Consider the following 72089-nt stretch of genomic DNA (forward strand, 5'->3'; position numbering starts at 1 on the left):
AGCTTCACTTTCAGGAGCGGTGGCAACATTTGTGGGGCCCAGGGCAAAACGAAAATGTGGTGAATTTCAGCAGTTTCAAGATGGTGAGAGCAGAGCCTGAAAGCACGCGCACGCCTATGAAGGCAGCCCTTACTTCTTTCCAGATGGGGGAACCAAGCTCTAGAAGGCACAGCAAGACGCAGCCAGGCCATAGATGATGAGTGCTGGCCATGTGGCTGGAACTCCCTCTCTGGACATTTGGTGACGGCTCTCTCTGCTGGGCTTCTCCCGCTACCCAGCATAACCACGATGTGGCGGCTGGGGGACATCACCGGGGCTGTGAATGGCAAGTTCTCCTTTTGCCGATTTTCTTTAGTTGTCTGACCCTTAGCCTGATTTCTTTCTTACCTCCATACCTCAGATTTTTTGCATAGAGTTATTCTCTTTGTCAGCATGACCTCTTCCACTGGTTTTCTTAAAAACTCTGGGGAGAAGGTTTGCAAGGTGCGGGCGGAGTGAAAGCTAAGAAGGGACATTTTGCCGACTGGATTGCTCTCCCTGGCGTCGTGCCGGAAAGGATGTGTTTCTTCCCACTGAGTTCTCCTCCCTTCCCGAATCCCAACATAGATGAAATTCTAAGGGCAAGCCTAAATGTCTTTGCTAAAGCAGCCTCAGGAGAGGCTCCTGAGGGGGCTGGATGCTAGTAAAGAGAGGGTGAAAAATTCCGTTTGGAGAATTTTTCAAATATCATTACTTCCATCCCTAGGAAACCAGTTCCCAACCTCCTGCCCTACTTCACTTCATTCCCGCCTTGAATGAAACTTGGCTGTGATTTGCCAGAATTCCACAGACTTGAGAATTTGATAAAGAATTATATTTCCTTTTTTCTCTCCAGAGGGACTCCATGGTCCGTGGCTAAAGGAATTCAGACCTCTTTATTGTGCCAAATTTCTCCAAGCCCTAGTCATCGCATTAACTTGAGAATGTGGCCAAACCAGTCTTTTGGAGAAGGAGGCATGACTGCCCTGAGCTCCACATCGGCACTGACCCAGCCTTGCATGGAGTCCACCGGCCGGTTTTTTGAGTTTATTCGTGAAATTCAGGCAAGCCTGAAGAAATCCTTGATTCACTGAAAACAAGAAGAGCCAGGTTTTTTTGTTTTTGTTTTTGTTTTTGTTTTTGAGAGAGGGGAGGGGAATTTCACATTATCCTTACAGAACAGATAAAGAAATGGGTTTAGGGGCACCTGGATGGTTCAGTCCCTTGCGTGGAGGACCCTTAATTCCCGCCGAGGTCATGATCTTGGGGTTGTGAGATTTAGCTCAGCGTGGAGTCTGCTTGTCCCTCACCCTCTGCTCCTCCCCCTGCCCGTGTGTGTGCTCTCGTGCTCTCTCTCTAAAATAAACAAATTAAATCTTAAAAATAAAAACACCCCAAAACAAGTTTGAAGAAGCTTAAAAGAATCTAATTAAAATTATTTATATAATTGCATGTTTTCCCTCCAAAACTTTTAGAAGAGACTCAAAGCCCAAGCCCAAACCATACATTTGATACTGGCTCTACAAAGTCCACAGGCAATGTCCTTGAGTCTTCTTTGCAAACAGTGAGCAGTACCCTCGGGAAATACCCAGAAAAATGGAAGACACAGTGGGGTACTTAAAGAACTTCTCCAGGGTGCCTGGGTGGCTTATCTGGTTAAGCGTCTGTGGGGCGGGGGGGGGGGGGGGGGGGGGGGGGGAGATCGGGTCATGATCCCAGAGTCCTGGGACTGAGCCCAGCATGGGGCTTCTGGCTCAGTGGGAGCCTGCTTCTCCCTCTGCCTCTGCCCCGCCCCTGCTCCTGCACACGCATGCGCACTTTCTCTCGCAAAATAAAAAATAAAATCTTAAAAAAAAAGAACTTCTCCAGAAGCAGGTAGGTAAAATAAAGACACACAGGCAGGCAGAGGAACACTTTAATAATGACATAAAACAAGCTGAAAAGGGCCAAATGTGAAATACAGACATGCTTCTTGTAGCAAGGAGTAGAATGAAAGGATCAGTCAGTTAGCCAGGAAGGGCTTTCTGTAGGAGGCATCCTTCAAAGCAGAGTAGTGAAGGTAGTCTGGGGCAAGGGATATGCCGAGGGAAAAGGACGGAGGGCAGTCCCTCTGGGAACCGAGATGATGATTTGGATCATCTAGTCAAACCTGCTTTTTCCCTTATTGTATTTTATCCTTCACTTTTTTTTTTTTTTTTTTTTTTTTTTGGCTATAGTTTAAATGATTCAGATCTCTCTGCCTGCATACATATGATCTCCAAGGTATCCTCTATTGGTTTTGCAGGTAATTTACTATTACACTATAAAGTGTCTTAAAAAAAAAAAAAAGAAAAGAGTGCGACTGTATAATGTGAAATCTTAACTCTGGATAAAAATGCCAAGATGTGAACTCCACTGCCTCCTTTTAGTAATTACTCATTTCTGGCAAAAAAGCAGATGGCTTAATTTACCCCGAGGACGACTTAAAAACACTATTGCCAGCTAATTTGCTTCCAACCCTGCCCCCCAAATAGTTCTTCTCCCCCTTTCTCATTTGAGTCCTCATTTTAAAAATTATCAATCTTTTGTGATTCATAGTGTGTAGGCATTTAGTTCAAGTTAATCTGGATAAAGTTAACACTTTCCTCTAAAGGCACATTTACTTTGTTCTCTCTGGAAATGTCATACACAGAGGAGGCCTCTAGATTACTTTTCATTAAGAGGGCAAATTACATATGCATTCTATGTATATCTTGATCAAAAACTTTCTCTATCTGTTGACACATGCATCAGCTAAAGCAGGAATTTAGATACCCGTTCACGGGATTAGAAGTCATTAAGCTTCACGGATCTGATCTACAAAAGGGGGTCGGGGAGACCTCCTCTTGCTTCATAGAATCTGATTGCTCCCGTTCCCTATCGTCTTTCTAAGAGGATTTAAAAGTTGGTTTCAAACAGCTGTCAGAATGATTCCCCCCTTTCTTAAGGCACTCATTAGAAAATAAAACCAGATATAATTAACAAACAAACAAACCTATCTGCCTGCTGTTCTGACTTGTTATAATAAGTGTTATTTCTACTTACAAATAGTTTCCTGTCAGCATCCTGCTGTTTCTTTAATAAGACTTCTGCACTGGAGAAGAAAAAAGCTCTGCATTAAAATTAAGCATTGACTTGTTGTCACTTCTCTTCCTGCTCATCTCTGTTCAGATTCGATTTGCTTTGAGGTTGAAAGGAATGAAAATGTCAAAATCATCACTAAGAGAGTAGAGGAATCTCTCTGTTCCTAGGGTTGGCTGAAGGATGGGGTTGCCATAAGACTCATGATAAACACCCCATTTCCTCACTCTGGGACTCTGTGGCCCCTATGGCTCCCGGGGTGCACGAAAACCTTTTCAGGTTCGTGGGGTGGTTTCGCAGCTGGAGGATGATGTTCCAGCATCCTTGAGCAAGTTCCAGAAGCCCATGTGAGTGGACGCATCCAGAGGGGACTTTGACCCTGAAGCTGGCCTGTGGGTTTGGTGAGGGTAGGAGGCTGAATGGAAATTAACTGGAAAGTGGTTGAGGTGGCCAGTACAGCAGCAGAGATAATGCTGTGTGATCAAAATGACCAAAACCCAAAAGGATTATGGATTTTCCAAATGAATATTTTTATATTAATTAGAATATATAATGAATTTTATAATTTTATATTTAATTGGAATTAATATTTTTAATTCCAGGGAACTGCAGACATATCCAAAGAAGGTAAGGTAGAGTAATGAATTTTATATACCCGTCACCCATTTTCAACATTTATTCATGCTTGATTAATTGATATCCCCACCAACTCTCTCTTTCTGTATTATTTTTGAAGCAAATTCAAGACATTATATTATCTCATCTATAAATATTTTAGTTTGTCTCTCCGAAAATAAAGACTCCTTAAAAAAATATGTATATGAAACCATAATACCATTAGCATACCTAAAAGTAATTAACAACTTGTTCATATAATCAAATAACCAGTGCTTAAATTTCTTGTTGTCTCATGGAAGGCAGCTATGCTAACCACTATACTACCAACGCTCTAGTTGTCTCATGAATGGATTTTTTAAATAGTTTGGTCCAGATTCAAATAAATCTTGTTTGGAATGTTTATTACATTTCTCTTTCTCTCCTTTTTAAAATAAGTTGTTTATTTTGGAGTAATTGCAGATTTACAGAAAAATTGCAAACAGAGTACAGAGAGTTTCCATGTACCCTTCACCCAGTTTCTCACATAATTACAGCGGATTTGTCAAAACTAAGAGAATAATGCTGGTCCATTACCGTTAACTAACTTACAGGCTTTATTCAGATTTCCATAGTTTTCCTCCTAAGGCCCTTTCCTGTTGCAGGATCGAATCCAGGACACCACAATGCGTTTAGTCATTACGAGTCCTCAGACTCCTCCAATATGTGACAGCTTCTGGGTCTTGTTTTTTATGACTTTGATTATTGATCAGGTAGTTTGTAGTAATTCCCTCAGCTGGGATTTATTTGATGTTTTTTCATTATCTAGACTGAAGTTATGGGTTTGGGGAAAGGATACTACAGAGGTCAAGTGTCCTTCTCACGGACGTTATGTATCAATATGACTTCAAGTCTCTTTTTGGGGTGCCTGGCTGGCTCAGTTGGTTAAGCGTCCAACTCTTGGTTTTGGCTCAGGTCATGATCACAGAGTCGTGATATTGAGCCCCATGTCAGGCTTCCCACTCAGCAGGGAGTCTGCTTGAGATTCTCTCTCCTTTTGCCTCTCCCCTCCCCTGCTTCTCTCAAATAAATAAGCAAATCTTTAAAAAAAAAAAAAAGGACTTCAAGTCTCTTTTTAAATCTCTTTTATTCATCTTTCTCTCTCTTTTTTCCACTGCAAATTAGTTGCTGAGAATCTGTAGGTTTTTGGTTTTGTAGTTGCTGCTGTTTGTTTGTTTATTGTTTGGTTTTGTTTACATACAGAGGCCATGGCCACGTTTTAGCTGAGTAATGGAGGCCTCTGTTCTGTGTTCTAAGCCCGGGCTGCTTCCCAGCCAAACAGTTGTCATCTCAGCAATTCCTGTGCATTTCCATCCCTAACATCACAAGACAGGGTTAAAGAAAAGGCTGCCTGCACAGCGGCCTTTAATTTTAGGTGGATGTTGGAGAGAAGGTCTGAGAATAAAAGACGTCCTTAGCAGGAAATACAGTAAAAAAAAAATTCCTTGAAAACGTATTCCTGTGTCATTGAAAGGTTTAGATAAGGACACAAGTGTGCGGGCACACACACACACAGACACACACACACTATGAAGACGTAGACAAATATATTATTGGTATTAAAAAGAGAAGAAATATACCATATGACGACGCTTAGAATGGACAGCTTTTAGAATACGCTGGGGATAATTAAAATCTGGCTGACATTGGCGCTGGCCGACCAGTTTTCAAGTCCTCAAGTTTTCATAAGGCATGATGCTAGCACAAGTGAACAAAGACATAATAATTGTTTCCCTCTTGAACACAGAGCTGCCCGTTTCACTGCGTGTTTTCACTCGTGTTACGTAATGTCATTTCGAAGCACTTGTGGTTCAAACGGGAGGCACTGCCTTTCCCCAGATAAGGAAGTCCCACAGCCGAGAGAAGCCTTGTGACTTGGTCACAAGGCTAGCTACAGATGGAAATGAGATTAGAAAGCAGGTGTCCTTCTTTGCATGCTATTACCAGGTAGATTCAGGTTGATGTCATCCAGGATCGACCTTTGAGGACTTTCTACTTTGGTAACAAACATCTCAGTATGAATCCTTAAAATTAGAATTTAAAATTAGAGCCCCCGGTTTCTCATCGTGAACAGTCCAAATGTTGATTTAGAGCACCAGATTTGTGCTCTAAATCGGGTGTCGTGTTGCTATATTGCTAGATATCTTACTAGTAAGCTTGGGTGGGCCGGGAACACGCCCCATTTTGCCCTGACTCGTGAGGTTCGGGCAGCAGCTCTGACGCGTTCAGTGCACGTTCATGGTCAGGAAGACCGACTGCTGACAATGGTTATGGGAGGTGCTCCTAGGTTCAGGACCCAGTGTAGTGTCACACCTGGAGCCCACTTAGCTTGGCTTCCTGGGAACAGAAGGATCCTTCTGAATCCAAACCTTGGTGGTCCCCAATGGGCTCCCATCACAAATATGGGAGGAAAGATTGTAAAGTATAGAAGGCAAGGGAGTGGTGAGGTAGAGGAGTGCTTTACCCATGCCCTCCCGGGGAAGAAAAGCCAGCACTTCAATATATCTTAACATCTCAGATATAATTTCTGCCTCTGGTAATAATGAGGCTGACACCAATGTGTTATGGGAATGGGGGCCCCATGTTAATAGAGGGGTGACCATAATGGGGGTGCCTTTGAGTATACCCCTCGTTTCACAAGTAGGGTTCTGTTTTTTTTTTTTTTTTTATCTTGCTTGGTCCATGGGCAGTGCAGTTTAATGATGCGTCCCACTGAGTGTGCCTCAACCATGGTAAGTTATTTCAAGAAGATTCTAGTTGGGCTTCTGGATTCTTGGCCCATTAATATTTTTAATGGTGACAATAAAAGCTGGAGGAACTTCGGTCTCAGCATGGGTTTTGGAGAGGCTGTGTAATAACGAGGCATGCAGAACCCTGGGTGGTAGGGCCTCGGGCTCTTGCTCTGCTCCTGGCTGGTTCTGTGTCCTTGATCTTGCCACTTAACCTCCCTTTCTGCATTCCAGCGGAATATGCAGATAAAACTCTCCTTGACCTGCCGAATAAGTAAGTCTTCAAAAACAGCTGATTGGGAGCACCAAAGGTGGGGGAAGCTTGAAAGAAAGAAAAAAGGGGAAAAAAATTACATTTTGGAAACAAATCACTTAATAACAAGCAGTGACAGAATGCCTGCACATTGGAGTTTTCTAGTAAGAGTGAAGATTTATTTGGCATTTTGAATTTGTTTTCTCAATGAGCAGAGGCTATTTGGGGGAGTTGAGGGAAAGGAGAAAAGGGAAAGAAATTTAAAATGCCAAGAATAATCTATATAGAGGTCTCTACCAAAAATTCTACTGATGCACAAGTCCTCCTACTTATAGAAAAAAAGATGTTTCTATTAAGATTATTCACACCAGGTCTGCTTTCCACATTGTCTTACAGTTGGAGCTGCTTCTCCCACCCCATCGCCCCAGCAATTGTTGAAAGCTCAAAAAGAAAACCATTTAGACTATTGGCCCTCTGGGGCCTTAGAACCATGGATGACCTAATTTTTTCCATAAGTCCTATTACTGAGCCTGGGTGTTTCAGCTTTTTGACCTTCCAAACACTGGCTTATCTTGGGGACCTTATGAAACACTGTGCCTAAGAATAACCTGGTGGTTTAAAAACAAATAGACTAAGTCCCATGTAAGCCTCCCATGAAGGGCATTTCTAATTCCCCCTTGGAAGCTTGATCTTGGATCAGAGTCCGTAGTCGTATTTCGGGGTCACTTGCTGAGTTTAGTTTTTCCTCTGCCCCCTTGTGTCAGAATCTTGCTTCCTCTGACCTTTCTCCCAGTTCCAGAGGACATGGGTCATGGCAAAATGTGGACACTGTGGGGAATCTGGCCAGAGAATGTTGATCTCCCATTGGCTCCAGGCCCTGAAGGGTCTTGGCTGGATGAAGAGAATTCCGTTAACCTCACAAGAACCAGAGGCACCACAATTGTTCTTTCCTCTCACAGAGGAAGCCCAGATCTTGCTGGGCTCAGCGGTTAATATATCCGCACTGTCTTAACAACAGCCTCCTCTCAGTGTTTCTTGTTCTACTGCTCTTGAGGACGCCATCTCTGACCAGCCCTTGTTCCATTTGAGGTGGAGAGGGCAATGTGAGCATTGGAGACTCTTTGTCATAACTCTGCCACCAGACAAAGCCTGTGTTGGGCCCAGCGAAGACTTTAATTCTTTGTTCCTAGTCCTTGACAGGGTTTTTTCTGCCTACTGAGAGGGCACCTTGCATTGGTGGTTCAGCTTTCTAGCAGATTCAGTGGTGACATCTTATTCCCATCTTGAACCGGTCTGAGCCATTGCCTCTTGCTTATACACTTGCTACGAAGGTGGCATGGAGTGAGAGGAGTTCTGGGCGAGGAGTCAGGAGATGGAGGTTTAGGAAATACCCTTCAAGTTCTGAGGGTATTATTTGTCTTATTTATAAGTTGGGGGGATTAGACTAATATGATCTCTAAAAGTCTATGCCATAATAAATAGAAAATTGATGTGGTAAAAAAAGCTAACACCTGTAGCGTTCTGGGAGTATGCTATATACCCATGTTTCTATGTGTAAATATATACGTCTGAGAAACAAGACATTGATAAAAGAAACTTCTTTCTTCTGCCATTCTTACCTCTATTTAAAAAAAAAAAAGATTTTATTTAGGGGTGCCTGGGTGGCTCAGTTGGTTAAGCAAATGCCTTTGGCTCAGGTCATGATCCTGGAGTCCCAGGATGGAGTCCCGCATTGGTCTCCCTGCTCCATGGGGAGTCTGCTCTCCCTCTGACTTTCTCCCCTCTCGTGCTTTCTCACTCTCTCTCTCTCAGATAAATAAATAAAATCTTTTTTAAAAAAGGATTTTATTTATTTATCTGAGAGAGAGTGAGAGAGAAAGAGTGAGTGTGCGTGTGTGCGCACAAGCGGGGGACAGGCAGAGGGAGGAGAAGAAGACTCTTCGCTGAGCAGGGAGTCTGATGTGGGCTTGATCCTGGGACCCTGAGATCATGACCTGAGATGTAGGCAGACACTTAACCGACTGAGCCACCCAGGTACCCCACCTCTCTATTTTTTTTTTTAAAGATTTTATCTATTTGAGAGAAAAAGAGAGTGAGCATAAGTGGGGGGAGGGGCAGAGGGAGAAGCAGACTCCCCGCTGAGCGGGGAGCCTGATGCTGGGCTCCATGTGGGACTCAATCTCGGGACCCTGGGATCATGACCTGAGCTGAAGGCAGATCCTTAACCAACTGAGCCCCCAGGCGCCCCGTTGTTACCTCTATTAAAGCACGGAAATCAGTTATTGTTCACAGAGTTTTGCCTATTTAGTATAATATAAGGAAGGAAAACTCTTCCTGTATAGGCCTGCTGGGTTTAGGTTTCTCAAGCCCACCAGTGGCTATTTTGTCCCTTCTAAGAGACATCAGCGCTGAAAACCGAGTCCTCCAACTGTGGTGATTGTAAGGGGTCAGCTATTATTAAACATTAGCGATAATTTACCAAAATCCTTTCTTTCTGAAAAAAAGTCATGCAGAACTGTTATTTATTTATGAGTTTAAGATAGAAGAAGAGATGAAAGTACTGCTCTAAACCAGACGGAGTGTGGGCAGATGCTGGCCAAGATTCCTTTCTATCCACAGCCCCTTGTCGGCTACGCACCCAGCCTCTGGGGCAAAGGCAGGCAATTGTGCTAAATCATGCAAAGTGGAGTGGCAGTTTGGTGAGGCACACAAAATGAATTGAAAGCAGAAAACTACTTATTTGTCACTAGCAATCCATCCCAGACACAAAGCCTGCAATGATAAAGAATAAGGATTAATTCTTAGGACATACTCTCCTGCTTCAAAAAAACTTTTTGCAAGAAGCATAACACACATATTTCAGCTTTTTACAATTTTCTAATTAGTATTAACTCATTAGCACAGCATGAGTGAGTTGGGAATTTTCAGCCCAACAAAAATACGGTTGCAGGAGGATCTTTATAAGCCTCCTATAATCTCCCCAAAATGTCCGAGATTACCCTTTTCTTCACTTTGATTAGAAAACCGGGTTGCAAATCAGAACAGGGATAGAAAATTGACTTTGTCTCGCTTCCTCATTTTGTCACCTGCGACACGTCAGTTCATCGGTTTGGATCTCAGTTTTGGTAGCGTCACTATTACACGCTCACATCTGTAAAAAATGTCCGCACTACGTCCTTAGGTGGGAAAAGCAGCTATAAATGATTTATTTACGCATTAGGCAGTTTTGCTACAGAAACGATGGCCCCTGAATCTCAGTGGCTTAAAATAAGAATTTATTCTTCTTTCATATATGTGTTAATGACTACAGTAAGCTGCATTTCAGCTCCTGGCTCTTCTTATTCTGGGACCCAGAACAAGACTGGGTCTGACTTATTTTGAATCTCCTACTCGTGGCAGAGGGAAAGAGAAAGCTCACAGAGATGCACAATGGTCCTAAAACTTCTGCTTGGTTGGGGTGCATGTTATATCCACTCACAGGCCATTGGCCAAGGCAAGAAAATGTTGGGCATGATGAGGAGGTAGGGATAGTTAGGTTGCAAGTCATTTGGCAGCCATCTGATTGCCTATAGGAATCATTTCTCCTATAGTAAAGGGGAATAAATAGGAACAATAATACAATATAGAACCATATATTTATCTGTAAATATGGATATGCATAGAAAAAGTCTGAAACGTTATTCATTAAAATATTCTTAGGCCAGAAGAATTGAAAACATATGTTCACACAAGATCTTGTACATTCCGTGTCCATAGCGGCATTATTCATAATACCCCAAAGTGGAAACAATCCAAATATTCATCAAAAAATGACAAATGGGGTGAAAAAATGTAGTATATCCAGACAGTGGAATGCTGTTCAGGCATGAAAAAGAATGAAATACAGATACATGCTACAACGTGGGTGAACCTTGAAAACGTTACGTTAAGTGAAAGGCTCTAGTCACTAAAGACTGCGTGTTGTATGATTCCATTAAAAAGAGATGTCTAGAGTCTAGAGAAATCCATAGACAGAAAGCAGGTTAGTGGTTGCAGGGGCTGGGGGGACAGAGGATGGGAAGTGACTGCTGATAGGTAGGGGGGTTTCTTTGGCATAATGAGAAAGTTCTGGAACTAGATAGTACTGACGATTGCAGAACCTTGTGAATATACTAAATATTAGTATATTAATAGTTCATTTTAAAAGGCTGAATATTATGGTGTGTAAACTATATTTCAGTTTAAGAAGATTCACAGAAATTATTAGATGGTGAGATCATAAAGAATTTTCACTTCTTCGTGCATTCATTCCTATATGGCCTAAATTTTTTATAATGTGAAAATATTATTATTATATTCAGAGAAAAAGAATGAAGATATTCTAATTGAGGAAAACACAAAAATAGTTACACAAAATAAAGTTCTCTTGCATGCAATTCATGTTTCCTAATCTCAAGTACTTGCAAGTTTAAAATTTGAACCATCCTTGAGTTAAGCACTTAAATTCATTGCCTTTCTCTATAATTAACCTGGAGAGGTGTGATAGCAATGATGGAAATGTCTAAAATCAGGAAAAAGTGAAAATTGGATTAATAAGGGTTATTTGTGGTCAACGCCAATCTACCTCATAGAGACAAATGGTTTTCTAAAGGGTCAGAGTGGGTCAAGAACACAGTGATCTCCATATTCTTGCTTCTCTGCTAGAAAGAAAAAAAAAAAATCAAAACCACAGCTTCATCTTTTGGTCCTACCAAATTTGGAAACATTACACATTTAATGAAGACTTTGGCCAATGATCCTATTTTACTCTTGAGTAGACATGAGAATGAATACCCTAGACAGGAAAAAAATTTTTTTTTTCAGGACAGAGATCTGGTGGTGAGGGGTGTCCAGAGAACTGAAGTGGGGACTCAGCTCAAAATGTCCAAGCAGACATCCAAGTGTGGGATGTCTGCCAGCAGGTGAGTGTGAGTGAATGAGCCTTGTCCAGTGCCCAGAGATTGAGATCAAGGTGAAGGCTGCAGAGGGGATTCAAGCATCTTGCCAACCCCCAACAGGAAATCCTTCCCAGGCCTAGAAAATGCCATTGACCCCCGTGCATCCTTGGTTGCCTGGAGAATCAGTGGCTAAGGTCCCTCCTGGAGTCTGTCTTTCTCGGTATTAAAGGAAGTCAGTGAACAATCATCAAAAAGCCACAAGAAGTCCAACAGCTCAGCAGGCATGAAATATATCCTCTTGAACAGGCAAGGCCTCTGCCCGCAAGAAATGTATAGTACAATACGGCAGACGAGAGAGGCCAACATGTAATCAGCAGAAAACTAGTACTCCGACGAGTTGTACTTATGTGTAGTGTGTAAGCACCTATTTCTAGAAAGCCCATGGCTTCAGTTCTTTACAAATAGCACACCGCAAACGTAATTTGCACAAACATTGCTGTTAGTCACAGCTTCGATCTGAAAGGTCAAAGGGAACTGACAAAACAAAACAAAACAAAACTCACAAACCCTGTGATTTAACAGAATTTTGTTAAATGTTCTTTGGCCAGGAACAATCATAAACGATGCAGTGATGTAGCCTATTACTCATGATTTATAATATGAAAAAGGAAAGGGCAAAGAAGTTGTTCGCCCTTAAAACTCTGGCCAGAAAATACAAGGTCTTGCTCTGCCCTTCCTAAAGCAATTTCCTGAAGAACAAAACCAAAGCTGCAAACAACGCTGCAGCTCAGGCCATTTTTACTGGCATTACCCATAATATTATGCTAATTCTGATCTGCAACGCAGATTACATTAGCAAGGTGTAACAAGAAGCAATCAATGTTTGTAAAGTATGTTTTCTCCTTAGCCCTGCGTGACACTGTGCCCCTGAGTTTGCCTAAAGCTCTGGGTCTAACGTTACAGATGGCAGCTAGAGACTTAATACATGGCCTGATTGTCAAAGCTCTGCTAATAAGCCCTGACACTAGTCTGCACAGAACCTGTATCTTCTATTGTGTCCAAGGTACCGGTCTTTGGATTTTGATACTAACCTGGGAAAGGGTATCTATCATCCACAGCTGGGAGAGGACATGCTGATTTTATTCAAGCACCTCGAACTGTGCCCAGCATATAGTAGGTTCTCAATAGATATGTATTTTTAAATGATGAATGAATGAATGGAATACTACTAAGGCACATTATATTAGAAGTCTCCAGAGAGAGAGAACTAACAGAATGTGTACACGTGTTGGGTATGTATATATGTATATATATATATAAAATATCTAAATATATATATATTTATATTTAGATATATACAATATATTTATAGAAATATAAAAAATATATATGAAATATATATACATGTTGGGCATATATATATCTATATATAATATCTAAATATATTATATATAAGATATTATATAAATATATTTTAATATATTATATATGAATACATAAATATTATAATATTTGTATATTATAATATTTATAATACATAAATATATATTTATTTATATTTCTAAATATATAATATATAAATATATAGTGTCTACTTAAATACATTTTGATATAGTATATACACAAAGACACACATACCTATGTATACAAACACACGCAGCATATATATACGTATATATACATACCTCTAAAGAATTGGCTTACACAATTGTGAAGGCTGAGAGAAGTCCAGACCGGGAGAGCTGAGGTAGAGTTCCAATCCCAGTCTGAAGGCCTTGAGAAGCAGGAGAGCTGACGGTGTAAGTTCCATTCCAAGTCTGAGTCTGAAGGCAGAAGATCGATGCCTCAGCCCAAAGATGGTCAGGCAGGGAGGGAAAATTTTTTCTTACTCAGGATTTTATTCTATTTTATTCCAGTGGACTGGATGAGGCCCACCCACACGGAAGAAGGCCATCTGCTTTACCTCAGTCTACCCCTTCACATGTTAATCTCATCTGGAAACATTCTCATAGAAACACTAAAAAATAATTAAACACATATTTGGGCACCCTGTGGATCAGCTGACACCTAAAATTAACCATCACACCCATATTCTCCGAATGCCCTGCCCACACCACCCCCCTAGTGGGAAAGGTTGTGTGAATCAATCACCCTTCTCCTGACTTCGTTTGTAATGAATGACATGCATCTGTGAGGCTTAAAGTAAGCCTCACAGATGCGTTCCTTATGGCCACAGATCAGAATTTCCTGGGCATGAAGCTATTTGGCACAAAAGGAGTGACTTGGTGATTCTGATAACATTCAGCGTCTGCTGGATTCACTTGATCAGTTGCTACTCTGCTCCCTTCATCATGAGCCACCCTTTAATACATGGATAATCAGAACAACATCAGAGTGTGGGATGCTGGGACTCACACAGAGGACAGACAAGGGCTGGCGTCTGAGCAGGCCGGCTACATCAGAGAGCAGAGAGGCAGGGTGACCAGAAGGCCAGGGTTAACAGGCAGCATCTCAGCTAAGAGTTTTCAATTAGAATCACCTGAGAAGCTTCAGAAACTACCAATGCCTGAGCCTCTCTCCTAACCAATTAAATTAGAATCTCTTGGGAGGTGGGAAATGTTGGAGCCAAAGCACAAGTTTTCTTTTCATTTTTTTTTTTTTAAGATTTATTTATTTGACAGACAGAGATCACAAGTAGGCAGAGAGGCAGGCAGAGAGAGAGGGGAGGAAACATGCTCCTCGCTGAGAAGAGAGCCTGACCTGGGACTCGATCCCAAGACCCTGGGATCATGATCTGAGCTGAAGGCAGAGGCTTTAACCCACCGAGCCATCCTTTTTTTTTTTTTTTTTTTTTAAAGATTCTATTTATTCATTTGAGAGAGAGAGAGAGGGCATGAGAGCAGGAGTGGGGGGGAGAAGCAGCCCTGTTGCGGGGCTCAATCCCAAGACCTGGTGGTTGTTACCTGAACTGAAGGCAGACACTTAACCATCTGAGCCCCCCAGGCACCCCCAAAGCACAAGTATTCTTAAATGTTCTTCACATGATTCTAAAGTGAAGCCTGGATTGAGAAACTCTATTCTGGGCTGTCTAATCACTTCATTATTAGAATGAACTGTGATGGATTCTACTTATGAATTCCTGTTCAGTGGAGAAGAGAGATTCTCAAGCACGTCTGCACGCTGGAATCACCCAGGGAGCTTTAAAACCCACCTATGCTTCGGTTCTGCCATCACAGGTTGTATTTGATTGGGTATGGGGTATACCCTAGGCTTTGGGATTTTAAAAAGATCCCTCAGAAATGCATAATCTCTAGCCCCACTCCAGATCTACAGAATCAGAATTTGTATCAAAAATAATATAATTATGGTAAAGTATAAATAACATAAAATTTACCATCTTAACCTTTTTTAAAAAAAGATTTATTTGAGAGAGAGAGTGAGTGGGGGTGCACAGAGGGAAATGGAGAGAGAATCCCAAGTAGACCCCACTGAGTATGGCACCAGACTCAGGGCTCTATCTCACAACCCTGAGATCATGACTTAAGGTGAAATCAAGAGTCAGATGCTCAATCAACCAAGACACCCAGGCACCCCCCATCTTACCATTTTTAAAAAATTAATTAATTATTTTAATTAACATATATTATTAGCCCCAGGGGTACAAGTCTGTGAATCGCCAGGCTTACATACTTCACAGCACTCACCATAGCACATACCCTCCCCAATGTCCATAACCCAACCAGCCTCTCCCTCCCCCCTCACCCCCAGTAACCCTCAGTTTGTTTTGTGAGATTAAGAGTCTCTTAATGGTTTGTCTCCTTCCCGATCCCATCTTGTTTCATTTTTTCCTTCCCTACCCCCTAACCCCCCCCACTTTGCCTCTCAAATTCCTCTTATCAGAGAGATCATATAATAATTGTCTTTCTCTGATTGACTTATTTTGCTCAGCACAATACCCTCTAGTTACATCCACATTGTTGCAAATGGCAAGATTTCATTACTTTTGATGGATGCACAGTATTCCATTGTGTGTGTGTGTGTGTGTGTGTGTGTGTGTGTACCAGATCCTCTTTATCCATTCATCTGTTGATGAACATCTAGGTTCTTTCCACAGTCTGGCTATTGTGGACATTGCTGCTATAAACATTTGGGTGCATGTGCCCCTTTGGATCACTACATTTGTATCTTTAGGGTAAATACCCAGTAGTTCGATTGCTGGGTTGTAGGGTAGCTCTATTTTCAACTTTTTGAGGAACGTCCATGCTATTTTCCAGATTGGCTGCAACAACTTGCATTCCCACCAATAGTGTAGGAGGGTTCCCCTTTCTCTCCATCCTTGCCAGCATCTGTCATTTCCTGACTTGTTAATTTTAACCATTCTGATTGGTGTGAGGTGGTATCTCATTGTAGTTTTGATTTGTGTTTCCCTTATGCTGAGTGATGTGGAGTACTTTTTCATGTGTCTGTAGGCCATCTGGATGTCTTCCTTGCAAAAATGTCTGTTCATGTCTTCTGCCCATTTCTTGATTGGATTATTTGTTCTTTGGGTGTTGAGTTTGATAAGTTCTTTATAGATTTTGGATACTAGCCCTTTATCTGGTATGTCATTTGCAAATATCTTCTCCCATTCTTCAGTTGTCTTTGGTTTTGTTGACTGTTTCCTTTGCTGTGCAAAAGCTTTTGATCTTGATGAAGTCCCAATAGTTCATTTTTGCCCTTGCTTCCCTTGCCTTTGGTGATATTTCTAGGAAGAAGTTGCTGTGGCTGAGGTGGAAGAGGTTGCTGCCTGTGTTCTCCTCAAGGATTTTGATGGATTCCTTTCTCACATTGAGGTCTTTCATCCATTTTTTATTCTGCTTTTGTGTGTGGTGTAAGGAAATGGTCCAGTTTCATTCTTCTGCATGTGGCTCTCCAATTTTCCCAACACCGTTTGTTGAAGAGACTTTTTTCCATTGGACATTCTTTCCTGCTTTGTCAAAGATTACTGGACCATAGAGTTGTGGGTCTATTTCTGGGTTCTCTATTCTGTTTCATTGATCTATGTGTCTGTTTTTGTGCCGATACCATACTGGATTATTTGTTCCATTTCTTTTAAAAAAATTGATGGTATTGCATTAAGTGTGTAGATCGCTTTAGGTAGCATAGACATTTTCACAATATTTGTTCTTCCAATACATGAGCATGGAATGTTTTTCCATTTCTTTGTGTCTTCTTCAATTTCTTTCATGAGTACTTTATAGTTTTCTGAGTACAGATTCTTTGTCTCTTTGGTTAGGTTTATTCATAGGTATCTTATGGTTTTGGGTGCAACTGCAAATGGGATCAACTCCTTAATTTCTCTTTCCTCTGTCTTGTTGTTGGTATATAGAAATGCAACTGATTTCTGTGCATTGATTTTATATCTTGACACTTTACTAAATTTCTGTATGAGTTTTAACAGTTTTGGAGTGGAGTCTTTTGGGTTTTCCACATAAAGTATCATGTCATCTTCAAAGAGTGATAGTTTGACTTCTTCTTTTCTGATTTGGATGCCTTTAATTTCTTTTTGTTGTCTGATTGCTGAGGCTAGGACTTCTAGTACTATGTTGAATAGCAGTGGTGATGATGGACATCCCTGCTGTGTTACTGACCTTAGTGGAAAAGTTCTCAGTTTTTCTCCATTAAGAATGATATTCACTTTGGGTTTTTCATAGATGGCTTTGATGATATTGAGGTATGTACCCTCTATCCCTACACTTTGAGGAGTTTTGATCAAGAAAGGATGTTGTACTTTGTCAAATGCTTTCTCAGCATCTGTTGAGAGTATCATATGGTTCTTGTTCTTTCTTTTATTAATGTATTTTATCACATTGATTGATTTGCCGATGTTGAACCAACCTTGCAGCCCAGGAATAAATCCTACTTGGTTGTGGTGAATAATCCTTTTAATGTACTGTTGGATCCTATTGGCTAGTATTTTGATGAGAATTTTTGCATCTGTGTTCATCAAAGATATCGGTCTGTAATTCTCTTTTTTGGTGGGGTCTTTTTTTTTTTTTTAAAGATTTTATTTATTTATTTGACAGACAGAGATCACAAGTAGGCAGAGAGGCAGGCAGAGAGAGAGGAGGAAGCAGGCTCGACCCCAGGACCCTGGGATCATGACCTGAGCCGAAGGCAGAGGCTTTAACCCACTGAGCCACCCAGGCGCCCCTCTTTTTTGGTGGGGTCTTTGTCTGGTTTTGGGATCAAGGTAATGCTGGCCTCATAAAATGAGTTTGGAAGTCTTCCTTCCATTTCTATGTTTTGGAACAGTTTCAGGAGAATAGATATTAATTCTTCTTTAAATGTTTGGTAGGATTCCCCTGGGAAGCCATCTGGCCCTGGGCTCTTGTTTGTTGGGAGATTTTTGATGACTGCTTCAATCTCCTTACTGGTTATGGGTCTGCTCAGGTTTTCTATTTCTTCCTGGTTCAGTTTTGGTAATTTATATGTCTCTAGGAATGCATCCATTTCTTCTGGATTGTCAACTTTGCTGGTGTATATTTGCTCATAATATGTTCTTATAGGTGTTTGTGTTTCTTTGGTGTTGGTTGTGATCTCTCTTCTATCATTCATGATTTTATTAATTTGGGTCCTTTCTCTTTTCTTTTTGATAAGTCTGGCCAGGGGTTTATCAATCTTATTAAGCCTTTCAAAGAACCAGCCCCTAGTTTCATTGATTTGTTCTACTGGTTTTTTGTTTGTTTGTTTTGGTTTCTATTTCATTGATTTCTGCTCTGATCTTTATTATTTCTCTTCTCCTGCTGGCTTTAGGCTTTCTTTACTTTTCTTTCTCCTGTTCCTTTAGGTGTAGGGGGTTAGGTTGTGTATTTGAGACCTTTCTTGTTTCTTGAGAAAGAAACAAGACTTGTATTGCTATATATATACATATCTATACGTCTGTGTTCCACAGATTTTGAGCTGTTGTGTTTTCATTTTCATTTGTTTCCATGAATCTTTTCAATTCTTTAATTTCCTGGTTGACCCATTCATTCTTTAGTAGGATGCTCTTTAGCTTCCATGTATTTGGGTTCTTTCCAACTTTCCCCTTGTGATTGAGTTCTAGCTTCAGAGCACTGTTGTCTGAAAATATGTGGGGAATGATCCCAATCTTTTGGTACTGGTTGAGACCTGATTTGTGACCCAGGGTGTGATCTATTCTTGAGAATGTTCCATGTGACTAGAGAAGAATGTGTATTCTTTTGCTTTTGGATGAAATGTTCTGAATATATCTGTGATGTCCATCTGGTCCAATGTGTCATTTAAGGCCTTTATTTCCTTGTTGATCTTTTGCTTGGATGATCTGTCCATTTCAGTGAGGGGGGGTGTTGAAGTCCCCTACTATTATTGTATTATTGTCGATGTGTTTCTTTGATTTTGTTATTAATTGGTTTATATAGTTGGCTGCACCCATGTCAGGGGCATAGATATTTAAAATTGTTAGATCTTCTCGTTAGATGGACACTTCGAGTATGATACGGTGTCCTTCCTCATCTCTTATTACAGTCTTTGGCTTAAAATGTAATTTATCTGATATAAGGATTGCCATTCCAGCTCTTTTGATGTTCATTAGCATAGTAAATTGTTTTCCACCCCCTCACTTTAAATATGGAGGTGTCTTTGAGTCTAAAATGAGTTTCTTGCAGACAGCATATTGATGGGTTTTGTTTTTTTATCCATTCTGATACCCTGTGTCTTTTGATTGGGGCATTTAGCCCATTTACATTCAGGGTAACTATTAAGAGATAATAATTTAGTGCCATTGTATTGCCTGTAGGTGACTATTGTCTCTGTTCCTTTCTGGTCTACTACTTTTAGGCTCTCTGTTTGCTTAGAGGACCCCTTTCAATACTTCCTGTAGGGCTGATTTGGTGTTTACAAATTCTTCTAGTTTTTGTTTGTCCTGGAAGATTTTTATCTCTCCTATTTTCAGTGAGAGCCTAACTGGATATAGTATTCTTGGACGCATGTTTTTCTCATTTAGTGCTCTGAATATATCATGCCAGTTCCTGCTGGCCTGCCAGGTCTCTGTGGATAAGTGTGCTGCCGATCTAATATTTTTACCATTGTATGTTACAGACTTCTTGTCCTGTGCTGCTTTCAGGATTTTCTCTTTGTCACTAAGACTTGTAAGTTTTACTATTAGATGATGGGGTGTGGACCTATTCTTATTGATTTTGAGGAGGGTTCTCTGTGTCTCCTGGATTTTGATGCCTGTTCCCTTTGCCACATTAGGGAAATTCTCTACAATAATTTGTTCCAATATACCTTCTGCCCCCCTCTCTCTTCCTTCTTCTTCTGCAATCCCAATTATTCTAATATTGTTTCATCTTATGGTATCAATTATCTCTCGAATTCTCCCCTCGTGGTCCAGTAGTTTTTTGTCTCTCTTTTGCTCAGCTTCTTTATTCTCCATCATTTGGTCTTCTATATCACTAATTCTCTCTTCTGCCTCATTTATCCTAGCAGTAAGAGCCCCCATTTTTTATTGCACCTCATTAATAGCTTTTTTGACTTCAACTTGGTTAGATTTTAGTTCTTTTATTTCTCCAGAAAGGTCTTTTACTTCTCCAGACAGGGTTTCTCTAGTATCTTCCATGCCTTTTTTGAGCCCAGCTAGCCCCTTGAGAATCGTCATTCTGAACTCTAGATCTGACATATTACCAATGTCTGTATTGATTATGTCCCTAGCCTTCAGGACTGCCTCTTGTCCTTTTTTTTATGGTGAGTTTTTCTACCTTGTCATTTCATCCAGATAAGAATATATGAATGAGGGACGCCTGGGTGGCTCAGTGGGTTAAATCCTCTGCTTTTGGCTCAGGTCATGATCCCAGGGTTCTAGAATTGAGCCCTGCATTGGGCCCTCTGCTCAGCAGGGAGCCTGCTTCCCTTCCTCTCTCTCTGCCTGTCTCTCTGCCTATTTGTGATCTCTGTCTGTCCAATAAATTATATATATATATATATATATATATATATATATATATGAATGAGAGAATAAAATACTAAAAGGGTGGCAAAGTCCCCTGAAGAATGTATGCTAACCCAATCAGAAGAGACCACAAATCAGAGGGAGAAGAAAGGGGGTAAAAAGAAGTTTAAAAAAAAATTTAAAAATTTTAAAAAGTGTATGTGTATATATATATATATATAAATGACTGGTGAATAAACAGAGCCACCCACTTTATTTTGGGAGTATTTTGGTCTCTTAGAAGAAACTACCTCCCAAAATTTTAAAGAAAGAAAAACTTATATATATACAAAAATAAGGGTAAACACGATGAAAGGATGAAATATGACTGTAAATGAAAATTAAAAAAAATTCAATTCAAAAAATTGATAAGGTAAGTTGGTTGGAAAAAGACAGAAAAAGAAAGTGGAGAGAATTTCCTTAGGCTGGAGACTTGAACAAAGCCTTGTGCTAGATTTAGGGTATATTTTGATCTATTAGAAGAAACTGTATCCCAAAATGTTTTAGAAGAAAAAACCCTATATGTATACAAAAAATAAAGTTAGGTATAATGAAGGATAAAATATGACTATAATAATGAAGGTTTAAAAAGATTTTTGGGGGGAAGGTATTGTTAAGATAAACTAGTTAAGTCGGGAGAGGGTGGTGGGGTTATGGACATTGGGGAGGGTATGTGCTATGGTGAGTGCTGTGAAGTGTGTAAACCTGGTGATTCACAGACCTGTACCCCTGGGGCTAATAATACATTATATATTTATTAAAAAAAATTAAAAAAGAAAAGATAAAGTAGTTAAAAATCATTAAGAGAAGAAAGAGGAAAAGTAAAAAAAAAATAAAATAAGAAAAAAATAAAATTAAAAAAATTTAATTAGCTTTCCAGGACTAAAGAATCATGGGGAGAAATCCATGAATTCCATGCTTTGCTTTCCCCTCCTCTGGGATTCTGCTGTTCTTGATCAGTGAGCTTGGACTTGCCTGGATGTTCTTGCTGATCTTCTGGGAGAGGGACCTGTTGTAGTGATTCTCAAATGTCTTTGCCCAAGGCCGAATTGCACTGCCCTTGCCAGGGGCCTGGCTAAGTATTCTGCTCGGATTCACTCTTGGGAGCTTTTGTTCCCTGAATGCTTTCTATAGAGCTCTGGAGGATGGGAATGAAAATGGCAGTCTCCCAATCTCCGACCCAGAGGAGCTGAGAGCTCAGGGCCCCACTCCTCAGTGCGCCCTGGGAGAAAAGCGCTCAATCACTCCCATCTCCCTGGTCTCTGGCCATACTCCGAGCTCACCCGGCCTGTGACGGAGCATTTCTGTCTCTGGCACACAGCCCTGTTTGGAGTCTCCAAACCTAGCAGAATCTTGTCACTCTGCTTTTCCAGCAGATGAAGGCGAGTCTCCCCAGATCTGCCACTTGTGGGATCCCGGCTTAAAGAGCAGTGGCCCGACTGTGCCATGGATCTTGGTTTAAAGTAACCCTGAGGGGTGCCTGGGTGGCTCAGTGGGTTAAGCCTCTGCCTTCAGCTCAGGTCATGATCCCAGGGTCCTGGGATCGAGCCCCACATCGGGCTCTCTGCTCAGCGGCGAGCCTGCTTCCTCCTCTCTCTCTGCCTACTTCTGATCTCTGTCTGTCAAATAAATAGATAAAATCTTTAAAAACAAACAAACAAACAAACAAACAAACAAAAACTCTAAAGTAACCCTGAGCTGAGAGCTCACTCCTTGGCTCTGTCTCTGTAGCCGGCTTCCCTGCTCTAATACCTGTGAGCTCTGCTACACTCAGACACCCCCGATCCTTCTGTGACCCTGCGGGATCTGAGACCACACTGTCCCCGTGAGGGCTCCAACCCTGCTTAGCTTCTGGAACAACGTCCTTCAGTGGAGCAGACTTCTAAAAGTTCTGATTTTGTGCTCTGCTGCTCCGCTGCTCACTGGGAGCCAGCCCCTCCCCCCACAGTCTATCTTTCCATGGCTTCGGATTCTTCTCCACATGTCCTACCTTTCAGAAAGTGGTCAATTTTCTGTTTCTAGAATTGCTGCTCTTCTTCTCTTCTTCTTCTTCCTGTTGGGTTTGTAGGTGTTTGGAGTGGTTTAATAACTATCTAGCTGAACTCCTGCGACCTGATGTCATCTCAGCCTGCTACTCCTCTGCCATCTTGACTCCCTCCATCTTACCATTTTTAAGTGTACTGTTCAGTCATATTAAGTACACTCACAATGTTGTGCAACCAATTTCCAGATCTCCTTTTATTTTAGCAAAACTGAACACTGTATCCATTAAAAGACCACTTCCCATTTCCTTGCCACCCCCCCCAGGCTTTGCTAACCACTAATCTACTTTTCCTCTCCATGAATTCCAGGTACCTTATATAAGTGGAATCATACAATATTTATGTTTTTGTAACTGGCTTATTTTGCTTAGCACAATGTCCTCAAGGTTCATTCATGTTGTAGCATGTGTCAGAATTTCCTTCTTTTTAAGGCTAAACAATATTCCATTGTATGGATAGATCACAGCTTGTTTATCCATTCTTCTATGGGTGGGCATCTGGGTTGCTTCCACCTCCTGGTTATTGTGAATAGTACTGATAAGAACATGGGTATACAAATATCTCATTGAGACCCTGCTTTCATTTCTTTTTCGTATATTCAGAAGTGCAATGACCTGCCATATTGTTTTCCATAGTAACTGCATCATTTTACATTCCTACTAACAGTGCACAAGGGTTCCACCTCCTATCTTTGCCAACTCTCTCTTTCTTTCCTTCCTTCTTTCTCTTCTTCCCTCCCTTCCTTCCTTTTCTCTTTCTTTTGTTCTTTCGTTGTAGCCACCCTAAATGGTATGATGAGCAGAATCCACATTTTTAAAAAAGATTTATTTATTTGAGAGGAAGGAAACAGACTGAAGCAGACTCCCTGCTGAGCATCCAAAATGGGGCTCGATCTCATGAGTTAGATGCTTAACCAACTGAGCCATCCAGGTGCCCCCAGAATCCATACATGGAGGTGATTGTGTTTGGTTACAGTTTGAGAAGGTGCTCTACTGCCCAGACTTGTTCCCTGGTTGGCCTCTCTCACTATGCATTTGCTTATTTTTTTTTGTAGCATTGACTATGGTCTTGTTTTCTCAATGTTTACTTGGCTTTCTAGTTTTCTACAAATAACCATTATGGCTTAAGCCTGTTCAACCTCTATTGTTCATTGGCAACTTTGGTGAAAAGTACCCTCTGGGCTCAGATATAGAGGGTTTAATCCAGGGAGAATTTGAGTTCTGATCCTGAGGTCCCACATGGTCCAATCTCTATAAGGACACAGAATATGAAGAAAGAGCCCGAGTAGCCCAAAGCAATGAAAAGGAAGTCTTATCTTACCTGATAGTCACCAAACAATACAAAAAGGAATCAAGACCAGAACACCCAACAGCATTTCTTAAGACCATTTATCTTTCCTCTCCAATTCACTCCAGATTCAAAATGCTCATTCTCCTCCACCTCCTCCCCCATCTCTCTCCTCCTTTCCAGTCCTCTACTTATTGGTACATCTGCCCAGTCTCTTTTATAAGCAGATCCCCTCCTTAAGCCTTTAACTTTTCATTTTCCAAGACAGCATTCCCAAGTCTTGGAACTGTCTGGGAAAGCTGTCTACTTCTCCAAGGGCCAGGGAGGACCCACTGGGTAGAGAAAGACAGAATTTTCTATGTAGCAGGGAGGATAGGTGAGGCCTGAAAACTCTCAGATGTTAATGGATAGCTTGCATGTTTTTCTCCTCTACTGGATTGTGCATTCATTGAGGACTTCATGTTTTACCCCATGTGTATCTTCAATCATAGTCAAGTTTCTGATTTGTGGTAACTGTTCAGATGTACATGATAGCTGTCTTCCTGGTGGCCTAATTCAAGCATGGGGGAGGAAACTCTCTTTCTCTCTACTCACCTAGATTCTCTGGCTGGAGCTTTGCAAATTAGACTGACAAAAGAAAGATTAACAACAGAAAAACAAACAGATGTTCACTAATATGTGCATTGTGCATATACATGGGCGCACTCAGAGATGAATAACTCAAAGAGGTGGTTAGAACTTGGGCTTATAAGTATCTTTTTTTTTTCCTAAGGAAACTTTTTTTTTGTTTTAAGAGAGAGAGTGCACATGTGTGTGAGCAGGGGGGAGGGGTAGAGGGAGAGGGAGAGAGAGAGAGAGAGAGAGAATCTTAAGCTTGTTCCACCCTCAGTGCATAGCCTGATGTGGAGCTCAATCTCATGACCCTGAGATCATGACCTGAGCCAAAATCAAGAGTTGGACGTTTCATGGACTGAGCCACCCAGGCGCCCCTGGGCTTATATAGTATTTTAACAAAAGGACAATACGTTTTTAGAGAAGTGACAAGACAAAGGAAAGGGACTTTCAGTTTCTAGGGGGGCAAATTGTGGGAAGGTAAATATACAGGGGAAATAATGGAAAATAAGAGCTAGTTAGTAAAGTTTGTTACATGGATTCTTCTCTAGGCTGAGAAGGGTCTAGAGTTGGCTCCAATGATTGACTTCTGTCTTTTTGATGAGAGGGAAAGGGGCATCTTTAAAAATTTATGTCCTACTTTTAGACAAATAGGGGAAGGATAGAGAACTTTTCTTATATCTACTTCTCAATTGCCTTTGGTTCAAAATAATCAATATGTCAAGTGGCATATTTTGGGATGGCATATCTGACTCTTCATGGATAACCTTCAGTCCAGGTGTTCATTATGCTGCCAGCACTGAAATGGTCCCATGATATTCAGGTTATAGTGTCACTTAGGATTCACTCACTTCTTCCCTGATGCCACAGAAATAGAACTTCTCAAGGGCCTTAGTTGCTCTTGTAGCCTCCAGCCTGTACCTGACATTCTCAACAAGACTCTTTGATGGAGGTGATATTTTGAAAATCCAGAAGCCAGCAGGTCCCTTTGGAAGTGATATTTCACTGCTGCTTTCTCATCTATAAAATCAATGCTTGTTTCTGACACAGATCTGGGTACAGATCTTCTTTCTTATGCCTAAAGAGTATGTTCTCTAAATTGATTCATCACTCTATACCCTGGCTTTTAATGTCAGATGGCAGTTTTTCCTTGTCTTTCTTGCTTTTGAACATGGACATTAATCTGCAGACTGAACATTATGGAAAGTGCATGGACTCTCTCCACAGCACATGTGTGACCTTCTCCTGTGGTCTTCAGGAAGTTAGAGCTAGGAAAGAACTTTAGTATTCACCACCAGAGTAAGCTGTAAATATCACACTGTTTTACCTGTCATAACATTAATCTTTCTGTGGCTCTGGGCATAAAATAATAAGGAAAATACCACAACTTACTACAACCAGTCAATGGGCTGATAAGATGGATGTTGTTGTGTTTTGAAATTGTGCCAAGTTTATGTTGATAAAGTGAATTTCTTCTGGGAATCTGAAAAACAGTGCCTATGGTTCTAATCCTGTGTGACTCTGACTTTGTCTTAGATTTACATAAAATAGGAAATTGGCCCAATATGGTTTCATTCATCTTCATAACTCTGAAATTTATGGGGAATGTAGTATTCTTATTCTTTCACTACTAAGGTCTACAGAGCTTAAGCTTTCAGTCAAACCAGCTAATTCTGTATTGGTTCCAGACCAGAAGAAAAGGAATAGATTTGTGGCTATATCTACATAAAAACAACAACAACAAAAACAAACTTAAAAAAAAATTGCTAATGCATGGTAGAAAGGAGGCTATTTTGTTTATCAAAGGCAGTTGACTTTCACAGACTGAATCTATTCAGGGCTTTTGATTAGAATTGACTTGTTAGTCTCATGGAATAACTGGTCAATTCAGCCCAATCACCACTTCGATGGATTTTTTTTTTTTAAACTTAGAATGTTTGATTCATCTACTAACTTGACTGCATGTGGACCACCAGTAGGTGGATTATTATAATTAAGAGAGTCTTTTTAACAGCCTTTGAGAAAGATAATCAGATTCTAAATTCTGATTCTTGGGCATTAAATAGGAAAGGCTCAAATATCCCCCAGTCCTTCTTTCCACATTCACTGACTATGGTACATATTTTGACATTGACTGGATTTCTGCTAAGAATTTTGTTTAGCCAGTAGTTCAGGAGACCTGAAATAACAACACTACACAGCTAGAAGTTCATTTTTCTCACATGTAAAACACACACAGAGAATTGATGTAGCTCAGAGGCAGGACATGGGGTGCTGTACCTGTCAGGTGAAAGCAAACTGCTCCTGGTATTTTAGGGATTTTAGGATAGAGAAATAAAGCATTTAAAAAAAAAGATTTTGTTTATTTATTTGACAAAGAGAGACAGCAAGTGAGGGATCACAGCAGGGGGAGTGGGAGAGGGAGAAGCATGTTTCCTGCTGAGCAGGGAGCCTGATGCGGGGCTTGATTCTAAAACCCTGGGATCATGATCCAAGCCAAAGGCAGGTGCTTAATGACTGAGTCACTCAGGTGCCCCAGAAATAAAGCATTTGTAGACATAATCAGTGCATATTAGATGGTCAGAATGGTGTCAATTTACTCCAGGACAGACAAACTAGAGGAAGAGGGGCAGCAACAGAAGTTACTAATTCAGATTTTGATAATTCATTATCAAGTTCTGATATCCATCTGTTTACTGCACATGTTAAGCAGGTGAGTTAAATGGGGATGTAATAGAAATCACCACACTTAATTTTCTTTGATGATGACACGAAGAGTCCCAGAATTCTTAAAAACATAGCATTGCTTTTGGTTTACTATTTTTTTTTTTTTTAAGGAGGGGACAGTCCCAATAGTGCTTACTTTGGGTCAGGAAGCCAATTTGAGGATTCTGCTTTTACTGAATTTATTATTCATTCATGCTGTAATTAAGGAACTGGGGCAAATTACCAGGGGTTGGAATGATAGAAACTTTGCGCCCATCAGGAAGTGGATTTGGACTCAAACTTCATTTATCACTGGATCCCCCTAGATAAGGCTCTGCTGTGTGTGTGTGTGTGTGTGTGTGTGTGTGTAGAGAAACAGTGATGTTCTGGGTCACTGGGGTTTAGGACAAATTCAAAGCCATGTCCAATAATTTGTGAAAGTATAGATGTATCCCTTTCTCTAGTATACAATTATCTTGGTAAATGTATGCAGGTACTTTTGGTGAAGGGGTAGAGGAAGATTTTCAGGTAGGTTCTTATGATGGCCTTCCTCCAAGTTTCTCCTTTTCATTTACTGAATTGAGAGTATAGATGTTGAAAGATAGGCCATGCTCTCTAGTGATGATTTAAGTTAGATATGATTACTTAAGTGTAGGTTTATTTTCAGTTATACAGGTCAAGTACATTCTTCATAGGCTGCCCATCTAGTTCACTTTTAGAAACATCATGATCAGGGCACCTGGGTGGCTCAGTGGGCTAAGCCTCTGCCTTCAGCTCAGGTCATGATCTCAGGGTCCTGGGATCGAGCTCCGCATTGTGCTCTCTGCTTGGCAGGGAGCCTGCTTCCCCCTCTCTCTCTGCTTGCCTGTCTGCCTGCTTGTGATCCCTCTTTCCCTCTGTTGAATAAAAAAAAAAAAGAAAGAAAGAAACATCATGATCAATTAGCCATTACCAAAATATCCCTGCAAGTAAAATTATTCTATTTTTTTTTTAAGTAAGCTCTATACTTAACACTTGAACTCAGGACCTCAAGATCAAGAGTCCCATGCTCCGCCAACTAAGCCAGCCAGGTGCCCCTCATTCTGCTATTATAATAACCACATCCCCTCTGTTTCTGGAAGTTAAATCCTACTATGTCATGTCTGCACTTCTGGGTGTCCACCAACCCTACTGAAATCAGGGAATTATTTTATTTTATTTTAAAAAATTCATTAATTTTAAAGATTTTATTTGTTTGAGAGAGAGAGTGTGTGAGAGAGGGAGCATGAGCAGTGGAGATGGGGAGAGGGAGAAGCAGACTCTCCACTGAGCAGGGAGCCTGATGTAAGTAAGGATAGATCCCAGGACCCTGAGATCAAGACCTGAGCTGAAGGCAGACACTTAACTGGCTGAGCCACCAGGCACCCCAGACAACTATTTTAAATAGCAATATCTCCTACCTTCATCTCTGGAGTACAGAAGAAATTCAGTGAAGTACTCTTCAAGATCCTGGTTCTCTCTTCATTAATGTTTTCCTCAATGCCTTAGAAAAGGGAGTGTTCTCCAGGCTTAGTTTGGGTATATGTTAGATGTTGTACGTGAGAAAACCATTCCAGCATTCTTATCGCTCTGAACCTCTGGAGTCACACATTTCAGCTTCCTTCAGCAATAGGCCATAGTACGATCCAGATTTCAGTCAACTAACCAAGTTAGTAATTGCCTCAGGCTAAGAAAAGTGAATCCAGAATCTCTGGTTTAGTGTATCCAGGCCAATAATTTGGTCCATAAAATTATGTCTCTGGTGGAATACCCAGTATAGTCTCCAGATTTTTGTCAGTATTAGTTTTAGCAAAATCTTGCAATTCTTGTGGCATGTGAATCTTTCCCTTCCATGTTTGACTTTAAATTGGGCCCCAGGGACATGGTTGATCTGGAGCTAGTTTTAAGTGAGGTGGAAATGAAAGGTCACAGGTGTAGGGCAGGAGGAGAGCCAGAAGTCCTGTATGAGACCGCTGTCTCAGATGAGGTCAGTATAAAGTCTTCAAGCAGGGGCCAGAACAGCATCTTCCACTATAGAAGAGGGACGGCTTTTTTCAGTAAGGAAGATGCAGTGAGGTTCTAGGGTACTCAGAATCATCTAGATCTTCCCAAATTCTCTCCTTCCAATTTTTGTGGCTCCTTCTTTCCCAAATAATCTCCTGACTTTCATATGAGCTATGTAGTGAGGGTATGGTTCAGCCTACAGTGAAATTCAGTCACTGGCTCAATCTGGCTCTGCATTTGCTTTTTGGCCATGCCAGTCCTGTGACTATGAGATAAAAAATTATTTTAGAGGACTCCCGAAACTTTAATGATGTCTTGGTCTGAGAATTTAAATTCTTTAAAGCCTGTCTTTCCTTTTAGAAGCTCACCGATGGCAACAGAGGGAGCTTTCTCAACCCATGCCTCTTTTATTCCTTAGCACCACATAATGATGTCTATAGGGAAGCAATCAAAAGGGAAAGCAAAAGTTTGGCTTCGGTAGATACTTTATTCCAAATGACAAAAGGTAATCATTTAAGTTGCTGTTTTCCTACCTTACGTATCACGGGTTGCTAGTGTCCCATCACTTAATAATTCCCCAAAACTTCAAATCTGGCTAGGTCAGAGAGCAAATCTAAGCTTCATGTCCTTGAAGTCTGCTGTTTGCAATCACTTACAGTTCAGTTTTTGTATTAGCCAGAGTTCCTTAGACGTGGTCAATGAATTTATTCTGGTTACTTTAAGCAGAAAGGAATTTGCTAAAGGACAAAGAGCTTAAAGAACTGTTACAAAGGTTAAAGAAACCGATTCTAGGTAATCATCCAGGAATAACCCCAGTGTGTACTTCCACATTCCAAAATAACCTTCCAAGGGAGCTATAGCATCTGCTATGATCAGGAAGCCACCAAAGTGCTGGTTCCAGTTCATGCTAAAAATATGAATAGAAATATGCCCTGGCTCTTTCCTGTATAAACTTTAGTTCCCCTTCCTACACTGTTGGTGGAAATGCAAGCTGGTGCAGCCAGTCTGGAAAACTATATGGAGGTTCCTCAGAAAGTTGAAAATAGAGCTACCCTACGACCCAGCAATTATACTACTGTGTATTTATCCCAAAGATACAAGTACAGTGCTCTGAAGGGGCACGTGTACCCCAATGTTTATAGCAGCAATGTCCACGATAGCCAAACTATGGAAAGAGCCCAGAAGTCCATCAACAGAAAAATGGATAAAGAAGATGTGGTATATACATATATAGTGAAATAGTAGTCGGCCATAAAAAAATGTTATCTTTCCATTGGCAAAGATGCAGATGGACATACAGGGTTTTATGCTAAGCGAAATAAGTCAGTTAGAGAAAGATAATTTTCATACGATCTCACTGATATAAGGAATTTGAGAAATAAGACAGAGGATCCTAAGGGAAGGGAGGGAAAAATGAAACAAGACGATACCAGAGAGGGAGATAAACCATAAGAGACTCTTAATCTCAGGAAACAAACTGAAGGTTGCTGGAGAGGAGGGGAGTGGGAGGGATGGGGTAGCTGGGTGAAGGAACTTGGGTAGGGCATGTGCAATGGTGAGCGCTGTGAATTGTGTAAGACTGATGAATCACAGACCCGTACCCCTGAAACAAATAATACATTATATGTTAATTTTAAAAAAACCCACAAACTTTAGTTCCCCATCAGTCCAACATGCGTGCATCTGATTGGCAGAGTCTCAAGCCCCCTAGACACCCTAGCACAAGGAGGACTGGGAAGTACAATCTTTTATTTATTTCCTTTTACTTTATTGTTGAGAAGGCAGGATCTAGAGTGGGGAACTATCAAAACGTTAAAAAGTGTTCAAGACATTTCTGGACATCTGGTAAGGAGGCTGGAGAATTGGAAAAGGGAGAGCAATAGCCGTCTACTTCTTGGGTTGGGTGGTAAGTCCATGAGTATCCATTATTTTCTAGTACTATAATGAATGCATGCATGTATTAGTTTAGGTTCTTCAGGGAAATCTAAGGAATTGGTTCATGGGACTATGTAGAGTGAGAGGTCCCAAGATCTGTGGTTGGGAAGCGAGAGACCCAGGAGAGTTAACGATATATTTCCAGTATGAGTTTGAAGGCAGAAGACTGATGCCCCAGATCAAAGAAAAGCAGGCAGGGAATAAGAATTCTTTCTTTCTTTCTTTTTTTTTTTTTTTAAAAGATTTTATTTATTTGACACAGAGAGAGAGATCACAAGTAGGCAGAGAGGCAGGCAGAGAGAGAGGGGGAAGCAGGCTCCTCGCTGAGCAGAGAGCCTGATGTGGGGCTCGATCCCAGGACCCTGGGATCATGACCCGAGCTGAAGGCAGAGGCTTTAACCCACTGAGTCACCCAGGCGCCCCAAGAATTCTTTCTTAGAAGCCTTTTACTCCACTCAGGCCTTCAAGTGGCCCACCCATAAGGGGGAGGGCCATCTGCTTTCCTTAGTCTACCGATTCAAATGCTAATCTCACCCAGGAGTACCCTCACACACCCAGAAATACTGCTTAACCTCGTGCCCCAGTCAACTTGACACATCAAACTGAACTACCACAATATATGTTACCTGCTTTTTATGTAATATATCAAATATTATGTTTTTTGGCGTAAGATACAAAAAACGAGTTTTTGGTCAAGTACAACTGATATCCACCACAGAATGCAACCCTTTTAGTTGAGATTTTGATTGGGTTCAAGTGCAAATGACTGTGGAAGGAGTAGTTCTTTAAGCAGCTGTCTTTTGGATCTTGGTTTGAAGGAGAATGAGTAGGTTGAATGGAGTTTGGAGAGAGAGAACTTAATTCAGCTGTTTGAGAAGAGGAGGGATTGAGAACACCTTAGAAATAAAGGAGGAGGGGCACCTAGGGGTGCGTGGGTGGTTCAGTTGGTTAAGCGCGTGCCTTGGGCTTGGGTCATGATCCGAGGGTCCTGGGATTAAGCGCCACATGGTCTAGTTCCTGCCCAGAGGGGACACTTCTCCACACCCCACCCCTGCCTCTCCGCCTACTTTTGCTTGTTCTTGCTCTCTCTCTCTCTCTGTCAAGTAAATAAGTAAAAATCTTAAAAAAAAAAGTTGGGGGGCTCTTGGGTGGCTCTGTCGGTAAGCTGTTGCCTTCTGCTCAGGTCATAATTTCAAGGTCTTGGGATTGAGCCCCTCATCTTGCTCCCTGGTCAGCAGGGTGTCTGCTTATTCCTCTCCCTTTGCCTTTTGCTCCCCTCTGCTTGTGTGCTCTGTCAAATAAACCAATAAAATCCTTAAAAAAAAAAAAAAGGAAAGAATGGGAGTTTACATCTCTAGGACAGATTTCTGCTATTTTCCATTTTGGTTGGAACTGTTCAGACTCCTAGCACTTGCCTGAGACCTTTTTCTTTTTCATTTATTCACCTTAAGGGATATTGGAATTTTCAGGTGCCTAAGATTATTGCTAATTTGTTGTGTATCTATGCCTATGCTCTGTTATCATTTTTTAGTACATGTGGCAGGACTCTGAATTAAAACTCACCCTTCCAGCCTCTCTTTCCAGTTCCCCGGGGTGTTAGTTCACACAGTGTGAAAGCATAGGTTGGGTTGTATTCTCCATTACCTGCTGCTATTTATATCAGTCCTGGATTGGAGGAGCCAAGGAGCAGAAATTGCACACGGGAACTTTCTTCAAACCACCAGTTTATGAATAATGCATAATTTTCTGTGACTCATCAAAAGCAGTGGTAAACAAAACCCAAACAGTTGGCCACCTCCTCAGCAATCTACAGACAGTGGTCCCACCCCTTACAAACTGTGAACGGCAATATCTGAAGGTAGCAATGGGACTCAGCCATGCTAGCTTATCTTTAGTATCACCCATCTGTTTACTGGCACAGTTAAGTCAGAAAGGAACAGAGCACAACAAAGACAAAAAGGGATCCCAACTCCAAAGGTAGCTGGAGTCGCAGGATATTCCCAGGACCGTTCCCTACTGCACCCCACCTACGTACTTTTCCCTTGATCTTTTTCCAATAAATTGCAAGCAACACCAGCTTTGTGGTCAGACAGTCTTGGGTTCAAATTCTGCCTCTGCTACGTATAAGCTATATGTCCTTGGGCAGGTTTCTTAGCTTCTTTTATCTCAGGTTCTCCTCCTCCTTCCTCTTTGGTCTCCGCTAAGAAGGGACGGCAGCAATCCTTAACTCTAGACACTCAGGGCTCCCGATTATAAGCACCAGCAGCTGACTCCAGCTGATTAAGCAGGACGGATATCGGGTGGCTCACAGGGCAGTTGAGAGGGAGGGAAGCAGGCTTGAAGCTAAGCTTCTGGGGTCAAGGCCTGAAAGCGCTGCAGGGCTGACCCAATAAGGAAGCTGCTGAGCCTTCTTTCCCTCAGAGCACAGGTCAGCAGCCAGGAGCTCAGCTCTGCTGGAACTCTGCCAGCACTGATATTTCTGGGCCAGGAATCCACCCGGAACCCCAGAAAACTGGATGCCTTGGCCGCCACCCTTAGCAGCAGATGGGTCCCAGGCATCACCTCCTTCCTCTGGTTCATCATTTCCTATTAGACTGTTGCCTGGGCACATGTTAATGGCAGATCTTAGGCTCTATGCCTGCGTTCTAGCTGCCAAGGTCTTCAGGAGAGCAAATTTTCCGACTTGACTTTAGGGAGGCAGAACTCATAAGGCAGGGAACTGTCCAAACATAGCAAAATGCATAAAAGGTGTGAGGCAACTGGAAAAGATGACCTACATTATCTCTCAAGGAGTTGTGAAGATTGAGTATGTTAAATGTCTGGTCTGCCTCGGGAGTTTAATGTGTGTTTTTTTTTGTTTTTTTTTTTTCCCCTTGGTTTCCTATTCTTTCTTTATCGGAAATATCCATTGGCTCACTGGCTTAACTCCCAGGTTGGGTTCTACCAAGGCAGGATTTGTAAGTAAAGTGTAACAGAGCCTTTGACTTGGGGTGGGCTCTCTACTTCCTAGTGCTCCTCCCTCGATGGCCCTGACCTCCGGAATCCTAACCCTTACCTGTCCTGACCCATGGGAGCTGCTCACTCCTTCCTGTTACATTTGACCTTTTGATTCTATTTTTTGCTCATGACCACAGCAACCCACTGACACTCTCCACCCCACCTCCCATTTTGTGCTAATCTCTTGGCCTCTTGGCTCATAGATTTTTAGTTGGTAACAAATCCTGCTACCAACCAGTTTCTTCCCTTGCCCTGACTTCTGGACCATTTGCATAGCATTCTCATATTTTGTATAACCATTGAAGGAGACTTTCTACAAAAAACTTGTATCTATCTTTTGAATGGTTCTTTTTGATTTATATGAAATAATTTTCCTATCTCTAATGAACAAGAAGTGAAGGAAGTCTGAAGTGGGGATGGAAAAGGACAAAAGGAACAGTTACAGAATGGTTTCCCTGTCACTCACCCCAGTCTCATACTCTTCCTTAGAAGTAATTCATTAGTACTTTGTATACAGAGGGGGAAAGAAAACCAAAACAACTTGTTCCAAGACGTAAGCTAGTGTCTTTCTTACTGATAAACGTCCCCAAACCCTCTTAAGCCAGACTCTGCTTTCTCTTTCACACCACAGCACTTGCAAATTTGCCAAACTTTCCAACTGAAACAAAGGGCAGCATTCTCAACAGTATCAGCCTGGCATCTGGCTGCTGGGACCCTGGTGGCCAAGAGAAAGCCTCGAGGAGCTGGGGAGGGAGCACTGTGATCCTGTTCTGCCGTCATGGCTTAGGGAGCCAGAAATTATTTGTCCACAATTATTTATTCAAATTGTCCTGGTATCTTACAACTTCATTTGACAGTCTGGGAAATGTTCTGCTCAATTTGCTGGAAATGTCCTCAGAAGTCCTTAGGCTTATTAAGACTCCTGGGATATGATCTAGAGAAGTATGCTCAAGCAGATATGAAAGATGATTATTATTCAGTGTTGCTATAGTACAGTGACTGACCCTCCAGATAAAAGCAATGGGAGCCAGGCACTATTTTACATCATAGATCTCCTATGGTGAGCCAAGAATTCCATCAGAGAATGTCGTGAAGACTTAGGAGTTTTTTCTTGCTTGATGGCATACCTCAAAATAAGTTATTATTAGAGACAGTCTGAGGACATCAGATCAAAAATGCTAACATATCTTTAAGAAAAGTATCTCTGAGTGCGGCCTCATCCATTCACAATGGTGGGAGAACTGGACCTAGATTCAGACCACCTGGAATCTCAGTCCTGCTACTTTTAGAAGAGCATTTTAGATGAGACATTGTTTCCACTATTATAGAACTGCTTTGTCCTACCAAGGTGAAGGACAGACCTGGATGGCTCAGTCGGTTGGGTGTCTGACTCTTGGTTTTGGCTCAGGTCATGATGTCGGGGTTGTGGGATTGGCCCTGGGTCAGGTTCCAGCTCTTTGTGGAGTCTGCCTCTCTCCCTTTCCCTCTCTCTCTGCCCCTCCCCCCACATGAATAGTTTTTTTCTCTCTCTCTCTAAGAGGATGGACAGATCTTTAAAAAAAAATAAAGTGAAGGACATAAAGTGCAAAAGTACAAGAATCCCTTTCTAGCTCCTAAATTAACTAAGATTCATTAGCGTGTTGGCAGTAAAGGCCCTGAAAAAATAGGAGAGAGAGAGAGAGAGAGAGAGAGAGAGATGAAACTCCAAAAAAAAGAACGTGGTTCCAGAAAGGTCTAGAGAATAATAGCATAGAAGTTACAGTTATAGCTGGGGTGCCCAGATTGTGGTAGCTTGTTGACCATGGAGCAGAAAGAGGTAACTGGCATAGCCAAAACCATGTCAGGGTGTTTAAGAAGAAATGAAAGGTGTCTTTCAGGAAGATTCCATCTCTATTAAATTTTGTTTACTACACATTGCCCTAATTAGGCAGTAGGAAGAATACTAGTGACAGATATGGAAAGTATGCTATTGATGGGGGTGGGAATGAACAACAGATGTATTTATAGCTAGTTGATATTATGCTGAAGGTATCTATGGCACAGCCCTGTTGAGGAAGGAGATCCCAGACTTGCTGCCAAGTTTCATCATTGGGCATATGGACCTTGTGCTTTCAGGTTCAATGATCTTGGTCCAGCTGCAGGAATAACTTATGCATGAATTAGCAACAGAAACCAGTAAAGCTATTGGCTGAGGACCAGGTGTATGGTAACCTCTCTCCCCCTTGATACATGTCTGGTGTTTGTAGGTTAGTCTGGTTAATTTGGGCAATTCTGTCTCTGGACTCCTAAACTCCCACTTTCAGAGTCTTAAGGCACCTGTTCCAGTCACCTTGCTCTGGGTCTGTTTCTCATGACCAGTTCCAAGTACAGTCTAAGATTGCTCAGAACCTTAAAGCTGTGTTGGGAGTATAAGCAATATATCTCTGTTACTATGTTGTCATAGCATAGAATGGAAGAACAGAAATGAGCTTTTCAACTCAGCAAGTCCAGGAGAAGGGTCAGGTCCAGAGAGGGGCTGTGATTTACCCAAGATCATCTGAAAGAGTGTCTGGCAGAAGTGGGAACTTTCCAAAAAGGAATTAGAAATGAACAGTGGGCATGTTTATTACCTTTTACCATCAGGTGGAGTTTGTGCACTAAACTATTATTACTAAAAAGGGAAAAAATTTCTCCCATATGTTTCAAGGTTTAACTCACTGAGCAAAGCCATATTGCCAATATGCAATTTTAAGGAAGTTGGGGCAGAAAGGCACTTATTTTACTAGTTTAATGAAGCACTAGATTTCGGGAATTACCATTCTGTTTGGGAGGGACAGTGATAGATGTTTACGCATAGCAAAGTCTTGGGCCCTCAAATACGGCTTTGTGGTTCCTGACTGTCCTTCTGGGTTGCCTGTGACACACAGTATAAGAATCCTTCAATTATTCTGAAAGTAGCTGGCTAGCGGCTGTAGTTTTTCTTCTGTCCTTCCATTTCTCTCTCTCACAGGGTGTTACCTCTCCATGTCTGAAATGTTTTTTCCATTAGGGTCCCCCATTCCATGCATCCCTTAGAGGTGTAGACCCAGGTCGTATTTCTTTGCCCCGGAATAGGGGCACGTCTGAGAGGGAGTTCCAGCCTCACTCCCAAGTCCTCAGCTAGGATGGGGGCATGAGGGAAAATGAACCAGGGCTAGCCTGTATCTGTTTGTGGCTTTTATTAGCTAACCTTTGGCTATCTTCCTTTAGATAAAAGGAAAAAAAAAAGATGTGGTTCATCTTTACTTTTTGATTTTTCTTTTCTCACTAAGGATCCATTTTGAGACACCGTCCTTTTCACCAAGAAGATATAATTCTCTGGCAAACCAGACTTCCCATTGTTGACAAGGGGCCAGACCCTTCCTTTCTCCCTTCCTCATAGGTCTTCCTCTCCTAGGCCAGTCACCTTCAGACGGAGAACTCAGTTCTCAGGAGACATTCTCCTGGGCGAGTCAAGTGTCCTTGCCCACAGTGCTGAGTGACCATGGTGCCCTGAGTTTGGTCAGTGATGAAGTTCCTCATCATAGGCAGTGTGGCTAGGGGTGCCATCTACCTGGTATATGATCAAGAGTTGCTGGGACCAAGTGACAAGAGCCAGGTTGTCCTTCAGAAGGCTGAGGAGGTAGTCCCTCCAGGTGTGTACTACCAGTTCAGCCAGTATGTGTGTGAGCAGACTGGTCCAATGATACCTTAGCTCCCAGCCCCTCCAAAGTTTAACTCCCGTCTGTGACACCTGGAATTCAGGCATTATTTCAGTGATGTCGGTTCCATTGGTGGCTCCCTCTAAGGGCTGCAAAACCTCCAAGGAGGGCTGGGAACACCCGAGGGAGCGAACTGAGTAATCTATCAGAGGAGGCCGCCTGCCCCAATCAGGAACAGGGGTAGGGGTGCCACAGACCTGGAGACTCCAAACTGGGACTGGAACCCCACTCCAAGGGCATCTCCTGGCTTTGCCAGAGCAATAAAGGACTTTGGAGGTCCCCCCCACAAAAAAAGGAAAGAAGAAAAGAAAAAAGAGAAGAAAGAAAAGAAATAAAAATAATACTTTCTGAGGGTCTGCCTTAAGTAAGCTGAAAAACTGTTGAATTTACCTGGGACTGTCCAGGTTTTCAAACTTAAAGTCCTATGATTCAGGAAACCCTCCATTTTGGGAAAACTCAGACAACTGGTCACCCTAACCCAAGGTGGAGCATGGTCTGGGAGCTCTGTAAACTGGCCATCAGCTTCTCAGGTGCTCAGCAAGGCTGAGAGGTTTCAGATCCTTACAGAGGAAAGCATGGCATGGTGGAAAAGCTTTTAATTAGAACTGCGGACCTTGGGTTCTGGTCCCAGTTTGACTGCAAAAGAGGTAGAGCTCTAGGACAGATCACTGAACATCAGTCTCCTCCTTTGAAGAGTAGAAACATCAGATTTGATGTTCTTTGACGTTTTGCAACCCAGATTCTGCAATTCTATTTCTAAAGGAGTGTGATGAACCAATTCCCACGAATTCGTATTCCCAGATAGGAGACGATAGGTAAGAAGGTTTTGTTGACACTTGCTGATGACGCTAACATTTATGAAGGCCTTATCCAGTGCCAGACACAGCCATCATTTTACTTCATCCTCACAACTTAAAAAAAAAAAGAAGATTTTATTTGTTTATTTTAGAGAGAGTGAGTGGACAGGAAGAGGGGCAGAGGGAGCGGGAGAGAGAATCTCGAACAGACACGGCACTGAGCTTGGAGCCCGACATGGGGCTTGATGTAGGGCTCAATCTCATGACTCTGAGATCATGACCTGAGCCAAAACCAAGAGTCAGAGGCTCAGCTGCCTGAGCCACCCAGGCGCCCCAAGGTAGATGCTTTTTTAACTTTCATTTACAGATGAGAGGCTCAGGCCTAGACACAGTATGTCACATGCCCCAAATCACACAGAAAGCTGTGGGTCAAAGATCAGAACCTAGGAGGTCCTGTTCCCAAGCCCAGACTTGAACTGTTGCTCTCACTGGCTAGGGATGAGTCAAGGGTTGAAATGAACAGGATAATTGTTTCCCCTCAAAGGACTGGAAAAAGGAAACAGTGGCTATTTGGAAAGAGATCTTCCCATTCGGGGCTGCTAAAGGTTATGATCCCCCAAAACAGAGCCTAATTTGAGAAATTAGTTTTCTTAGTTTCTAGCCAGGCCCCTCCCTGCTCTTTAAGACTAAACAAAGGGTGGTAAAACCAATTGAGAATTAGAGCATTCCCCCACCCCCACTCCTCCTTTCCTGAGGCTTTAGGATAGTTCTACTCCCTACAGGCTCTGTGAAGCATTTTGAGGGCTGTTAGAAAGACTCAGAGGGTCACTGTCAACTGCTCGCGCTGTCTCTTACTGTTGGTCTGGAAAATGATTCCATTTAGATCAGGCTTGCCTAAAACTGTGTGTATTGGGCGGTTGGGGGGCGGTTGGGGGGGCCGTGAGGAATGTAGGAAGATTCTTACTAGGCTCGCTTCTTCCCTTTCTCTAGAAAGGATGATTTGAAATACAAACAAAATAAGTCTGTGGGGTCACATTCACAGGAGCTGGCTGAGTTTCACTTAATTAAACTACTGTGATTGCTTTATTCATACATTTCACTTGCCCCATGCCCTTCCTCTCTGACTCCTTATGAAGGCAATGCTATTTCATTGGTGGGGGTGGGGTGGGGATTAAATTCTGCTAGTCTTTTAAGACCAACACTAATTAACAACATTTATTTTACTGTGATTATCTATGTGAAAGTATGCAGAAGTAAATTTATATTCTCAGAATGTGACTGCTTTGGACTGAAAAAATGCCATTAAAGGGAATTAACGATTCCTCGGAACTCACTATCCTCTGTTCTAAATTCCCCAGTGAGCAGTGAAGCCCCAGGGCTGAGGGCAGGAAAGGAAAACAAGGGCCAGAAGCTATGGCCAACTAAGCTGCCAGCCACCAGCACAATCATCCGAAAACCCAGCTCTGGCCCACTTTCTCTCCTGCTGCAAAACCTGGGGCAGGTCTCCTGCCTGCTGGGTCAAGGTGAACTCCAATCTGGCTCCCTCTCTCTCCAGCTGGTCCCCCTGCACTTACACTGCATGCCCAGGCTCCAGTCCTAGTCGCCCCCATCATTCTTACCACAGGAAGGACTTTTTTCATAAATGATTCCCTTTTCCTTTAATGACTTCCAGACCTATCACACCCTTGCTCCAGGTGAATTCCTCTCAAGCTTTTAGTTGAAGACCAAGGCTTACCTCTTCTGTGAAGCCTGTCTGGACGCCACCCCGCCACCCCCCGCCGCGCCGATAGAGTAAGTCTCTCCCTTTCTTGTGTACCCATTTTATCTTGTACATTTTGATCTGAGCATTTACCAAATATAATCTTTATTGGCATGGCTGTCTCCTCTGTCAGACTGGGTCTTATTTATCCGTGTTATCCCCTTCCAGTTGCAGAGTCCGGCATAACATTGCACACAGAAAGTACTTAATAGATGCTTATTGAATGAGTATGTTATGACTGTTAGGATTCTGTTGGTTAATATTTATTTTGTGTTCACTTTGGGCAAAGTGTCATGTAGCTGCTGTATATGAATGCGTTTTGAAAGAGAAAAAGATAAAAATCTGAACGATGGGGTCATGTCCTTCAAGAAACATAATATCCTATGTGAGATGAGGAGTTAAAAGCAAAGCAGAAGAGCTACTGCAGAGAGGGGCATGGTTCTGACATCGCAAAGAAAGAGCAGTTAGTTTGGGGCTGGAGTGGGAAGGAGGCACCACAGACCAAGGGGGTGTATGGAAGGACATTGACAAAGAAATAGTGGGAGAACGGGGACATCCAGGCTGAGAGAACAGTATGAGCAAAGGCATGAAGAGAAGGTCATAGTGATTTCCTGTGAACAAAGGTCCTGAGAGCTTAGCTCTCAGTCCTATGGGGACTGTACCCTTTAAAAAGAAATCTGAAATAAATCCCATTAATATCAATAAACGTATTTTCCCTAGTTGCCTAGATTTGCATTCTTTAAGCAGGAGTGGTGATTAATCATTTCCAAATTGCCCAAGGATATGAAGCAGGGTGCTCAAAAGTCTTTAGCAGCAGGAAATGCTTGTTGCAAATAAACTGTTTACAATTTACTTTGTGAACATCATTTCTGTTGGGACCATGCATCAGATAACAGTAGCAGTAGGTGTGAGCCCAGTCCTAACAGAGGCCCAAAGAAAATATTCACGGTCATTTCCTGCTGCTGCAAAGTTTTTAACGGGCTTGGCTATGGTTCTAGGGAGTTTCACCATAGAGTCAGGAAACACAAAATTGGTTAATATTTAACAATTGTATTCTTAAAAAGAAACAAACTGAAAATTTATTTGTCCCTTACCATTCCTTGATGAAAAGAGACAATTAAAATTCAGATGCAGGGGCGCCTGGGTGGCTCAGTGGGTTAAAGCTTCTGCCTTCAGCTTGGGTCATGATCCCAGGGTCCTGGGATCGAGCCCTGCATCGGGCTCTCTGCTCAGCAGGGAGCCTGCTTCCCTCTCTCTCTCTGCCTGCCTCTCTGCCCACTTGTGATCTCTATCTGTCAAAAAATAAAATAAAATAAAATAAAATAAAATAAAATTCAGATGCAAATACTATAAACCTGCCAGAAAGTGTGCTGGGTCAGTTTCTTGTTTTAGGATGGAAGGCTTTTCATTTGCTAAGTGTATGTAGTATGGGGCAGCCATGATCAGTTTACTGATAGATGCTAGAGTTTATACTGAAGAGCTTTAAATTGGATTCAGGGACCCACTATTATCAACAATGTGTATGAAGTGCCTAGTTGTAAAAATATGCTGTTTCTGATATGAGGCTTGTTTAAGCAGTCTTCGGTAGATGTACTTCCTGCATTCTAGACATTACTGTGTTAGACTCTGTTGGGTTCATGCATTCGAGGACACGTAGATGGCAGAATATAGATGACCAGCCAACAAGGATCTCTTACATTTCATCTTCACCCTTTAGAAGTCAAAATACCTTCCCATTCGTGTTTTCAATTTTCCACAACCTGGTGAAGTGAATAGAACATGAAAAACGATCCTCACTTTATAGTTGTGGAAACCAAGAGGCAGAGAGGATAGATAAAAATCTCCCCCACACAACTGGTTATTGCCATGGAAAGAGCCCAAACTCTGGCCTTCTGACTTCTTGTACATTGCTACACTATGGTTCTCGTGAATAAACTGACCTCACGTAGAGGTTGTGGAGATGGGGAGCATTGGTAAATATCTGATTGCCATGGCAATCGATGTAAAAAGGATGATCATTCCATGGCGGATAACAATGACCTAGAGCAAACTTCTAGCTCACCCTTAAGGATAGAGGCCCACTGTGACCAACAGACCTGATGCTCATGTCATAGACATATTCTCACTAAATTTGGATTTAAAAATCTTGAAGTCTTTCATAGGAAGCCCAACAGCATCACATACCCAAGGTGGTAGATAATAACAGCAATAATTATAATGAACATCTGCAGAGTGCTTGATCTGTGGCAGGGACTGTGGAAGAGCTTTATACCCACCGTCCTTTGTAACAAGCCTGTGAAGAAAGGGCTATTCCTGTTCCTGTGTTACAGATGAGGGAATCGAAGCTGACGTCATTTGTTGAGGTTTCACAACTCATAAATCACAGAGCTGAGAACTGAACCCGAGCGGCCTGCCCCCAAAGCCCACATGTTTCCGTGACATTATTCCAATACCTCCATGTCGGCTATAACGTGAGTGCAGTGAGGGAATGAAAACAGTGCAGGAGCAGGGGTTGAATCTGACACTGAAGATTGAGTTCAGGGGTCAGATAACCTCTGAGAAGGCAGAGGGCAAGGGGAAGCCCTTAGTCACCGGAACCCAGAACCAACCAAGGTTCTCTTACTTGGCTTCTCATCCCAACACCGTGTCTCAGTGAACCAATCTCTTACCAGGCAAGTAAAGGGTATCGAAGTGTCAAGGACTAAACTGGTGTGAATATTCTCTCCCCTCTGTTTCCCTCTTGTTCTTCAGAGGTTCATTTCTGCTTTTTCGGTTGTTTTTCGGGGGTAATTTTCTAGATCTTGATTTGACCACCAGTAGAATTAGGTTTCCATCTTCTTGAATCTTTAACATGTTTTTGTTAACTCTTACAGACTCACTCCCTTTCAGGAGGCAAGAAACATATTCCTTAAACATGAGTGTGATGGACCGAATATGTGTGTCCTTCCAAAATGTTTATGTTGAAACCCTAATCCCAGTGTGATGGTATCTGAAGGTAAAGCCTTTGGGAGGTGATTCCATCATGAGGATGGAGCCCTCAGGAATGGGATTCGTGGTCTTTTAAGAAGAGCCCAGAGAGCTAGCTAGCTTTCTTCTCTGCTGTGGGATGAGGCAATAAGAAGAGAGCCATCAGAGGGCTGGAGGAGCACCCCTCCCAGGACATCGCCATGTTGGCACCCTGACCTCAGACTTCCAGTCTCTAGAGCTGTGAGCAGTACATTTCTGTTGTTGACAAGCCACATCATCTATAGTATTTTGTTACAACCGCCTGGACCGACTAGGCAGTAGGGTACGCAGAGCCTTCTCTCTCAGTGGAGAATGCATTCTGTTCACCTCCACATCCTGCCTCTGTTCCCAAAGCTTAGGTGAGCAGCACCGCAGGGCTGTCCTCCTGAGAACCCATCATTTACTCTCTAGGGACTTGACCTGTTCCTAGTAAATCTCAAAAGAAATGCTATGCAGCAGCCCTTTGAAATGAAATGCTTTTCTATTGAACCGGAAAATAATCACATCCTCCCATTTACTCTTTAGGGTACAAATTGATCTGACTTGATTTGTCAGGGAGCCAGAACTGCAGGCAAATAGACGCTGGAGAAATCAACCAATCTTTTAAGCCAGCAGTAATTGTTCCTCCTGTCGGCTGGCTAAATGACTTGTGTCTGGAGGAGATGCTCAGAATGAATCCGAATGCCCGAGGTGACAGAAACACTGAGCGTTCCACAGTAGGCTGTATCGAGTAAGTGTTTCTTCGTGTCTTACAAGGGCTTGGCTTTTGTGTTTCCAACCTCTCTCCCTCTTATCCTGTCTCCTGGGGCTAATGTCATTGGGGAGCAACCAAAGGCAAAGCATGTAAATAAGAGTAAGGAAAAATGGTATGAGAATGAGAAGAGATGAGGAGTGGCGTGTAAACCAAGGATGCGTTTTCTTGTACCTGGATCATTTAGCAAACCCGGGAAGTTCCTTTAGTCAAAGCAGAGGGAATGGAGACCCTTTGCTGGTAATTTGTCCGTTATCTTTAAAATTTAAAAAAGGAAAGAGTTTAAATAGACAAGGAAACTGAAAAAGAATGTAACTGATATTCAGGTACTAACTACAGAGATTTGCCATTTTGCCATATTAATTTTGGTTCCCTACCTTCTCTCTTTCCTTCCTCATATCTCTCTCCTTTCCTTCTTCTTTAGAAATAAAATGTAGCTGTGGAGCCAAATCTCTGTATTTCCACTCCACTGTGTTATTCTTTTTCTTTCCAGAGAGAACTGTTACCACAACACCATATTTTATCTTTCTTGTTCATTAAAATTACTTTCGCTATGTAGAATATATAGAAAGAATATGTAGTGCTCTTTGGAGATGAGCTTTTAATGTTAACTCTTGTGGTTTTCCTATAAGTATCCTTTTGAATTTTTTATATTTGACATCATATTGCAATTTATCCATCCTGATATCGGTAGGTCTAGTTCAAGCATTTTAACTGTGGCATTGTATTGCTTTCCAAATTTATTTCATTCTCCCCTATTGATAAACATACTCTTCCCTACCACAGATAATGCTATGATGCATATTCCTATTGAGGTGTCCTCAGACCCAAGTATGAGATTTTCTCTTTAGGGTATATAGCCTAAGATATAACCTCAGAGTGGAATTGTGGGGTAACAGGGGAAGCTTTTCTTCAATATCATTAGCTATTACCAAATTGTTGAACTGGGCACTGAAAAACAGTTTGTATGGGGACACCCAGGGTGACTCAGTCGGTGAAGCATCTGCCTTTGGCTCAGGTCATGATCCCAGGGTCTGGAGATCGAGTTCTACATAGGGCTCCTTCTTCCTCCTGGGGAGTCTGCTTCTCCCTCTGCCTGCCATTCCCCCTACTTGTGCTCTCTCTCTCTCTGACAAATAAATAAATAAATAAATAATCTTAAAAACAAACAAACAAAAAAACGACCAGTTTGTATGGCATTCTCCTAATGACTAAAAAGGAATAAGCTGTAGGAAATCAATATAGCAAGAAGTAACAAAAACTAGTTGAATTGGGCCAATCAGTTTATTCTCTGTAACCTGGTCCATTATATACATGATTTCTCCTCTTGAAATAAGAATATAATGCAATCTGTATCCTACTTGAGGTGAAATAGTGCGTGGATTACCATATATATATCTATGTATCTATATATGTATATTCTGTCTGTATATGATATCTCTCCATATTCCATAAATAACAATAGGCAAGTAGCTGGATAAGAAGTCCTAAGTTCCCCCTCTGAGCTCCAAACTTTCATTCCCTAACTTTATTTTCAAACTTAGTTGAAGTATCAACCCAGCTGGGGATATTAGCTTCAGTTTGTACATAACCTAAAACACCTGTAGGAGAGCAGCTCTTCAGAAAGGGAGGATGTACGAAGCACCTGGATGAGATCGGAGCATCTGGTGCAGGTCCTGGGAATCTCTGACAATCAGGAAGAGAAACTGAAAAAGATCTTAATTTTGCTGTGCAACCAGCCTGGGAGTCCATGTGTGGACACATTCACGGATGCTACAGACGGAGCCTCATGTGCTTACCCTAGACCCCCTCTCCTTCTCCCCAGAGGCTCTCCTCTTTATCTCAAGGAGTTTCCCCAAAGAGTTGGCATCTCTTGGCCGCTCATTTTGTGCATTGACTCCTTTGTCAGGGGCCGTTATCCTTGTGTGGGTTGGCTGATGGGACCGTGGTACGTCCATCCATAGTCTTCTCCAAGGAAGCCAAAGCTGCTGGGTCTGCACACGGGAGCTGGGGCAGGGTGAGGAAGGGAGACATCCTATCCCCAGCTCTGTCTCCTGGGCTCTGAGGCAGAGTGTGTGTGCCTACATTTCCTCAAGTTCTTCCTTCAGCTTCTGGCACCATTCCTTTTTTTTTTTTTTTTAAATGAGATTCAAAAGTAGTCCTTTGCAATGGATTTGAAGTCAGGGTGTGGAGAACACTACCCCATCCTTGCCATTGTCACCTCACTTTCCCAGTTCTCCTCTGAGGCACCCCATGGCCGCACTCTAAATCTCAAAGCCCGCAGGCATAGCACTTTGTGGCGGTGGGGAGATGGGACCTTGGTGGGGAGATGGGACCTTCTTGTTTCTTGGAGCCTATCTAAATTCTTGGGGCAGTTCAAGCAGGACACCCTGTTCTATTAGCATCACTAAAGATCCGAAGTCACCTTTCGGTGGGGGAGGACATTCATTGTTTCTCACAGGGTAGGTTGGCAACAAAAGCCTGTGCAGAAACCAGACTTGTGAATGGAGAACAGAGCTGTAGAGACCCAGAAGAACAAGCTTGACTGGAGCTTAATCTACTACCCGCCCCCCCTTCCTCCCCCTGCCCAACATTACTTAAAATACAGAATCCCATTTGAAGAGTCTTCAGATGGTCTATGCCAGCATCCCACCCGTTTCAGTTATCTACTGTTGTACAACAAACCATCTCACAATGTAGTGACTTTGATTTGATCACACTCAACCACTATTCACTATGAAAAAGATCCTGCTAGTTCAAAATGGAAATGAAGTTTTTTAATCTAATAAAATCTGTGAAAAGAATGTAGTGACTTACAACGACAGTGGTGTATTTTTTCCCACCATTCTCGGTTGGCTGTGTGGTTCCTCTGCTGTTTTCCCCCAGGGCTCACTTCAGTGGCTGTACTGAACTGGGGAACCAAAGTGGCCTCACCCATGTTCTGGAAGATGGTCCTGACTGTGGCCTGCAGTGCCTCATTTTTCTCCATGCAGCCTCCCCTCCTAGTGGGCTAGACTGGGTTCCTTACATGGTGGTCAGCATTTCAGAGGGAGGAAGCCCCAACGCTTCTTGAGGGCTGGGCTCTGGAACTCTTCTGCCTCGTTCGATTGATGAAAACAAGATGCACCCCAGGCTCCAGGCAGAGAAGCAGACTCTACCCCATGAGGAGAGTTGTCGCACAATATTGTGGCCATATTTTTCAGTGGACTACATCACTCAATCCTTGCTATGGCATCTCTGCCATTGTTCACCTTGAATAAGATTAGTGAAGGGGTCCTGAATTTCCTGGGCAACCTGTTTCATATAGACCACCCAGAGCCTTCTCCCTTCAGATGAATACCTTCTTAGTTCAAAATAAACATCAGAGTCCCATGCTTCTTTAGCTAGTATTGGGGAAACAAAACATTGGATGAGTAAAAGGGATGAGTACAAGGAAATTCACATTTAGGATATATAGATGGAGCAACTTACTTCGTCTGAGTTCTATTTGAGCTAGGAATGCCATTTGTGGGAAACAACCTCATTCCAAAGGGCTAAATTGGGCCAGAGTGGGGCTGAGGGGAAATAAAACTAATGAGCTGACTGGGGCTGTGCCTGACTTAGTCTGGAAAGGAAAAGGATAAAGGGGGCCCTTGTGGATTCCAAGTTGTTCAGCTTAGTTCACTAGAGCAAGGCAACAGATAAATTAGTTGGGGAGAAAGTCCTAGTCAGGAATAAAGTGTACCCAGGGCTATATATATCTCAGGAAATTAAGTATTGTCATAAGTAGTTACACGGCACGAAGATGCAGGAGAGGTGAGAGGATGCCAACATGGTTTTGGTCTAGTGCCTTGTTACTCTTAGTGTGTGTGCTGGGCCACCAGGAGAATCTTGGGCCCATCCCCAAACTACTGAATCAGAATCTGCATTTTAACAAGATCCACAACTAACACATATGCTCATTAAAGTTCGAGAAGCCTTGGCAGCCTTCTTGATTCCATTATATTATATCCCATGTGAGGCCCCACATAAAGCTGGCCTTACTTCCAAAAAGGAACCACGCTTGGTCCTACCCAAGGCTTTCTGGGAACAGAGAGGGTCCAGGCTCAATACGGGCACTCCCAGTCTATGGCACATTTCTCTAACCCACTGAAACTCTACTGAAAGCCATGAACCCTATCCCCAGAATGGACATGCACAACCACAGACATGTAGAATTTTATCACATTTCGTGATTCCTCTGAAGACTTGGTCTGGGAAGCCAAGGTCAAGAGCTCATGCTCTGTAGCCAGTCAGGACAGGTAGTTATTGCAAGCAGGTCCTGCTCTGGTTTGAGTACCGTGGGCAGAAGGGATGGAACCATGCAGGGTTAGGTCACGCGGGGTTCTCACCAAGACGGAAAGTGATGCACACGAAAAGCAAAGGACAGGCACCAAGTGTTTACAGAGCTCAAGAAACTGTGTTTATAACACATAGTTTGCCAAGGAGGTGATAGTGAACAGATGTGTCATTTGCAATTATTCCTAAAGATGTTAATTATGTAAATGGAGTCTCTGATTAGGGTTCTAAAAAAAGAACCCCATATATTATGGAGTGTTAGAGGTGCACAATCAAGCATGCTCGCTGACTGTTCCTCCAGGTAATCACTGTTGGTGCCAGACTCATCACCTGGGGCGCCTGGTTTAAATGTACCCCCCTGAGAGCCAGAGAGGGCTTCTGGAAGCCCTTTCCACCTGCAGAAGGTGAAAACTGGAAGTGAGCTTTGTGATCATGGAGTACAACTCTGTCCTTGTAAAGAGGCAGAACCTGAGGCCCAGAGAAATTATGTGACTTGTCACTAGGAGAGGGAGGATAAGAGCTCCTGTCTTTTATGTCATCAATTTGCTTTTCCTTGCCTTATAGTGTCAACAAGGACATACACACGTCAATTATCAATTTTCTAGTTGGAGTCTACTTTGTGAAGAGAGGGCTGAGGGAATGATGTGAACCGAGTATCTCCCTAACCCACTCAGGGTAGGCATGGATGTATGCATGTAAGGAAGAGGAAAGTGAGTGGTTAGAATAACAGAGGGGTTTATAGTCTAAGCTGTGCTGTTCAACAGAAGAGCCACGAGTCATCTGTGTCTATTGATGTTAGAAATAAATAAAATTAAATAACATTTGAAATTTAGTTGCTGTAGTTCCATTCCAAACACTCCGTAACTGCTTGTGGCTACTGCCTCCCATTCTACAGTAATGGAAATGTGGATGACACATTTCCATTACTGTAGAAAGTCCTCTTTTGGGCAGGGCTTTCTAGAGTCTCATATCAGATTTTCTGAGTCTGAATCCCAGTTCTGCCACTTAGAGGAAAAGCTTCTGTGTGTTGTTTAATGGTTCCCAACCTCAGTCTCCTCATCTGTAAAATGGGCACAAGCCTCAGCCTCAGTGACTTGCTGTGAAGATTATGAATGTAAAGGAGACAACGTGTGTCAAATGCTTAGCAAAAAGAAGCTTGTACTTACTAAGCACTAAATAAATGCTATTACTAGCCTCACAAAGCATGTGGGCATCCTGCTTAAGCCTGTATTTGGGGCATCTGGCTGGCTCAGTCACGAGAGCATGGGAACCTGCAGGTGCTGGGAACAAGGAGAGGACAGTGTGGTGTGATTTGTGAGAAGTGTGGCGGGTGGGGAAGATCGCCTCGGGGAAGATCAAGTTGTCAGCGTCCGCCCCACAAGGCTGGGTGTGGCAGAGACCTCAGCCTGGCTGTGCCCACTGGTGGTGGTCTCGTCCTCTCCTCACAGCCTTTGTGCTAACTGCGTGCCTGCTTGTCCACAAGAGGGAGGCAAGGGAAAGGAGAGAAAGAAATCCTCAAAGTCCAGCTGGTTCTTTGCTGGCAGCTCTGGCCAGAGGTTTGCTGTGGAGGAGGATGAAGCTCCTGATGTACCTAAGACTGCCTTTCCCGACAGCTAGCAGGTCCCAGCTGTGTTTTCCTTGAAGCCTTACCCCCCCAGAGAGGATGTCCCCCCACAAGGCCGTCGGTTACCTGGAGGGTCGTACTTCATGGCCTCTCCAGAGGGCTCAGACCATTTTCACGCCTAGCTGGAGGCCGGGCCAGCTTCCCAGCAGCCCTTGGGGCAGCTGCACCTCGCAGGAGGTGGCCGGCGGGGGAGAGGTGGCAGCCGTCCAGGTAACTTAGCCACGTGGCCCGGCACTCCACGGTATCGAGGACGCTGTGGGGCTCGTAAAGCATCGTGCTAGGCATTGCGAGAAGGTATGACAAAATAATTCTGTTTGCCCTGAGGGAACATTCAGCTAATCCAGGAGATGGTGAGCCAAGGGACAAAGGGGACTTAGGGTGGCCAAAGAGAAAGAACCCGGTGGCAGGATCTGCGGGTGTATCTTGCTGCCTGGTCTGCCCTCCGTGAGCAGCGGGACTGGGGGCCGTTTCTCGCAGTTCTCTGGGCCTCCTTGCTCTCATCACGAGCAAATGTCAGCTGATGAACTGCGTGATGGTAAAGTTCTCCATGGCCAGAGCCCTAGGCTTCGCAAGCAGACGTGGGGATGTGAGTATCTCCGCCACCAGGGAAGACTCTTCCACTGGGGATGAAACTTATCAGATGGAAGTGTAGAGTATCCAGTTCCACACGGACAACACATTTCTTAGTGCATGTCCCATGCGATATTTGGGACGTTCTTTTTTTTTTTTTTTTAACTAAAGATTTGATTTATTGATTTATTTATTTGTCAGAGAGAGAGAGAGAGAGAGAGAGAGAGAGTGAGTGCACATGCAAGGGGGAGCTGCACGCAGAGGGAGAAGCACGCTTCTCGCTGAGCAGGGAGCCTGATGTGGGATCCCATCAGGATCCTGGGATCCTGACCTGAGCCAAAGGCAGATGCTTAACCACTTGAGCCGCCCAGGGTCCCTACTTGGGATGTTCTTATGCTGCAAGGCTATTTGTTGTTTGTCCTAAATACAAATTTAACTGGGCATTCTGTATTTTATTTTATTTTTTAAAATCACTTAAAATTTTATTTTATTTATTTGAGAGGAACAGTGTATGTGAGAGAGAGAGCACAAGCAGGGGGAGCTGCAGAGGGAGAGGGAGAAGCAGGCTCCCTGCTGAGCCTGATGCGGGGCTTGATCCCAGGACCCTGAGGTCATGACCTGAGCCAAAGGCAGATGCTTAACCACCTGAGCTGCCCAGGCACCCTGCATTTTGTGTTTTATTTGGCAAACTGCCTCTCACCAAATATTTCTGCCCCTCTCACTGTGCAGGGGGTTGTTTCTGCCTTGCTGCATCCTCTTTCTGGGACCTCCCTGGCCACCGAGTGACAAGGATGGTTGTGACTAAGGCAAGACTTCTGGTTTCTCCTTAGGCTTTCACTGGCTAGACACAAGAGCTAAGTGCTCTCTTCCCCTCTCTCTGGAGCAGGGGAAGCCGTAGGAAACTCTACCTTTTCCCGCTGCCTACTGCAGACCTCAGCCCTTCTGATGGTTGAGAGAGTGAACTTGCTGTCAGCTCTGAGGGCTCATTCATCATGGGCATGCTGAGAGCTCAGGCCCCCATGTATGCATTTGGAATGGGAGCAGAGGCCCCATTTGTCCTAAACTTTAGCCTTTTTTTCCTCAGTTACCTTTTACCAGTGAACTGTGCATTTGGGGTATTATTGGGTGCTTGGTGACTTACTAATAAGCTAATACTTTCTTTCCAAGTGGGTCAGTGCATTTCTATGTTTTCCTATTTGGCCTAAAAGGGAGGAGATTTGAGACTGAGGTCCCAAGCCTCTTACATCATTGTTGTGTCTATGAATCAGACTTACTGGCCCACTTAGATCCAGCCTCATTGATGGGGGAAAAAGCAAAAGCGAAGTGGATGGCACGTGAGATCATTAGGCTGGGGGAGGAGGAAGGGATCAGATCTGGGTCATCCAGACACCTGTCTTCTTACAGAAGTGGTCTGAGGACTTTATGTTGTAAATAATAGCTTGCTGCATGAAAGAAGGCGGGGAGGGCTTAAGGCTGGTTACCCAACCCTGATGTTTCTGGTTACAGATGTTTACATGAGAAGGTTATCAGAAGATACCTCTTTTTTTTAACCCCCTCCCTTTTTATTAACATATAATGTATTATTAGCCCCAGGGGTACAGGTCTGTGACTCATCAGACTTACACACTTCTCAGCACTCACCATAGCACATACCCTCCCCAGTGTTCATAACCCAAACACCCTCTCCCTACCCCTCTCCCCCTGGCAACCCTCAGTTTCTGAGATTGAGTCTCTTAGGGTTTGTCTCCCTCCCGATCCCATCTTGTTTCATTTTTTCTTTCCCTACCCCCCAACAACCCCCTGCCCTTCCTCTCAAATTCCTCAGATCATATGATAATTGTCTTTCTCTGACTGACTTATTTCGCTCGCATAATACCCTCTAGTTCCATCCATGTTGTTGCAAATGGCAAGATTTTGTTTCTTTTGATGGCTGCATAGTATTCCATAGTTTATATATACCACATCTTCTTTATCCATTCGTCTGCTGATGAACATCTAGGTTCTTTCCATAGTTTGGCTATTGTGGACATTGCTGCTATAAACATTCGGGTGCACGTGCCCCTTCAAATGTAGTGATCATAAGGTATCTCTTGAGATCCTTTGCCAGTTATAGCGGTGGCATTTTCATAGCTCAGGCTCTTATTTCTTGCCTGGACCTTTGCCACACAGCATTGTAACTGCATCCGTCCTATACTTGATTTTCTTAAACACAGACCTGATGATGTCATGACACTGCCTGAATCTTACTATTTTCTACAGAAGCAAGTCCTCTCTCCTAAGCAGGGTACACAGAACTTTCCCAGGATGCTCTGACACTCTTCGAATTTCAGCTTTTCTCTAGGAATCCCCTCCCTGCTCCCAGGCACTCTGGGTGTAGCCCAGATCAAATGCTAGTTGTCTCCTAAACCTTCTTCTTTACATCTCCAAAACTTTGCACATTTTTGGACCTCCTACTTCTAATATCCTGCCTCTGTGCTCTCTGGTCAATGTTGTCTTTTGGGAACTCCCTCAAATGTCAGCTCTCAAAGTTGTCTCATATTTCCCTCTCCCCTGACCAAAAATATATTCTCTTCCTCTGTGGTCTCAGACTCTACTGTGTTGCGTTGTAAATTTTAGGCTGCCAGGTGTCTATTTCTCCTACTTGTCTAGGAATTCCATGAAGACATACATCTCTATCATCCATCTCTCTATCCCCTTCAATGTCGCGTGCCTCTCCTATTTCCCACTTGTGACAGCTTCTGTCACAGAGGGGGCATTCAAGAAATAATTGTTGCATGCATAAAGACAATAGAATGTGGCCCACTGAGCTGATGTTTCAGTTGTTTTAATTGTGTGACGTGTGTGACTGGTAAGATCAAATAAATCTTTGGGTGGAAATGACTGTGTTGAAATGTTAGTATAGGAGCATACTGCAGCCCATAAAAATCCAATAGATACTGTAATTTAAATGAGGGATATTAAATCTTTATCTCAAGGCACAAACCAGAATAGAGCCACAGCATGAAACACTTGTAATAGACTAACATTAGCGTCAGTATCAGCATCTAGTAATCCTTCTTCCTTCGGGGCAGAGAATGCCTATTTGGTACTAAACCACGTCTCGTCAATATATACATTGTGACTATGACTTATGGAAGGGATTTTTTTTTTCTTTGTCACGTGGGATTCAATGGGTCAGCAAAATATCTCTGTTGGCAAGTACCTTGCAAGAGGCTGTGAGACTGATCACAGAGTGGGGGGTATTTATTTGCTACTTTGCCTAAATGAAATCTGGAGTGACACCTCTTCTAATGACTTATTTCCTTTAGTACACCCTGGGCATCAGTTTAGGTCCCAAAGACTAAAGCTCTTCAGGGGAATCAGAGTCTGGAGATCTTCAGGGGAAAAACCACAAAGTTAGAAGCACTCCAGAGAAAGAATACTGGACTTGGGGTCAAGTTTCTGGTCCTGACTCTGTTACTAACTGGATGAAAGTAGGCAGGGAAGGCTTTTGGCTGGCTACCCAACCCTGAGGAGTCTGGTTCCAGATGTTTACATGAGATGGTTATTAGAAGGTACCTCTTGAGATCCTGTGCTGGTGTGTGGCAAATAGGGCAATAAGTGTGTCCTGAGGAAGTGACAAAACCTCTGAGGGCCTCAGTTTCCCAGTATTTGTAACAAGGAGCCTCTACTAGGGATCTTTGAAGACATTTCTCTGCTTTGTATTTTTGATCCTATGTGGTCTTCTGCAGGGACAGATGGACCATGACCTTAATGAAGCTTAAGTTTTAGGAATCTTTTCTTGCATAATTCCTTCGAAAAGCCCCAGGAGGGGCCCCACCAAAGTCTTTTACATGGCCATAAAATTTTTGCAAAGTTTCAAAAGAAAGATATTTTGGCTGAAATCGGCTGAGGCAGTGGCCTCTTTCTACCCCTCCCCCACTTCATTACAATTCCCTAGATGTTGGGGGACCTTGAAGAGATGGCAGGCATTTTTTGGATCCAGATAAAGGGAAGCTGAGTTGGGGATATGTTGATTTTGAGTTTAATGATAGGTCTTTATGGTAGTTCCACTGTTGTTTGCCTTTCTCATGTAAGTATGGCTTCCACGAATGTCTCTACCACCTACTGTGGCATGAAGATACAAAGTCACACATCGTGTCATGGAATGAAATGATCCTACAACACCTGGCCCTGGAAGCATGCGGGGAAGGGGAGGGAGACAATGCTTGAAATGTGCAGAGCCAGAAGGTGGTCTGTCGAGAAATCTTGCAATCATCAAACATGTAAAGGTAAATGGAGGATTTGGTTCTAAAGGATGCCTAAAAAAAGAAAGAAAAAGAAAGAAAGGAAATGTTCTTCCATCAAGAATATACTCAGTAACGCAGCATATACCATTATAAACACACTGGTTTTTCTCTCTCTCTCTCTTTTTTTTTTATGATAAGGGCTCAAAGTAGAATTTACCAGAATGCCTGCATTTGTAAGAGCGAAAACCTCTAATAATACTACAAATAGTAAGTCTGTGAGGTTGCAGGTTTTATGCATCTCAAAATAATTCTTAGCATAGATGACTCATCTTGTCTAGATGAATTCTGGTTTTAGATGACAAAGCATGTAATATTGATACACTGCATTAAAAAGCTTCAAAGAAACAAAGGTTCTAGTGACAGAGCTCCTATATTCATCAGTAAGGCAATTGATGTAGTAGAAGAGTAATTTGGTTATTCTATTATGTAGCTCAATATATTGTAGACACAATTTAAAAATGTATTTGACATATTCTTGTAGATGTCTTAATTTCAGATTAATTTTGTATCAATTTTCAGAATGGTTGATTATACTCAAATTCAAGTATGAAGGGAAGAAACTCTAAACTGAAATGAAGAACACTAGCAGAAACTTCAAAATGTTTTTCACTTTATCACAACAGAAGCTAAAAATTCTGATGGCCAAAATCACAAAGACAAGGGACATCTGGCTGGCTCAGTTAGAGGAGCATGAACTCTTGATCTTGGGGTCATGGGTTTGAGCTCCACATTGGGTGTAGAGATCACTAAAATAAGTAAATAAACTTTAAAAAATCATGAAGACAAGAAATAGCATGATAGCAAAGAAAATATAGATAAAATGATAACTGAAGAAGGAAATTTGTGTGAATTGTGTGGCAAAGCAGAAGGAAAATGAAAGTAACGGTCCACTTAAGGACACGGACTACAAAAAGGTTAATGAGTATCATTGATGAAAAGGATATTTAAAATTAACCATTGCACAAGGAACCTGAAATGCCATGACTCTTCTAGTTCACAGCTGAAGGAAACTGGATAGAGCTTATCCCAGATTTGACAAAACTCTGAAAATCTAACGTGATATTGAACAAGTTTGAAGCTGAGAAAAACTTCCCTAAATGATCAATAATAAAAAACCATTTCTTGCAGACTGAATTATGTTTTCCCTCTCTCTATAGGTAGAAAGATGACAGAACCATTGCTTATCGTGTAATGAAATGGCCAAAAATTTAGAAAAATAATAAAGATGTGTGTTATCAGTTCACTTGTAAACCTTTTTTATCATTTCCCCCCTGGACTCTGTGATGTTTGTGACTTTTCCAGCTCTTGGAAATTAGTATTTTATTATGATTTATTCCTTCATTGTAAGTAAATATTCAATTTGTACTCAATTTTTGTTTGTAATTTTGTATTCTCTTTTGGTTAAAAAAAAAAAAAAAGAAAAAAAGAAAGGTTTCCCAAATGATGCAAGCTTTAGGTCCCACAAAATCTGGCTGTGTTGCTGCTCATCTGAGAGCATCCTTTATAGAGCAGTTCTTCTCAAACTTTAATGTGCATGTGAGTTCCTTGGGGAGCTTGTTAAAATGCAGTTTCTGAGATCCTGCATTTCTAACAAGCTCCCAGGTGTGATCTAGGGAGCACACTTTGGGAATCAAAGATCTAGAACAGTGTTCTTATCTGGCTGTGCTGATCACCTGTGATGCTCCTAGAAAAACACAGAAGTCCAGGCCCCACCCCTCCAGATTCGTACTCAGAAGGTCTGGATGGGGGCCCTAAGGTTGTATTAAAGAAAACAACAAAACACTCCATAAAACGAGAAAGAGGCCCTTTCATATACTGTTCGTGGGAATTCAAATTAAAGCAACCATTTTGGAGGTTGATTAGGCAGTATCTTCCTGGATGAAACCAAAAAAGAAGTCAGCTGGCAAGGCAGCCTGGGAAAGGCAGTTTATAAATTCCCACCCCAGGGTCACAAAGCAAAGTATGGGAGGATGGGCTTTGTTGAGAGAAATAGATATATGACTGGCACAGGGTACATTTCCTGGGATCTAGTAGTTCCATTTCTAGGAATTTATCCAAGTAATATTTATATGAATCAAGATACATGTATATGATTTTTCAATTCCATATTATTTGTATTAAATAGGGAAAAAAGGGCAGCAACCTACCAGCACATCAATAAATTATACAAATTACGGAACACCTGTCCAATGGAATAACAATAGTTAATATTAACTAAACAATTACCATGTACCAGACATTATTCTAGGTTATTTGTAAGTTATTTACTAAATTAGCCTTCACAACTATCATGTTCCCATTTTACAGAAGATGTGTTTTATATGTATTGACATGGAACGCTGTCCAGGGATATAAGAGGCACAAAACATGTAGCAGAATATTTAGTGTATAATATATTATGCATTGCCAGGATAATACTTAATTTTTAAAAGATTTTATTTGTTTATTTGACAGAGAGAGATTACAAGTAGGCAGAGAGGCAGGCAGAAAGAGAGGGGGAAGCAGGCTCCCCACTGAGCAGAGAGCCCGATGCGGGGCTCGATCCCCGAACCCTGAGACCATGACCTGAGCCAAAGGCAGACGGTTAACCCACTGAGCCACCAGGTGCCCCTGGGATAATACTTTAACAACAAAAAGTAAGACATCCCATTCTGATGCACACTCCTGAGAGATAACTACTGACAGAGCACAAAAATGAAAGGATATTCCTTTGTATCAAATAAGCTGTTTTCATGCACTTTGGTTAACTGGTAACACTTTCAGAAGAAGACAATTAAAATGATCAGGTTGATTCGGTGTTCTAGAGTCTTCTTTCAGTTAGTGGTCAAACAGATAGGACATATTGTGTGATTGTGACATTAGGGATGATGGGAAGAACTGACCCATAGATGTTCCTATATCTTGTTTCTTTAAGCGCACACACAATGGAGACCTACTTTGGTGTGATATGCTCCGGCTTTTCAGCTGACCCAACTCTTAACATCATGCTGTTTCACCACTGGGACTCCATTCCTCCTATTTTAGTCCACAGCAACCTTTTTTAAAAAGTATATTTTCAGCACTTACCTGTGGGAATTTTAAAACAAACAGGAAAGATAAAAGAAATTTACAGGGAACACTCACACAGCCACCACCTAGACTGGATAACATTTTACTACTCTTGCTCTGTCATTCAGCTGTTTTTCTCTCTACCCATCCACTGACGCATCTCATTCTGGGGATGCATTTCAAAGTAAGTCACTGACATCAGTCAATAAATACACTTACCCCTAAATACTTCTGTATACATATCAATAGCTATAGTTTAATATCCATTTATAGTTCTTTTTCTTTCCCTTTGAGGTAAAATTGATACACAAAAAGATGTACAAATCTTAAGTGCACCATTTGATGAGCTGTAACTAATCCTTCCATTTGCTTACCCCGAACTTCTAGTCAGAGAGAACTTTACCATACCTGCGAGTTCCCTCCTTTCTCTTCCCTGGGGCCCTTTCCCACCTGTCTATCCATCCCCTGTAGGAAACTACTGTTCTGATCCCCTGCCCCATCCTTACCTGTTTTAAATTTCTATGAATGGAAAGCTATAGTATGTCTTTCATGTAACACTTTCTTCAGCATAGAGATTAGTCTATGTTATTACTTGTATTTCTCGCTGTTCAGTAGTATTACATTGTAATATAGCACAGTTTATTTTCCTATTAATTGATACCTGGGATCTTTGTGATTTTTTTTGCTCTTGTGATGAAAACTCCTCCCAATATTCTTATACAAGTATTTCTGTGGACATACACTTTCATTTCTCTCGGGAAAATACCTAGGACTGCAATTACTTGGTCATAGGATATATATGCTGAGGTCATGCATCCTGGACAGTAATTTTGCAGGAATGACGCATGTTCTCCCCAGTGTCTCGCACCAGGAGACAGATGTTGTCACCTCTTCTCACCACTAACCTTGGTCACTCAATCATGTTGTTGTCTGTTGAGTCTCTCCACCTTAAATTGAACATTTTGGCTTTTGGAATTGATTAGTGTTTTATGGGGACATATTCCAAGATCAGTCAATATTCAATTCCCGGTTAAACTTCAAACTACTGCCCTTACCCCCCATTGACCAAATCGACCACCTTTATCAAGGTTGCTGCATGGTGAGTGTCTGTTTCCATCACTTCTTCCATTTTAATGAGTTGGTATTCTGTTAAGGAAGCTTTTCTTTTCCCTCAACCGTTCATTCAGCATGCATATGAATATGCATGCATGGTTTCCAATTTTATTCAGTGGATTGTAATCCATTCCTACTGTTCTTGTTGAAGTGTTTCCTTGCCCCAGATGCGACCCTATCACACTGGCTCCTGTGTCCTTTTGGCACATCCCCATGTTCATTGAGCCTTTCCTCATTTCCTGGTCTAAGATGATAACTCAAGGTCAACTTACATGTTCTCTGTTGCAGCCCTGGAATCAGCCATTTTCTCAAGGATGTCTACTTTCTGTTTATAAAGGATATTTAGAAACCAAGATCTAGGCACTCAATTTATTAATTGGTACTGGGGTGCCATTGCTTTTAGGCTCACTCAGTGGACAGAGATAGGACACATATACTGTACATGTGTAAGTGTGTGTAAATGGATGTATATACATATACACACATATATATCTGTGACTATTTCTATACCTGTGTATCTGTATATATTTATACACATACACACAATAATAAAAACATAAGTTCACACTGATACCTCAATTCCAATCCAACACCTCAGAGTTCTTCCTAAACTTCCTGTTTCAATGTTTATAAATATCTTCTCTGGCAATGAGCATTTTGGCTCGGACGATCCTCAGTGTATTTACCTATTTACTCCATCTCCTAACCACACCAGCTGTCTCTTCTACTTGACAGCTCCACATCCCACACCCTTCTTGCCTGTTGTCTCTCCTCTCCCTGCCCCAAATCCTTGGTCTCGGGGACTCTGTCCATGCTTCTGCATGGCTTCCTAAAGACTGTCACTGCCCTGTGACATTAGTCACTCTGCTGACTTCTCCATGCTGGAAGTGGAAGTGACAGGAGCGCTTTTTGGAGGTAAAAAATGAAAATGAACAAAACCCACCCTCTATTGCATGGGCAGGAGTTCTCCATTTCCCAGCTCCTAGCCCTGAATTTGCACAAAGGGGAGCACTTGGTCTTTTAAACAATAAGGGAAAGATTGAGTGTAGCAAGTTACAGTTTTATTTAAGGTCCTGAAAAAAAAAGGCTTTCTACCAGTCTATCAGAATCATAACTTGTGCCTGCTGTGGTGTCAGCTCTGAGTTGTTACAGGGTCGCCCAGCAGGGGCTGATGCTGCTCTGTGGCAAGCCAACATGCTTACCACCCACAAAGGGGTTAATCAGTAATAAGGAATATCAGCGGAAGCCTCCATTTGTTGAAGTGTTGACTGTCCTTGGGTGGGCACAGCAGAGGAGGCCCCCAGCCATTCGCACCAGTCCTTGGCGTCTGTGAGGTCTCGGCTGTGACAAGCCTGCTGACACCAGTGTCGGGCTCTCCCCCACCCCCTGCCTTGCCCCCGCTGACTGGAGCTTCATGAGTTTTTCTCATCAGAGCCTTTGCCTATCACCTTAGGGGAGAAATAGTGCAATAGTTAGTTTCACATTTTCAAGTCCAAGAAACAATCTGGCGTTTGGAAAACCATCTGATAGCCCTTCCTGGAAATTGTAGGACGTTAAGCACATATTGAATGCACCAAACACCACGCAGGTACCAGCTCTTTCTTTCTAGCTTGGTGTTTACTCACTCCCTCCCCCCAACCCCCCACCCAATCGCATTCCCTAAACTCACCAAAAAGCATAGATTTTTAGCTCAGTGTAGATCAGATTGCATAAAGCTGGCCACTCTTGGGGTCTGCCTTCATCTCTGGCCATACACTCTCCACTTACCAGGGAACCTACTTAACCATCTCTGAAACAGTCTTCATTTGCAGGCTTGAGGAAACCAATGACCTAAAATAAGGAGGGCAAATCTGTTTCAATACAAATACCAGCTCTGATTAATTATTAGCATAGGCTTTAGAGAGCTGTAAGGTAAAGCACTTTGACACCTCTTTGGGGCTTGATAGGAAAGAGTGTTATAATAGATTAGTGATGTCCACCATGAGCATGGAAGGGAGGAATGGGGTAAATGGACACCATGTTTGCCATCCCTATCCTAGGATTTAACTTTATGGAGCAAGAGATAGGTAAGATACTCTTGCTTAAGGGAGTTAGGAATTCCTTAATTTCAAAACTGTCTGATTGGTATTATGTCATGTCTGTTGTCCCTATTCATTTATTAATATTTTAACACATGTGTTCCCTGATTAATAACAAGAAAAGAGAGGGGGGGAAATGAATATTTATTGAGCATCTATTAATTGTCAATTACTTCTTTAAGGAGTTTTATTAAATATATCTTGCTATATATTTAAAGCAATTCTATAAAATCAAAATATTACTCCCCTTCTTAAAATAATCAATAAATTAAGCCTTAGGGATGTAAAATATTTGCCTAAACCATAATAGAAAATTTCAAAACCAAGGATGATACTTATTCTGATATCCTTGGGCAGTAGTCCAATCTTGGGAAATTATTAGAGTCTCCTGGAAAGACTTTTTTTTTTTTTTTAAGATTTGTTTTATTTATTTGACAGAGCAAGAGAGCACAAGCAAGGGAGCAGGCAGAGGGAGAGGGAGAAACAGGCTTCCCGCTGAGCAGGGAGCCCAATGTGGGGCTCAATCCCAGGACCCTGGGATCATGACCTAAGCCAAAGTCAGATGCTTAACCTGACTTTGAACCACCCAGGTGCCCTAGATTTTTTAAATATTTGAAAATATTGATGACTGCATCTCATCCTAGATGAGTTACATCAGAATCTCTGAGGCAAGGGAAGCTCAGGCATGGAAATGGTCGAAAACATGTCCCAGGAGATTTGATTCTGCAGCCAGCGGGGAGAATTGCTGTGTAAAGAGAGTAGGAAGCAGGGTAATTAACCTTTACAGATTGCCCACTCTGAGCCTAGCTTCTTCTTTTTTCCCCAAACTCTATCTAACTTAATTCTCATACAATTCCTTAAAGGCAGCATCGTTAGCCCCATTTTCTCTATCAAGAAAACTGAGGCTCAGAAAATATAAGGAAATTGCCAAAAATCTCATAGTATATGTGGAGTTTGAAGGCAAATCTGTTTGCTTCCAAATCACTTGTTCTTCCATTATGTTTCTGAATCCAGGATCTACCCTTAACCTTGGTGTAGAGTAAATCTGGATACCACCTAGTTTCCAAATTTGACTCCTACCTGTCATTCCCTTCTTTGACTTGCTTCTCTAGCTCCAGCTGGAAGAAATATTCACAGTCTTAGGATAGTTTTCATGGGAGAGAAATGTAGGAGGCTGACCCTACGGTTACCACCTTCTGTCCTGTAGGCTGTGGGCAGCTGAGGGTGAGGCTGTTTCCAGAGCCAGGAGTCCTGCATGGTGACCTTGCCTCTGAAGGATCTCTGTGTCTAGGTCAGATAAGTCTGCAGTCCCCTCTTCCATCCTGAGGCAGTTCAAAGAGGGGCAGAGGAGCTGGGGTCTGATCTCCTAATCCTTGAGTCTTGTGCATCTGCATTTCTGCTTTGGCTGTTGTGATGTCACATTGACTTTGGCTCTTTGGTCAGAATCCCGCGTCTCCCTGAGCCGATTAAATAAACCATTGGACCCTTAGATTGGAATAGACCTCCAGCTTGATCTAGTTCCAACATCTGTCTAGGGCAAAACTGTCCTCTGTGGCACCATTGTCAGGAATGAATGCAAACGTCATTTAAATGCTTCCCAGAGGGGCACCTGGGTGGCTCATTCAGTTAAACATATGACGTTGACTCATGATCTCAGGGTCCTGGGATCCAGCCCTGCATTGGGCTCCCTGCACAGTAGGGAGTCTGCCTCTCCCTCTGTCTTGCCCCACACTCATGCCCTCTCTTGCTCTCTCTCTCCCTCTCAAATAAATAAATAAATAACATCTTTTTAAAAAAAATACTTCCCAGGGATGGATCGGCTCTGTCTCCATCTTCACTGGCCCATTGTTAGGCAGCCCCATAGCTCAGAAACTCTTTTAAAATTAAGCTTATATTTTGCTTTCTATAATTTTCAGTCCCTCCGCTGACAGATTTTCCTCAGTCTTATCAAAGACTGATTTCTATCAAGCTGATCCATCGACCAAGTCATTTATGTGAATTAGGACAGCCTGAGCAAGGTTAGTTCCAGGCAAACATATCAATAGAGTCTCCAGAGGAGCCTATTTTCAATGTCGTTAGTCTTGCTGCTTTCCTTTAGGGGACAGTCCTGCTTTACCTTCCCTGGTCGAAATTTTCTTCCTCCATCAGAATCCCTGCTGTCAGGAGAAGTCTGGAAACTCAGCCACCATTTGGTGTAAGTGATGGACAAGGCATGACCGCCCCTTTCTAAGAGCATTTACTATTTATTAAGGATGAAGCCTTGAAAGGCTTGATGTAAAGGAACAAATTCAAAATGAACTGTAGTCATCAGGCCATTCGAGGAAGGGTGGGGGAAGGGAACACAGCTTTCTGGAGCTTCTGATCTCACCTCACGTAGGGACACCCGACTCAGCAAGGTGAACCTCCACCTTGGGGCTGCTACCTGGTCCAGTGCTGCTCTCTGCTCTGTGAACACTGGTGGTCTCCAGGAAGTTGGAACCGAGCATAGGGACCTGTGCTATCTGAGATCTAAGCACAACAGCAAGTGGCCGGTTTGCAGAACTTCAAGCCCTGTAGGGTTTGAATGGCACCTTGGGTTTCACAGAGGATCTGTTTTCATTCTCTTCTCAATGACAGCACCTCCAACCGTGCCTGCACCCCCTACCATGCCTGCAGCAAAAACAGGAGCCAGCAATCATCTGGAAGGAAGTTTTCCTCCAAACAAACGGCTGTCTCTTGATGCAGGGCAGAAATGTTCCTTAGAAGGCTTTCTGTTCAAAACAGACGAGGTCCCAGCCTGCCTTTCTATCGGAGAGATGAGAATGTCAGCCTGCCGTGGTGGAGGTTACATGGAGGCGAGACTCCTTAGCCCTGAGGTACAGACATGGGAGTGTGTGTTTTATTTATTATTTACCGAGAAACCTGTCCAAATACTGCATTTTAGGAACTGGCAGGAAACGCCGATGAAAATATGAGCACCAAAGGCATAAAAGAGCCTTTGAAACTGGGACAGACTTTCATTAGAGCTCACCTGGAGTCTGTGGGCAAGGCGGTTTGTGTGCACTCCACTCTCATCCTCACAAATCAATTTTTAAACTTGGTTTAGACTCCGGGAAGCAGTGAAATTGGGGATTTCAAATGAGCCTTTCCGTCCAGATGTGTCCATAATAGAAACCACTGGGCAGTGGGGCATAATTAACAATCTCTCCTTCACTGAGACCGCAGAATGGCATTAATTTTGCCAACTGGGCTTGACGTGAATTGGCTAGAATGTCTGAGTAGATTTCCAGCTGCTGCTCATGGAGCTCTGGCTTCCAGCTCTCTCTGCATTCCAAATAAAACGAGGCCTGAAATAGATGTGTGATACATGTTCAAAGCTATTTTTAATCAATGATCACTTAGTTCGCTGTGAAAGATTATCAGCAGGTCACAATCCATTTCGGATTTTGCTGTGTCCTGCAGAACTGATCTAAACACGCAGTGACTTCAGTTTTTCCCCTGTGGTCCCTGTGCTTCCTTGGCTCTGGGCGTGAGGGGGGAGGAGGGCACTTGAGTGGACAGCGGGAGCACAGATGTGTTCACAGTTACAAGCGCCACAGCTGGAGCGTCATCTACTTGGGCTAAGGCTCTGTTTGAGTTTGCCCCTGGTCCCACAAAGAAATTTTGTCTGGCAATCATAAGCCCAAGGACTCTGTCCCCTGAACATCTACCCCGAAACTCCCCATGTTATTGTCCAACCAACCAATCAACTTCAATCCATAGGAGACTTTAGAGAGAAGGCTTTATTTCTCATTTGTTGACCTCTGTCTAGCTGTGGAGGTGCTGTGAGCGGTGCCCATTTCCTTATAGACAGTATCTTCCTGGAGGCTTGAGGCTTCTGTACGGATTGCTGCCAATACCATCCACTAGCTGTTGTGGTTGTTGTTTAAATAATAGCACCTTACATTCATTTAGCATGCTTACTGTTTGCGAGCAAAGCTATAATCTCATTTGCAAAAGGCATTTACATAGTATGAATACTCAAATACTTATAATTGCGTGTTAATTTTGTTTAACAGAATATGCTCAATATTGTTTTCCCCTCTCCTATTTCTTTCTTTTCTTTTTCTATAATGTGTTTTCCTTTTGGATCTAGCTCTTTTGATATTTTTTTACACCCGCGTTGGTAACTGTATTTCAGTGTATCCCTAGGACCATTAGTCTTAGTGCTTTATCTTACTACTTAAAAAAAAAAACAAAAAACCTCTATCTTTTACTCATAATATTCATTTCCCCTTCATTTTCCATCTTCCCCAAATATTAATTTGTAGTTTCCCAAAATATTGCCATGGTTTATTTAGAGTTTGGATGTGACTAGGTCTTTTTTCAAATTAGGTCTCTTAGGTACGTTTCTTTTCTATTGTTTTTGTTTATAGATGTATTTATTTATTTGGGAGAGAGAAAAAGAGCGAGAGAGCAAGCAGGTGGGAAGGGCAGGGGGAGAGAGAAAGTCTTGAGCAGACTCCCTGTTGAGTGCTGAGCCCAATGCCAGACTCCGACTCATGGCCTCGAGATCACAACCTGAACTGAAATCAAAGCGTGACTGACCTTGCTGTCCAAGCAGCCCTCTTTTCTGTTCTTGAATTTTATTTTTTTTTTAAGATTTTATTTATTTATTTATTTGACAGACAGAGATCACATGTAGGCCGAGAGGCAGGCAGAGAGAGAGAGAGAGAGAGAGAGAGGGGAAGGGAAGCAGGCTCCCTGCTGAGCAGAGAGCCCCAGGTGGGGCTTGATCCCAGGACCCTGAGATCATGACCTGAGCTGAAAGAAGAGGCTTTAACCCACTGAGCCACCCAGGTGCACCTGTTCTTGAATTTTATAGGGATTCATCTGTCCATCTATCAAGAATGTCTGATTGTCACGTACCTGAAGGAAGTGGGTAGGATCCTGGAGGTGAACCTGGATTTCACAAATGCTTTAAAAAAGCCACAGCCACCTACTATCTCAGTTGTCTGGGACTGTTCTGGTTTTAGCACTGAATATGCCAAATCCTGGGAAAACAGACAGTTCTGGGAAACTGTGATGATTGATCGCCCTAGCTCCTGAGTTGACCTCCATCAGAAAAGGAGAAAATGCGACTGACCAAGAAGACAGAGATTTGATGCCTCCAGGGCTTTTTTGTGCCTCAGTTTCCTCATCTATCAATTTGAAGTCATTAGTTATGGTGAGGACCAAGTCAGTTACAGCTGCTGAAGAGCTTAGAATGTGCCTGGCACTTTGTTAGGGTTTGCTGAATTTTGGCTATTATTGTACTATTTGTCTTCCTCCACCAGAATAGAGACTGTGTGAGAGCAAGGTTTGTGCTGAAGGTCTTCCATTCGCTCCTTCAGACACATGCTCTGCCTTCTCCGTCCTACGCACCGACCCAGCAGACTGTGTCTCTGTCAGTCGTGCTTGCCTGTGGTAACGGGTTGGGCCTTGCTAACGGGGAACGCCAGCAGGAGATTGGACTGAGGTGGGGGTGAGTTGGGGAATTTATTCCTCTGGTTCCCTCTCTGGGTGAGGGGGTCACATCAGGATGGCTGTTGGCCTTTACTGAAAGTCACAAGCCTGTCAGGCGGCCTCTCCAAGCTCTCTCTCCAGGCTCCACTAGCTACTTCTTCCCTTTGCCCCTTCAGCTCCAATGGTGTCCACTGTGACCATCCCTTGTGGTTTCTCTACACCCTGCCTACACCTTCTTAAATCAGCCCTGTGTTAAAGTCCACTCAAACTACGCAATGTGAGTGTGTTGTCTGATTTCCACTAGGTCCTTGATATTAGAGGGCCCTGGTTTGTTCACTGTTCTACCCCAGAGTCCTGGCAGAAAGTAGAAACTCAACAAAATTCTGTGGTGTGAATGAGCACCCCAACAAGTGACTTCTGAAAGATGAGAAGGGGTTAGCCTGTACAGTAAGGTGAAGAAAAGTGTCCAAGAAAGAAACAGAATAGAAAGGCTTGGCAGAGACAGAAAGCAGCATTTTCAGTAGCTGAAAGACATGAATTATGGCCGGATTGTGAGGTTGTGAATGAGAACTGAGGCTGAAGAGGAAAGAAGGGGCAGGTTCTAGCAGACCTTCTTTGTGTTAAGGACTCAGGCTTCTCTTGAGGGCAATGAGGAGGTAGGAAGGGAGGAAAGTTATATGACTATAGGTGTAATTTTTTTTAACAAAAATTACAAACAGCTGGTATGAATCTTTTCTAGAAGCCCATTGTTTTTATCATAAAAGTATTAAAGCAAATCTGAAAAGTACAGAAAATTACAAAGACTAACCTATGTCACCTGAAGTTCTAAAACCAAGCGATAGTCTCTGCGTGGTTTATAGAATAGCAACCATCACAACAGCTGTTTTTGATTTAGAGCCTACTATGGGCCAGACACTTTGTAGGTGCTTTACATGTAATGACCTCTTTAGTCCTCATGGCAAACCCATGGGCTAGATGGAAGATGACATGCAAAGGATTAGAGCCATTAGATTTAAACATTTAAAATACAGAAATTCTTCAGGGGCTCCTGGATGGCACAGTGAGTTAAGCCTCCCACTCTTGGTTTCTACTCTGGTGGTCAACTCCGGGTCTTGAGATCAAGACCCACCTCTGGCTCCTCTGAGCTCAGCAGGTAGTCTGCTTAAGACTCTCTCTCCCTGTCCCCCCCACATCACCCCTCTCTATATAAATAAATAAATCTTTAAAAATGATAACATACAGAACTTCTTCAGATTTCTCATCAATGAACATGATTGTCATGTTTTATAGGACTCTATCTTTGAGGAAAGGCAAAGCTTTTAGTTAGTAGTCTTCCCAGTTCTGGGAATGGTTTAGATACTGGTAACAAATGTTAGCACAGAACAACACAGAACAACACCAAAACCATTATTTTTAACTTTCTGTTTTGTTAAGTTTTGTCTTTTTTTTTTTTTTAACAAATATTTTATTTTCAAGTAATCTCTACACTCAATGTGGGGCTCAAATTCACAACCCCAGATCAAGAGTCACAGGCTCCATTGACCAAGCCAGACAGGTGCCCCTAACTCTCTGTTCTGGGATTAGACTTACAGAAGAATTACAAAAGCAGCACAGGCACTTTTTATATACCTTTTGTCCAACTTCCACTAATGCTCCCATCTTACATAATCATGATGCAATGATCAGAACTAAGAAACTGACTTTGGTCTACTACCAATAACTAAATTGCAGACTTTATGCAGATTTCATCAATTTTCCCACTGTGTTTCCTTCTTGGCCCAGGAACCAGCCATGACCTCGTTGCCTTTAGTCTTCTTCAATGTGGGATGGTTCCTCAGCCTTTCTGGGTCTTCTGTGACTTTAATAGTTTCGAGGAGTCTGATCAGATATTTTATAGAATGTCCTCAGTTAGGGATTTTCCCATGTTTCCTCATGATCAGATTGTGATTATGCATTTTGGGAAGGGTCCTACAGGTATTACATACCCTTCTCAGTGCACTGTATTGGTGGGTACATGAATCAATATATTTGATTACTAGTGATATTAACTTAGATCACTGAGTGAAGGTGGTGTCTGTCAGGTTTCTCTACTGTACAGCTACTGTCTTCTCCATTGTTATTAATAATTTGTGGGCAATATTTTGAGACTCTACAAATATCCTGTTTCTCTTCACTTTCACCCACTAATATGAGCATTCAACAGAAGATCTGACAGGTAGCAATCACCACTGTAGTATTCTAATGGTGATTTCCTATGTCCCTGATTCCTTAAATATTTCTTAATTGGAATTCTTCCATAAGGAAGAGTTGTCCCTTCTTTATTTACTTACTTATATTTTTATATAGATTTTATTTATTTATTTGTCAGAGAGAGAGAGCCAGAGAGTGCGCGCACAAGCAGGGGGGTGGCAGGCAGAGGGAGAAGCAGTCTCCTGCTGAGCAAGGAGACTGACGAAGGACTAGATCCCAGGACCCTGGGATTATGACCTGAGCTGAAAGCAGATGCTTAACCGACTGAGCCACTCAGGTGTCATCTTACTTACTTATACTACCACCATTTATTTTGTTACATGGGTTGATCTAGCCTTGGCTAGATTTGGAAGCTCTTTTAGATTGGCTCCTGTGTCCTTTTGACATACCCACATTTTGTTTTTTGAACACTTTCTTATTTCTGACACCAAAAGATGCTTCAGCTGATTGTGTTTATTTTTTAATTTATTAGACTTTATTTTTTAGAGTAGTTTTAGGTTTGCAAAAAAAGTGAATAAGAAGTCCTATATACCTGCCTCAGTTTCCCCTATTATTAACATCTTAATCAGTATGGTGTAGTTGTTATACTTGATGAACCAATGTTGTTATATTACTATTGACTGAAGTCCACAGTTAAATTAGGATTCAGTCTTTCTGTTGTACACTCTGTGGGTTCTGACAAATACATAATATGTATTAACAATTACAGAGGAGTTTCATTGTCCCAAAAGTCCCTGTGCTCAACCTATTCAGTCCTCCCTCTCCCTACCCCAAGCTGCTGGTAACCACTGATCTTTTCACTGTCCCCATAGATTTGCCTTTTGCAGAATGTCATATAGTTGGAGTCATACAATGTGCAGCCTTTTCAGACAGTCTTCCTTCACTGAGCAATAGGCATTTATGATTCTTCTATGTCTTCTCATAGCTTCACAGATCATTAAGGAGTTTTATTTCATGAAATATATAGAATCCTGCATGTCATGCAACATTTACAAAAACTGTCCATGTGCTGGACTATAAAACAAGTCTCAATAAATGTCAAGAACCTGTAATCTACAGACAACATACTTTAAGCACAGCACAATCAAGGAATAAATCAATAGCAAAGGATAGCTAAAGGATAACTAGAAGAAAGATACCAGGCTGGAGGGAAATGAAATATTAACTAACAGTATTTCTGAGAAGCTGTAGCTATATCAAGACAAGATCAGTATCTTTGGTTGTGCTTGTGGGATAGTCTATACAACTTGCCTGATTCTTGATCAGGAGTTCCCTTGAACTAGGCTAATTTTTCCCAGGATTCCCTGTAACTTGGACAAATTATTTAAGGGTGACTCTTTCCTCAGAATCTCTAAATTTCAGGATTTTTTTCCCCCCTTTTCAAATTATCCTAAAACCCACATCATTTTACCTTCCTCAAAGTAGGTATGACTGTTGGGTCCTTCAAGCTTGTTTCTGGTTAGGACTGAATCTGGGTAGTCTTTGGGCTGTTGGAGCTGTCCTGAATTTAATGTAATAGCAGAAAACAGGGAGCTTACTGGATTATCCTGGTCGAGGTGTCAATGACTTGTACTTCTCTGCTGTGTGTCTGGTTCAGAAGGTTGTGTTATGGAAACAGAAATGTAGCTCATTTCTTTTTATTGTTGTGTAATATTCTATTTTATGGATATACCACAATTTGTTTATCTGTTCACCTACTGAAGGACATCTTGAGTGCTTTCAAATTTTGGCGATTATGAATAAAGCTGCTATAAACATAAGTTTTCAACTTATTTGTTTAAATACCTAGAAGTATTTGGATTGTTGGTAAATTGCTGGATTGTATGGTATAACTATGTTTAACTTTGTAAATAACTGCCAAATTGTCTCCCAAAGTGGCTGTACCATTTTGCATTCCCACCAGCAATGAATAAGAGTTCCCGTTGTTTCACATACTTGGTAGAATTTGATATTGTTGGTATTCTTGGATTTTAGCCATCCTAATAGTTATGTACCAACTATGATATTTCACTGGTTAGATCCAGTAAGAGATGTCATCTGAAATGTATGATGAGAATCAGATTTCTAGGAATTGGGAAAGAAGCCAAGAAGAAGCAAAGTTGACAAGGGAAAAAAAAAAGAAGTTTCACTCTAGGATGACAGGATCTATCTGACAACACAAATAAAACTTAATTCCAATTCTAGGGTCAAAACTGAGGAAAGTGACCACACCAGTATTTTTACGTATCTGGACATCTTCTTTCTTATATCTTAATTTTGGTTATCTGTAATTCTTCAAGTATATTTTTCAAAAAAGATAAATGGAGAGTGTATTTTATGATCCCATGAATATTGGGAATGCCCTCAAGCATGGAAGACAAGAATTTCAGACTGATAGAACATCTGCTGTGCTTTACCTCTCAGTGTCTTTTTTTTTTTCTTTTCTTTTCTTTTTTCTTTTCTTTTTTTGATTGAGGAACATTTATTCCTCTAACCCAGTATTTTTGGTGCAATTATCACTTCAGAGTGAGTAGGTACCTAGACCTGGTTCGTTGTGATAACCCATCCACAATGATTTATGCAAATGATGGACATAGAATTCAAATAGGGCCTATGAGTTCCCTTGGTTAAATTACATATATGGACTATGAGTCATATGGATGTACGGGATGCCAGTGGCCATCTTTCCTGTCATGTGAACTGTCCATCTATAACAAGACAGAAGAATGAAGCCACCATAAATAAAATGAAACAAGCAGTTCTGAGAGATAGAGGGAAAGACACAGAGTAAGAACAAGAACAAGGGAAGGGAGAGAATGAGAAACTAAGAAGGGTCCAGGTGAATTGTTTAAAATCTTTGATCTAGTTGTGCTTGAAGTCTTACTCCTGGGCTTTCCAGTCACACAACCCACTAAATTTCCTTTGTTTATCTTAAGATAGTTTGGGTTGGTTTTCTGTCCTTTATAACTGTTAAAAAGGGATAGAACTGGTACTAGGAATATGCCATTTCTGGGGATAGGCTCTATTGTGAGGATTTGGATGAGTCTAAGTGTGGCACAGGATGGAG

The 72089-nt window shown here is 42.2% G+C and overlaps 1 pseudogene; it reads left to right on the top strand.

Annotated features, from left to right (window-relative positions):
• Positions 1 to 37761: 37761 nt before the first annotated feature.
• LOC111158347 lies at positions 37762 to 38119 on the top strand (annotated as a pseudogene).
• The last annotated feature ends 33970 nt before the right edge of the window (positions 38120 to 72089 follow it).

This window comes from Enhydra lutris, unplaced genomic scaffold, assembly GCF_002288905.1.
Source record: "Enhydra lutris kenyoni isolate GAN:26980312 unplaced genomic scaffold, ASM228890v2 scaffoldscaffold59, whole genome shotgun sequence".
NCBI lineage: Eukaryota > Metazoa > Chordata > Mammalia > Carnivora > Mustelidae > Enhydra > Enhydra lutris.